This window comes from Aquarana catesbeiana, linkage group LG02, assembly GCF_042186555.1.
Source record: "Aquarana catesbeiana isolate 2022-GZ linkage group LG02, ASM4218655v1, whole genome shotgun sequence".
NCBI lineage: Eukaryota > Metazoa > Chordata > Amphibia > Anura > Ranidae > Aquarana > Aquarana catesbeiana.
This window is the reverse complement of record NC_133325.1, coordinates 605,419,949-605,492,037: the sequence shown is the minus strand read 5'-3', so window position 1 is coordinate 605,492,037 and position 72,089 is coordinate 605,419,949. Positions and strand designations below refer to the sequence as shown.

General features: G+C 44.3%; 1 protein-coding gene across 1 annotated transcript; it reads right to left on the bottom strand.

Annotated features, from left to right (window-relative positions):
• Nucleotides 1-15,214: 15,214 nt before the first annotated feature.
• DYNLT3 (dynein light chain Tctex-type 3) lies at nt 15,215-44,057 on the bottom strand. The gene is made up of 5 exons (XM_073616349.1): nt 43,780-44,057; nt 38,522-38,563; nt 26,900-27,023; nt 20,661-20,738; nt 15,215-16,623 (listed from the first exon to the last, which is right to left on the bottom strand). Exons 1-5 carry the CDS (start codon nt 43,801-43,803, stop codon nt 16,547-16,549), a joined length of 345 nt encoding a protein of 114 aa, XP_073472450.1. The 5' UTR covers nt 43,804-44,057; the 3' UTR covers nt 15,215-16,546.
• Between the last annotated feature and the right edge of the window lie 28,032 nt (nt 44,058-72,089).

Sequence of the window (72,089 nt, the reverse complement as noted above, 5' to 3'; positions counted from 1 at the left end):
ATAAAAATCCAAAAAAAAAAATAACACCCTTCAAAAAACTACAAACACAAAAAAATAATCTACATTAAAGCCAAACCAAAAAAAAAAAAATACAACAAAATTATGTTGTCAGATGTGAGAAATCAAAATATATTGAGGGAATCCCGATAAATAGTAAAGAAATAAGTTTGTGAGAAGTGTGTGTGAATATGAGCAGCAAAACTACTTAATTCTTGTCACATTATAAAGAAGAAGAGAGTGCGCTGTATTAAACCATTTTTAACATTGCAGCGTGACGAAAGTGCTGTATCCATTGCGAACGCTAAGTTTACCAGAACGAGCTGTTCCGTGTCGGAATTTCTTCTGAGCATGCGTGGCCACACACGGTTGGAATTGACGCGATCAGATTTTGTTGTCGGAAAATTTTATCTCCTGCTCTCCAACTTTGTGTGTCAGAAAATCCGATGGAAAATGTCCGATGGAGCCCACACACGGTCGGAATTTCCGACAACACGCTCCGATCAGACATTTTCCATCGGAAAATCCGACCGTGCGTACGGGGCATTAGAGTGACAACACTGCTCCTCCACAGATCACCCTAATGCCGCGTACACACGAGCGGACTTTATGGCAACTTTGTCCTGCAGACATTTCTACGGACTTAACAACGGACTTTCCGAATGAACGGACTTGCTTACACACGATCAACCAAAGTCCGACGGATTTGTATGTGATGACGTACGACCGGACCAAAATAGGGAAGTTGATAGCCTGTAGCCAATAGCTGCCCTAGTGTCGGTTTTTGTCCATCGAACTAGCATACAGACGAGCAGACTTTTCGACTGGACTCGAGTCCGTCGAAAAGATTTGAAACATGTTTCATTTCTAAGTCCGAACTTTTGGGGAAAAAAAGTCAGCTGGAGCCCACACACGATCGAATCGTCCAACGGACTCCGGTCCGCCGAACCAAGTATGCCATAAAGTCCGGTCGTGTGTATGCGGCATAAGAAAGAAGTGTGCTACTGGCAAGATCACTGAGTTAAAATACAGGAAAGAAGCCTGAAAGAAAGACTGGTAAGCTACAATTTTTTGTTCTTGGGTTTTAAAGTAATACTACAGTGGCTTTTGGGCAGTTTGTTTATTTCTACATGTATTAACTCATATTTAATATATTTTTGTTTATTTGCATAAAATCCTTATTTTACAAATAAACCAGTAGCCAGCTACATAGGTTGCTTGAACAGCTGATCTGTGGCTATCACACAGAGCTGTGGAAAAAAGCAAAGGTAGATAAGCTGTTAACAACTTGTTGTCCCATAGAACCCAAACCAGATCACAGGTATTAGTTTCAGCTGTGCAAAGAAATTTTGTAATAAAGGTAGACACATGGAACAGGGAACTTAAAAGTCAACGTTTGACTTAAAGCAAATCTTTGCTTTGCAAATTCAGGATGTCTACATGCTCACCGTTTATCTCTTCCCTGCTGCCACCAAATTAATTATGAAGGAGTATGCCACTTACCCCCTTTCCTGGTGATTGGTGATTGACCTAGTTACGTCACATAAGAGCTCCAAATTGAACACCTTAAAGTCAGTGGCGGCTGGTAATAAAAAAATTTGGGGGGCGTCAAACAGTGCACCCACAGACACCCTAGCCACCGCCCATCTCCAGTCGGACGGGTAATCCGAACCACCACCCCGGTCCGTTTGGTCGGGTCATCCGGAGCATTTACCCCATCTATGGCGGGCAGCACTTCACCCAGGCGACAGGCGGCAGGCATCACGGGCGGCTTCCCCTTCCCCTGCTCTCCTCTGCAGGCATCACAGCGACTTCTGTCTCCTCCCTCCGCCTCGGCGGCCAATCGGAACTCTTCTCCTTTTGGAATCGGGAAACAGGTCTCAGACACACTTCCTGATTAGCTGGGAGGAGAATCAGTTTGAAAATAGCAAATTTTAATTCGCAATTATCACACAACTGGGTGGGCTCGGTTTGCAGTGCTCTGCGCCCCGAGCCCACCCTATTTTGAAGTTTTAAAAAAACGTGCTTCAAAAAAACACTCCCCCCATTGTAATCCATGCATCCAGTGTCTTGCATGGGGGCCGGACTCATGGATGGGGGGGGGGCACCCTAATGGATGGGCCGCCCCTGCTTAGACTATGTAATATTGTATTTGGTAACATAAATAAATATTTTTTCATTTATTTATCCAAAATTTTAATTATTCTTTGATATTGTAACTATGAATGCATTAGCAGATTCATGAATGTTTCCATATCTTTTATATCTATATATGTGTAGCACCCTCCTAGTTTAGAGCAGGTTGCTAGGTACATTTAGTTTGGCTCCCTTGTAATTGGTGGAACAGGTGTTGATTATTTTGGGTTGTTCAGTGTTGCACAGGCTGCTGTTCTGTTACGTTCTTCTAGAGCATTCTAAAAGTATAGTGGGAGGAATATAGCAGACAGCCTGAATATTTATGGGACCTCCAGCCAATCCCTGGAGAGGGGTGCCCAGAAGGTGGTGACAGAGCCCATAGTCTGAGGCCTGAGCAGCAAGGACAGTGGTTCTGAGTCCAGTCCTGTAGGGGGGGGGAACCCCTGTGCAGGCACTCTGCCCATCTGGTGCAGGACCCTAGGGGAAGTCTTGAGGAAGACACCGAGGTCCCGGCTATACTTAGCTGGGGTTCCTATTCACAGATCCATGTCCAGGGATCAAGATGGGCTTGGAGGAAACTCACTGGAAAGAACCTGGAGGAAGTTGGTGGGAAAGAGTCCAGCTGTCCTATGGTGGTGTGAGTCTACATCTCCATCACTAGGAAGAGCCTGGTGGGTGTCAGCAGGAGGCAACCGATGCTCCTGTCGCTAAATGAGTAAATGACCCCCAATTCTGAAGTAAAGTGACTGCGTGGAGCTTTTAACTCTGGAAGGAGTACAGGTCACCAGCAGCACAGAGATCTTGTGGGACATTAAGTCCTGTACAGTGCAGCCAACAGCGTGTAAAGTCCAGCCATCAGATTTAAGCAGTGCAGCCAGAAATTAAGAAGCTCCACAAGTTACAGTGGGGCAAAAAAGTATTTAGTCAGCCACCAATTGTGCAAGTTCTCCCTCTTAAAAAGATGAGAGAGGCCTGTAATTGTCATCATAGGTATACCTCAACTATGAGAGACAAAATGTGGAAACAAATCCAGACAATCACATTGTCTGATTTTTGAAAGAATTTATTTGCAAATTATGGTGGAAAATAAGTATTTGGTAAATATCAAAAGTTCATCTCAATACTTTGTTATATATCCTTTGTTGGCAATGAAAGAGGTCAAACGTTTTCTGTAAGTCTTCACAAGGTTGTCACACACTGTTGCTGGTATGTTGGCCCATTCCTCCATGCAGATCTCCTCTAGAGCAGTGATGTTTTGGGGCTGTCGCTGGGCAACACGAACATTCAACTCCCTCCAAAGGTTTTCTATGGGGTTGAGATCTGGAGACTGGCTAGGCCACTCCAGGACCTTGAAATGCTTCTTACGAAGCCACTCCTTCGTTCCATGGGCGGTGTGTTTGGGATCATTGTCATGCTAAAAGACCCAGCCACGTTTCATCTTCAATGCCCTTGCTGATGGGAGGAGGTTTGCACTCAAAATCTCACGATACATGGCCCCATTTATTTTTTCATGTACACGGATAAGTCATCCTGTTCCCTTTGCAGAGAAACAGCCCCAAAGCATGAAGTTTCCACCCCCCATGCTTCACAGTAGGTATGGTGTTCTTTGGTTGCAACTCAGCATTCTCTTTTCTCCAAACACGACGAGTTATGTTTCTACCAAACAGTTCTACTTTGGTTTCATCTGACCATATGACATTCTCCCAATCCTCTTCTGGATCATCCAAATGCTCTCTAGCAAACCTCAGTACGAGACATGTACTGGCTTAAGCAGGGTGACACGTCTGGCACTGCAGGATCTGTGTCCCTGGCGGCATAGTGTGTTACTGATGGTAGCCTTTGTTACGTTGGTCCCAGCTCTCTGCACGTCATTCACTAGGTCCCCCCGTGTGGTTCTGGGATTTTTGCTCACCGTTCTTGTGATCATTTTGACCCCATGGGGTGAGATCTTGCGTAGAGCCCCAGATCGAGAGAGATTATCAGTTGTCTTATATGTCTTCCATTTTCTAATTATTGCTCCCACAGTTGATTTCTTCACACCAAGCTGCTTGCCTATTGCAGATTCAGTCTTCCCAGCCTGGTGCAGGTCTACAATTTTGTTTCTGGTGTCCTTCGACAGGTCTTTGATCTTCACCATAGTGGAGTTTGGAGTGTGACTGTTTGAGGTTGTGGACAGGTGTCTTTTATACTGATAACAAGTTCAAACAGGTGCCATTAATACAGGTATTGAGTGGAGGACAGAGGGGCCTTTTAAAGAAGAAGATACAGGTCTGTGGAGAGCCAGAAATCTTGCTTGTTTGTAGGTGACCAAATACTTATTTTCCACCATAATTTGCAAATAAATTCTTTCAAAAATCAGACAATGTGATTGTCTGGATTTGTTTCCACATTTTGTCTCTCATAGTTGAGGTATACCTGTGATGACAATTACAGGCCTCTCTCATCTTTTTAAGTGGGAGAACTTGCACAATTGGTGGCTGACTAAATACTTTTTTGCCCCACTGTATTCAGTTTGCAGTTTATCGGGTATCCCATGTTCCCTACTCTTGGCCAAGTTCATAATTTTCAATAAAAGGAAAATAAAAGAAACCCCTATGTGGTGTGCTTGGCTTTGTGTGCTCTGAGGGGAACATAGGACACCAGAGGCTCTTATGTGGGGGGGGGGGGGGTCACATATGTATATTTAATATACATTAAAATAGGATTTTGGACTTACCATAAACTCCTTTTCTTGGAGTACAGTAAAGGACACAGGATTAAGTATTTGGATACATCAGGTTATATTGCTGCCTTCATTAGATTGGCAAACAAAGTTTAACTCCAACCAATTCCACCCTGTTTATAAGAAAAGAGAGGAGGTACCTGGAAGGAGTTTACAGTAAGTCAAAAATCCTATTTTGAAGTATTCAGGTACTGTACATAGGGACATCCAAAAGCGATTCAGCTGTGGGGTGGGCAACAAAGCAACAAAAAGGCTAACAAGTCTACAATAACCAACAGTTTAACACAGATGGCTCTACAGGGCATGGTTGGTGGACATCATAATTGACAATGGATTAACAAGGGACTTTTCTTTTTCAGTCTTGCTATAGGATGTTCTACAACAAAAGTGACATTTGCAAAGAAAAGTGCTGCAGTACTTTCCATACATCACAGAAACGCACCTCTTTACAAGCTGGATTAGGGCACTCTGCTCAAACCGAACCCAGGACAGTTCAGCACATCCTTGGTCTGGAGATTGTCACAGATGCCAGAAGGTCTCCTGAAGGAACAAAGACTGACCTGGCAGATTTCATGCAGAATTTAATTTTTTTGGAGGTGTTGAGAACCTCTAGATCCAGTATGGTATAGATGCCTCTTTAACTTGGATACAATGAACATGTTTTAATAGAAACCATGGAAGGTCTTGCTTTCTGGAACAATGGCTATGACCCCTTCGTAAAGTAGCTGCACCAGAACAGTGTGAGGATTGTTGCAAGGATGCTGGCAAGTTTGACAGCATGAAACAAGGTGGAGGCAGAGACCAAAATTCCCATATGTAGTCTCTGGACACAACATTCTGGAACCAAACATCTAAAATGTCCTTGGACCAGAAGGGTCAATTAACATCCGCACTCTGACAAGTGGGGGGCACTGCCTCATTATGAGGAATGAATACTTGCTTATAGATTTTGGATCCCTAAAGCTGAAGTTTATTTTTAAAAAATGCTATACAATTTTAGGCACTTTTTTTATACCAGTAAGGAAGTATGTCACACAATGTGCAGGATTAAAATAAACTACAGAGGATGTAACAGTTGAATAAGGATAAGTATGCATCTAGGGAGGGTGGGCTAAGTTAGGTCAGAGAAGGGGGGCAAAAGAATATGTGTACTTACTCTATAAATGAGGGGCACCTCTAGAAGGCTTTCGGCAGGCAACAAAAACAAATTTGGGCTGTAATTGCCTGTTTAAATAAACTATGACTTGTTATCAGCATGTCAAATAGGGTTAATCCCCACTGTTGTAGCCATGACTAACATTCTATCATGACACTAGGAGGCTCCAGGGATATAAAGCTGAACTCAACATACTAAATGCAACTAACTAAATGCAGTGTACATAAATATACACTTTCAATTTTTTTTCATTTTTTTAACTAGGTATTAGGCTCCTTTTACAACAGAGATTCGATCAGGTCCAATTTTCAGTTTCTCAGGCAGACTTAATCAGAAGGTTTATGCATTCCTATCGACAGGCATGGTATACAGACTTGTGTCCTTTTTCACCCACCAACCTCCGGGTCCACAAAAAAAAACAGAAGGGGATCTATCCTCTTCCATTTAGGAGGATTGGATCAGAGGGTAGTCGGGTGTAAACGGTCACTGGAGTCCTGACGGCCCATAGAGCAGAGTGGACTCTGTCCATGTCCGCTCTGCAGAAACTAAATGTACACAGATGTGTTATCTACCTGCTCTGCTCTGATCAGCAGGGGATCTGTGAGCTGATCAGAACAGAATCCATCACAAGTGAAAGGGGCCTTAGTGTAGTTAAGTTCTCTGTGCCAGGGCCGGTACAAGGCAGGGGCGGAAGGGGCACGTGCCCTGGGCGGTACCATTTGCTATGGGGGTGGGCGCAGCCTGCAGGTGAAGTTCTGCCACGGCCGCCGCCCGCCAGTGTGTACAATACAACTACTGTCTACAGTGCATTTACAGCGCCCAGCGGCACTGTACAAATTGCCGACTTCGTGCGCTCCTGCATCCTCCCTTCCCTCAGCACAACTACACTGTGTTACAGTTTACTCCCCTATGGAGAAGTCCCGTAGTCCCTGCCAGCGGCGTGACATCACTCACGGCTGGAGGCGAGGTGGGAGGACGCAGAGGAGCGCAGGGAGGCGGGAGCTGTGTTGGCGTGCTGTTACCTCAAGGAGCCGAGCTGAGGAGCTGAGGAGCTGCTGCCTGCCTGGCTGGCTGGCTGGCTCTAGTAGCTGCTGCTGGATTCTGGAAGGAAGCGAAGGTAGAAGATTGCAGTGCCAGTGTGTGCCAGTGTTCTGAGTCTGAACTTGTGTATGTAAACACTAAAAAACAGATTAATAAATGGCTTTATTGGGGGAGGGGAGGAGGCTGAGGCGAGGTTGCCATCCCTAATGCTCTGCAATGCCCCACAATACTCTGCAATGCCCCAGAATACTGTGCAATACTCTGCAATGCCCCAGAATACTATGCAATACCCCACAATACACCGCAATACTCTGCAATACCCCGCAACACTGTGCAGTACTCTGCAATACCCTGCAATACCCTGCAATACTCTGCAATACCCCGCAATACTCCACAACACTGTGCAATACTCTGCAATACCCCGCAAAACTCTGCAATACTTTGCAATAACCCACAATACTCTGCAATACCCCACAACACTGTGCAATACCCCGCAATACTCTGCAATACTTTGCAATACCCTGCAATACCCCGCCATACTCTGCAATACCCTGCCATACCCAGCCATACCCTGCAATACTCGGTGATACCCAGCCATACTCTGCAATACTCTGCCATACCCAGCCATGCTCAGTTCTACCCAGCCATGCTCAGTTATACCCAGCCATGTTCGGCCATGCCCAGCCATGCTCAGCCATACTCGGCTGTACTCGGCCTCTGTATGTGGCCAGGCTGTGGAAGTCTCACACATGTGGTATCGCCGTACTCAGGAGGAGTAGGAGAATCTATTTTAGCTTGTCATTTTTGGTATGTACATGTTATGTGTTAGAAATATTGTATAAATGGACAACTTTGTGTTAAAAAAAAAAATGCGTTTTAACCACTTCCCGCCTGCCAGTTGTCATACGACGTCCTTGACTTTGTGCGGGGATATCTGAATGATAAATGGGTGGGGGGGGGGCGCAGTTTGCCATCTTCGCCCTGGGCACCAAATGGCCTTGTCCCAGCACTGCTCTGTGCTGTTTATTTGCCTCACTTTTTAATAATGGGCTCACATGTTGTGGCTGCAGTTTGCAATGTCATGGCTGACTGAATCCCTATGTCCATGATAGAGTGTAAATTGTCAGTCCTTTGCTTAGGCAGGGCTTTTAGCCTAACATGGGGCTGACATTTCTGTTCTAACAGGGAGGGAATAAAAGCTATCACAGGTATCCCTCAGTAGTAATGTTATACTATCAAACAACCTGGAGATTCTAAATATTTCATATACCCACTCCTAACTATTCCTCCTAAATATGCCTTATACAGCCATCCTAAATTTATCACCATATTCCTTACATTCACAGGACTAAGTAATACCACCCTTTGGACCAGGCACCAATGCATCTGTCTTCTTATACCATTGTTTGGTCACACGTATGCTTAAAAATTGTATAAATACATTTTGGGCGCAAAACAGTACATACAATGGATTGAATGCCACCTCTTAGTCAGACAAACACCCCAGCACATCATGGCATGGCACTTTATTTTTTTCATAATGTTTACCAATTTCTTTATTTCACTATAAGAATCTTTATTAGGTATTATACCAAACAACAGCATACACTTTTTTATTGTATATTATATTGTATTAACAAAACTCATACATATTATATCATCTAACATTCTTCTCTTAATAGTAAATATATTTTTAAATTAACGTTATGGCAAATGCATTAAAATCTTGTCTTCAAGTTAAACAGCAGTGCAAATATAAACTGAGTTGTGCAGTGAGGAATCCAAGGCAACACATGGACAATGCAAAGCATCATAATGTTATAATAAAACTAAAATGATGACACGTATAAAACAAAAAAAAAACAAAAACCTGGTCATCTTAACTTGATAACATCGATGCGGCATAATGTGTATGTACACCTGAAGCAGCTTCATTCTAGTTGTGTATGACTTTATTTCCAAATGAGAGCAAGTAGATCTCTATATAAATTGTAAGATTATGTTTTAAGTACTCGTATAAAAACTGAAGGGTGTTAAAAATGGTTGTGTTATCCATAGCATCCAGCCAGGTCAGCCATGCAGAAGTAATACAGCTCTTGCAAAGTTTATAAACTCCTTCCATAAATGTTCATTCTCTCTTTCCAGGGTACCTTCTTCAAAGGCTAATATACTATAAACAGATTTTTCAGTTTTGCATGGGTGTTGTGGGGGAAAAATACACAACACAGCGAGATACATTCATAATAAACATTCACAATAATTCAAAAGGCTGTTCCCTGCAATTTTTGCAATGATTTCTCACCTTCTCTACTGAATGTATTTTTTTTTTTTTTGCATTACAAACATTGCCGGAAAAAAAGTGTGACCAGCTTGCTTAGCTTTTTGATGTCTGTAGCAGGTGTCACAACTGAGAAATCTGGCAAGGAGATCTTTCTTTTGGAGATCATAAGATAGGAAGCCAGTGATTTAACTCATAGTCTGCACCTATAATTGAAATAATTATTTTAGGTAGAAAGCAGGACTGCTTAATGGTTCGTTTTGCTACTGATGCACATTAATTATACATGCCATCTAAATCCAGGTAAGGCACTGAATCGAATTAGCCACAGAATCTGTATAGTTATGATGCATCAATGAGGGCCCATTTAAACCTGTATTCCCAAGCGTTGTGATGCAATTTTAGGGGCAATGCGCACTGGGCTTAAATAAACACCAGTTTCCTTGGCAGAAAAAAAAAATGATTATAAAGAGCTTTTAGGAGCATTTAGCATTTTTTCTGCCCAAAAACTCCTCTCAAAAATGCAAACCAGAATGTTTGTTTCTGCCTCTAAACCCATGCATGGACACATGTGATAACACTGAGCTGCTTCTACAGGCAAAACACAAAACTCCTGTAGAAGCAGAGTTCTTTAAGACCAACGGGCATTGACCCTAAGGCTCCATGCACACTGGAGCTCAAAAAAGCTTTTTCTGGATGCCAGATTGCTAGCAGAAAACGCTGATTGAAAAATGAGATTTTAACAGCGTTTTGTACTAGCGTTTATGCATGTTTTTTAGCGTTTATGGGCGTTTTAATAAAAATACACAGAGGACACTCCAAAAATCCCACAATGCATTCCCAAACTCCCACAATGCATTGAAAAAATAAAACGCTGAACGTTAAGTAATGCGCGTTTATCAGTGTTTTTATGGTAAAAAAAAAACGGCACTTTGAACGCGATGTAATGGCGTTCAGAGAACAGCCCATAAACTCCACTGCTGATAAAAGCTAAAAAAAAGCTAAAAATGGACACATAGGATAACATAGAGTGGAGTTTATGGGCTGTTAAAAAAAACACCCAAACCCAAAAAACGGCCGTTTATGAGCTCCAGTGTGCATGGAGTCTAAATACACTTTACAGGTGCAACTATTCATCTGTATGAAATTGTATATGTAAAGGTTTTCATTTACCCAAGACATGGTACAGCTAGTAGTACTCACCTAGACTTGATGGTTCTAAAATATTGAAGGCATTACACTACTCATCCAAGGCAGCTTCCTCAGTTCTAATGAGTGTCAGGGATATACCCAGGCATTTAGAGCCAATCGAGTTACAATGATTATCCAAGAGCATAATGGGAAGTGTGAACGTTTTGGAAATGTGAAAGTTTGTGTCTTCATGGCACCATTGCGTCTGAATTTTTTATTTAGAACAAGGTGGTATTACAAACCTTTACCCCTCCCATTATCTTCTTGGGTGATCAACACCTGCCTGTGGGAGTATACACAGTGGTAAATGGCAGCCCAATCCCTCCCTTCTCCTCCATTGCCCACTAACCAGCAAAACACAATGGGGCAAGATATTACATGTAGATTGATCGAGGCTTCACCTTCCTCTTTAACTAAGACACAAGCCGGGGGGGGGGGGCGTGCCACAGCCTGTGAAATCAGACCTCACCATGTTATTGCCCAAAAATAATAAATATTTGATTTCAAATATATACCAATTTAAAACAGTTCATTGATATTATTTATTTTTACTCTGCCAAAGGCTGCTTTCTTTTTTTGAACATGTGATCAGTAGCAGAGGACTAGAAGCTCCTCCTGCTTATAAAGACAAAAATGTGTCTGCGCTAGATGGAAAATAATAATAATGAAAACTAATAATATTAAAAATATATATAAACATACAATAGTAAGTGCTAAGTGCAAAAAGTGAACATACATATAAATCAACGTGCTACAATAAATCAGAAATGACTGATGGTGCATACATCCAAGGTGCAAGGTGCTATATTGAACACACAAACTGAGTGCCCAATCAGAAGAAAAACAATAACGTTCCTCATATGAATCTTTGAGGTTCAACCAGTGTAAATCCAAAATTGCATAAAGTGCCCAAAATAGTGTCCATAATCAGTGAAGCTCATCCATCACGTTCTTCAAAAGTGCAGCACCATAAAACATGCCTTAGTGCCCTCCAGTGATCCCCATAAGCATATACGCTCACCTTCCAGCGTGTGACACAGTGTTTAAACTCTGTCAAAATGTGCTTTGGAGCCACTCCTGTGCTCAAATGGAATCAGCTGTAAGGTCTCCAATGCTCCCAATTATGATTTTATGCAAGAGAAAAGAAACTCCATAGCGCAATATAGTTTAACAATCAAGAATATTTATTAAAATGTATATAAAACTCACCCCTTGCTGGGGTACTCACATGCTACAGGTGCGTCAGTGCACCCTTCTATATAAGCATAGACCAGCCGATCGTAACAGTATGGCGTGCGGTGCGGTGTGTGCCTCCAAATCTCCTGCTCTCTCTCTCTCTGCTGACAGCTCCGTCCAGGCCCCTCCCCTACGCGTGTTCGGCACCGGGATCACGTGCCTTCATCAGGGGGATATGATTGGACGGACGCTCTAGGAACAATATATAGTCTCGGCGGCCATTTTGCCTAAGACCGCAGACACAACTAGTAACAGAACTACAGCTGTGGTTATAGCGGCCATTTTCCCTAAGGCCGTACAACGATTTAGCAGCAGGCTGCTGTTACACTTATCAACAACCGACAATCGAAACACCGCAACTGTCAGTCCTGCTAATCTTGATATAAGAAAATTTAGAGGCCAACAATATGATTATAAAAAATGAATATTGCGAAAATAAATATATAATGTATATAAAAAAGCCAACAAGGTAAATAATATAAAACCCAGGACGGAGCCGCCAGTCATAGAGAGCACCGCCGCGCACCTCACACATATAGATATTTATACAAATCACCGCAAGGCTACAAAACCGGCGGTACATTGCTTAAACATTACTACACATATACATATATAATCATGAATAGGTAACCCTATGCCAAAATGTTTATTAAACTATGCATAAAATAAGTTACAATAAAAATAAAATATAAAAATATATTAATATATGAAAAAAATAAAGAATAAAAAATCTGTAAAGTTTGAAGTTAAAAAATCACTAAAATTACTACGGGGGAGTAACAGCCAAAGTAGGCCAAAAAATTCCATAAAATATGAAGTTAAAAAATCACTAAAATTACTGCGGAGAAGTAACAACAGCTAAATTAGACCAAGAATACTAATAAAATATATATATATATATAAACAATATAGCAATCCTCATTATCATGGGAGATGTACCAAGAAATAGACTATATGAGAGAACACTCCTAATATAAATAAGCATCATAAGACCAACATGCGATATCTGCCCACCTTTGTCTCAAACATCCACCACAAATCAAAAAGAGAACATAAAGGGGAGCATGGGGAAAATAATATGAAATATGTCGATACCATAAATATCATCAATAATTACTGAGAAAGCATTTAAGGTTGAATTCTCTATTAAGTCCCCCAGGCGCCAAAGAGCCAAGTTGGTGTATCCACCAAGATTCACGCCTGCTTATCTCTCTGGTGAAATTTGAGCCCCTCCAGTGGCGCTTAGGCGCTTCTAATCCCCAAAATTTTAAACCAGCAGTGCTCTGATTGTGCATCCTTTTAAAGTGCACATATAGATTATGCTTATCAGACCCCTTCAGACCACTTTAAAAGGATGCACAATCAGAGCACTGCTGGTTTAAAATTTTGGGGATTAGAAGCGCCTAAGCGCCACTGGAGGGGCTCAAATTTCACCAGAGAGATAAGCAGGCGTGAATCTTGGTGGATACACCAACTTGGCTCTTTGGCGCCTGGGGGACTTAATAGAGAATTCAACCTTAAATGCTTTCTCAGTAATTATTGATGATATTTATGGTATCGACATATTTCATATTATTTTCCCCATGCTCCCCTTTATGTTCTCTTTTTGATTTGTGGTGGATGTTTGAGACAAAGGTGGGCAGATATCGCATGTTGGTCTTATGATGCTTATTTATATTAGGAGTGTTCTCTCATATAGTCTATTTCTTGGTACATCTCCCATGATAATGAGGATTGCTATATTGTTTATATATATATATATTTTATTAGTATTCTTGGTCTAATTTAGCTGTTGTTACTTCTCCGCAGTAATTTTAGTGATTTGTTAACTTCATATTTTATGGAATTTTTTGGCCTACTTTGGCTGTTACTCCCCCGTAGTAATTTTAGTGATTTTTTAACTTCAAACTTTACAGATTTTTTATTCTTTATTTTTTTCATATATTAATATATTTTTATATTTTATTTTTATTGTAACTTATTTTATGCATAGTTTAATAAACATTTTGGCATAGGGTTACCTATTCATGATTATATATGTATATGTGTAGTAATGTTTAAGCAATGTACCGCCGGTTTTGTAGCCTTGCGGTGATTTGTATAAATATCTATATGTGTGAGGTGCGCGGCGGTGCTCTCTATGACTGGCGGCTCCGTCCTGGGTTTTATATTATTTACCTTGTTGGCTTTTTTATATACATTATATATTTATTTTCACAATATTCATTTTTTATAATCATATTGTTGGCCTCTAAATTTTCTTATATCAAGATTAGCAGGACTGACAGTTGCGGTGTTTCGATTGTCGGTTGTTGATAAGTGTAACAGCAGCCTGCTGCTAAATCGTTGTACGGCCTTAGGGAAAATGGCCGCTATAACCACAGCTGTAGTTCTGTTACTAGTTGTGTCTGCGGTCTTAGGCAAAATGGCCGCCGAGACTATATATTGTTCCTAGAGCGTCCGTCCAATCATATCCCCCTGATGAAGGCACGTGATCCCGGTGCCGAACACGCGTAGGGGAGGGGCCTGGACGGAGCTGTCAGCAGAGAGAGAGAGAGCAGGAGATTTGGAGGCACACACCGCACCGCACGCCATACCGTTACGATCGGCTGGTCTATGCTTATATAGAAGGGTGCACTGACGCACCTGTAGCATGTGAGTACCCCAGCAAGGGGTGAGTTTTATATACATTTTAATAAATATTCTTGATTGTTAAACTATATTGCGCTATGGAGTTTCTTTTCTCTTGCATAAAATCATAATTGGGAGCATTGGAGACCTTACAGCTGATTCCATTTGAGCACAGGAGTGGCTCCAAAGCACATTTTGACAGAGTTTAAACACTGTGTCACACGCTGGAAGGTGAGCGTATATGCTTATGGGGATCACTGGAGGGCACTAAGGCATGTTTTATGGTGCTGCACTTTTGAAGAACGTGATGGATGAGCTTCACTGATTATGGACACTATTTTGGGCACTTTATGCAATTTTGGATTTACACTGGTTGAACCTCAAAGATTCATATGAGGAACGTTATTGTTTTTCTTCTGATTGGGCACTCAGTTTGTGTGTTCAATATAGCACCTTGCACCTTGGATGTATGCACCATCAGTCATTTCTGATTTATTGTAGCACGTTGATTTATATGTATGTTCACTTTTTGCACTTAGCACTTACTATTGTATGTTTATATATATTTTTAATATTATTAGTTTTCATTATTATTATTTTCCATCTAGCGCAGACACATTTTTGTCTTTATATCTCACTTACACGATTATGGAACGTGATTTAGTGTTTGCTGCTGATGTTGGCCTATGATTGATTTTATATTTTGATTTTATAAGGCATTAACCCGTATGTGGCTCGCAAAGTTTTTTATTCATTTTGGTTTCCTCCTGCTTATGTTTCCCTGCAGACAGGCTGGGAAAGAGCTGGGATATGTGACAGCTGTATATAGATTAGGAGAAATTTTACAATTTTATTAATTACAGTGCCCTCATCCATATACAGAAAGAGAAAGGACAATGCAAATTAAACAGTGTGTGTTTAATATCACTATCAAATAACAAACATGTTATACTTACCTGCTCTGTACAATGGTTTTGCACAGAGCAGCCCTGATCCTCTTCTTCTGGGGTCCTCTGTTGGCGCTCCTGGCTCCTCCGTGTTCACTCCAGAGTCCCGCTGCTGCGTCCATTGATACAGAGAGTAGGACTCGGCCGTGCCCCCTACTTCCCCTGCTATCAATCTGTCCAATGAAGAGAGAGACAGCAGCGGGAGCCACTGCGCTCATGCACACTGCTGGATTGGATGGGCTCAGGTAAGGAAGAGGGGGGTTCTAGAGGGGAGCTGCAGCACAGAAGGCTTTTGACCTTAATACATAGAATGCATTAAAGTGAAAAACCTTAATGCTTTAAAACCACTTTAAGGGGACTGGTGTGACTACAAATGCTGGAGTTCGTTCCTAATACTCAATAGAACTGAAAATGCTGCTTAGGTGAGTAGCAACAAATCTTCAACATTACAAAGCAAGTCCAATTAAGTGTGAGTAATTACCACTAGCGATCTGTTTGGAAGATTTGTTTGCCAGAAACTGCACCAAAACTTACAATAGAGAAAACAGGTAAGACCTAGGGCCTAACTACAGAGACAAGTTCACAACCCAGGTGGACGGGTGACTCTTTAGAGTTTATCTATGTTGGGAACTTGCTGGCAACTTGCTCTGTGCACACAAACACATTCTATGCACAAAAATCACTGAGATCGAGTTTGATTCCCTTTCAACCACTTGTACCACAGGCCCGCTGCATGGCTTCCCATCTGCTTCCAGTTAGCAGCCTTGAATGACGAGCCTTCTTGTCCATCTGCATAGGTTTCTAGTATTGTAAAAATGACAGCTAAAACTTGACTGGTTGCCACAGGCAACATCTCCATTTCCTATGTGCTACTTATTAGAAGCTAGTCCAATGGGTTTCTGAGGCCCCTTAATTCATTTAAAGTTTTTCTCATTTGTATTCCTGAGGATCTGTGTATTATTATCATCAATCATATGGCAGGGAAAGGCAGAGTCGCTTTTTCTACCAGACTTACAGCTGTACAGTTTAAGTTGTGCTTTATCCTGCCTTTAAAATAGACAGCTAAGCTGCTGAGGTTTGGTAATACAGATTATTGGATATCCTTTGTAAGAGTCCTGGTTCCTGTTTATTTTTTTTTTGTTGTTGTTGTTTTTTAAGCATTAAAAGCGTGCAAAAAAAAAAAAAAGAGTACAAGATTTTCCTGCAATCGGTTACAGATGAATGGCAACAGCAAATACATTCACGATACAATACATGGTCCGATTTTCCCACCTCACTGTGCAACTCCCTGAAAACGAGAAAAAGAAATAAAAATTTAAACAGGAACAAACACTTAAAAGTCCACTGACATTAAAGTGTATATGTATGCAAAACCTGTCCTAGAGAGACTCTCTGTCACATTTTTATTGCTGTCTTTGTCCCCACTGCAGAGATTCACTCCTCAATTTGTACTTGTGATCATTATCATCTGTAAAGAAAGTGAGGGAAGAAATCCCACATTTTTAAGTTGTTCCTAGGGGTGAGGGGAAATGTTCCAGGTGGGACAGGAACAACCAAGAGGGGAATGACCATCACTTTGGGAGATTTCCTGGTGCGCCTCTGGGACAGGAAGTGAACAGAAATTTCCCCAATGGCACACAGACTTCCACATCTCAGGTTTGTGTCTTTTCAGCAATGGGAGTTGGTGCTTTTTAGTGCTGACAGATACAGGATACAATAACTATGCTGCACGATTTAAAACAGTGCTGGCATCAGGTTAGGTTACTAGGTCAGGGGACTAAGTCCTGGTTCACACCAGCGCAGCTTTGAAATCGCGCTACTTCAGCACGATTTCAAAGCTGCGGATCAGTGCGACTTTATGTGCGGCTTGCTGACATCTGTGCGACTTGAACGGTTCCATTGCGGCTAATGGGGTACAACTTGTCATGCGACTTTGAACTGTTAAATCGCATGACAAGTCACACTAGTGTAAACCAGGGCTGGGTATTAAAGCCAAACTCCAGCAATTTCCAAAATTTACTCTTGCTTTTAAGTGTATGAGTGTAAATGTAAACTCACTCTATTGGCTAGAATAATCATTTATTCTACCACACGTGAATTATGTTCATAGGCACCCCTCCAAATGCAGCTGTGAGGCATTTTATTTAAACCTCTGAACGCTGTAATCAAAATGCTCATAAACGCCTGCATTTGCATGGCCACAATAAATAACATGCAGCTGCATTCATGGGCACGAAATAATAAAAAAATTAAAAAATGCCAGATGCCCCTAGCAGCAGCATTTTATCTTATAGAGGCAGCTATGGGGGACTGGCTGCAGCACTGGTGTAATCCAGCTGGAGTGAGAAATAAGGTAAGTATTTCTTCTGATTCCTCTACCCCTAGACATAAAGAACATTTAACACTTGCAATGCGTGGCACTGTAAAAAAGATTTTTTTTTACATTCCTGGAGATCGGCTTTTTCTCTATAAAAATAAAAAACATGTTATACTTACCTGCTCTGTTGCAGTGGATTTGCACAGAGCAGCCCGGATCCTCCTCTTCTCGGGTCCCTATTCTGTAATCCTGACCCCTCCCTCTTGGTAAGTGCCCCCACAGCAAGCATCTTGCTATGGGGGCATCTGAGCCGAGTCACAGCTCCACGCGTCCATTCAGACACAAAGCCCCAACCTGGCCCTACACCCCCTCTCTCCCCTAATTGGCTAGCTGACTTTGATTGACAGCAGCGGGAGCCAATGTGTCTCAGCCAATCAGGAGGGAGAATCTCGGACAGCCGAGGGACTCGTGGACATCGCTGGACAGACAGGAACCTCAGGTAAGTATTAGGGGGGCTGCTGCACACAGAAGGCTTTTTATCTTAATGCATAGAATGCATTAAGATAAAAAAATCTTCTGACTTTAAGGGTTTAGAGGTTAACCTCAAGGTTTCACTGTGGGGGAGTTATGAGTCGGGTTAAGTTAGTGCGAGAGAATGATTCTGGCATAATTTAAAAAGGCAAAAAAGAAGACAAGACTGCAAAGAAGTATATTTACCCCACCCCTACTTTTAAAGCTTGCTGAAAAATCTTCTGCACCCAACACTTTGGGGAATGCCTGTTTCCTAAGCCCTGCTCAGTGGTTTCATCTGCCATCTCCTACATCACTAGAGGACATAGTAGTGACATAGGTACCAGTGAATGGAACCACTGAATATAGTGGGGGACTAGGCAACTGCTACACCTGCCAAGTGGTCGGATGCTGAAGATTCTATAGTAAGCCTATCTTTAAAAGACACGGAGAGATGTAAGTATTAATGCTTTTTCTTTGCAGGCTGGGCTTATTTTTACAATTTGAAATAGAAGAAGAGTGAGTTTAATTTTAAAATGATTTTTTTTCTCTACCCATGTAGAATTATTAGATTAATGGACCAAAGTTATTTCTACAACTGGGACTACTTATTGCCACCCTGATCAATAAACAGGCACACTTTTGCAGTTACATAAAAAGAAAATGCTAAGACGTGCAAGGCACCACAGGTTGTAGTTAAATGTTATTAGTGAATAGGAAAAAAGTCTACTTCAGCAAGGCAGTCTTGGATGATAACAATACAATAAAGTGCCCATCACAATGTTATATTTGCAGCTATGCAGTAAGCATCATCTGTACCTATCCGCCACAATCACTTTGCAAGCTGCTGGAAAATGTACCTGTATGCTTGATTTTGGTTACTCGATGGAGGAAAATGTGTCAAGGCTACAGCCCCATACACACTACTAGATTTTCTGCAGATTTTTGTCTTCAGATTTACCAAAACCATATACTGTATTTATCGGCATATAACATGCACTTTTTCCCCCTTAAAATAGGGGGAAAATTGTGTGTGAGTGTTATACGCCGCGTACTTGGCTCGGCTCGCAGTTACGCTCAGTCCCGCCCCCTGGACGGCTCCTAGCATTGGACCGGCGTTATGTCCATCATAGAATCCGGGCCAAGGGGCGGGACTGGGCGTGACGCCGAGCCGAGTACACAGGAGATCCGGCTCTATTTCGGCAGCGCTCGTCCCCACCTATCCCTCGATGGCAGCATTTATAACGGCAAGGCTGCAGATGGACACTGAGCAATGCTGCAGGTGAGCACTGATCAGGCTGCAGATGGGCACAGATCAGGCTGCAGATGGGCACAGATCAGGCTGCACTGAAGCTGCAGATGGGCACAGATCAGGCTGCATTGATGCTCACTGACCATTATTTTGCTTCAAAGTGGTTTATTTAAACCACTTTATTTATTGTTTATTTTTCCTGAAACTTACCTTTTAAATTGGGGTGCGTGTTATACGCCGCTGCGTGTTATAAATACGGTAATATGAGGTCAAACGTTAAGAGTTTCAATTCGTATGCAATCAGGCAGGCCCTTGCACTACATGGTTTTGGTAAATATGAAGACAAAAATCTGCAGAAAACCTAATAGTGTGTATGGGGCTTTAGCTCCATACACACTATACAACTTTTGTTGTCTGATTTCCTTTAGATATACCTAAACCATGTAGTGCAAGGGCCTGCCTGATTGCATACAAATTGAAACTCTTAGCTTTGACCTCATATTATATGGTTTTGGTAAATCTGAAGGAACAAATCTACAGAAAATTGTATAGTGTGTATCCAGCTTTAGAGATGATGGTATACAACTGACCCACATTTAGCCATCTCTGCTCTATGCAGCATCTTAATACAGGGGAACATGGGATGGAAACAAAAACCTGCAAAAGTATCAGGCTGCAGATGCTCCACTGGAGCTATCCTCCTGAGTAAAGGCTGTACATGAGCCCACGGGAACACTGCAGTCTGCATTTGGTGGGAAGTGGTGTTAAAAAAGCAAATGGACATTGTATTAAGCTATAACTTTAAAGCGGAACTAAACCAATTTAAAAAAATGCCTGTCTGCTCACAGTTTTAGAATGAATGTACGCTGCATGGCTTAGTGTGGCCCAGCACATTGCGGCTGTGCTGACTCCCAAGAGCATGAGTGGGATCGCACCATTCCACGTTGGCCAATCAAGAGGCAAAAAACCCAGCACCAGTATTAACCGGGGGGGGGGGGTAATGACATCCACCTGCAAGGGATGTAACTGTTGCAACGTTGGAAAGTGGATGTAAGTTTCTTGTGAAGTTTAGTTCCACTTTAAAATATTTTTTTCATTTGGCTGATAACCAGAAGTGTGTAGGCTTTAAGAGAGTAACCGTGACACAAAACTCTATATTTGTGATGACCATCATGTTCAAATCTATACACCTAATAAAGCTGGCTTATCTGCCCAAAACATTTCATTGGCTCTACATAAGAATTACCATCAGTGGTGTTATCCCAGAAGGAGGAGCTTGCTGAATGAAGACCGCCCCCTCGTTTTTGCATAACTGTACAGGTTACTGAAGAAAAAAAATAAATAAAATCTATGATGTTGGTGAAAAGTCAAGTGCCCCAATGTATAACCAAAACATGCTTTTTTTTACATAAGTCACATATTTATGTGCAAATAATATATTTACACACAGACCCAAAACCTAGGCTGCAAACACAAAAATGAATAAATCACGTTAACCCCTTCAAGACTAAGCCTTTTTCTGAAACTTGTTGCTTACAAGTTAAAATCAGTACTTTTTGCTAGAAAATGACTTAGAACCCCCAAACATTATATATAATATTTTTTAGTAAAGACCCTAAAGAATAAAATGTCAGTTGTTGCAATATTTTATGTCACACTATATTTGCGCAGCTGTCTTTCAAACGCAATTTTTTTGAAAAAAAATACACTTTTATGAATTAAAAAAAAAACAAAACAGTAAAGTTAGCCCAATTATTTGTAGAATGTGAAAGATGATGTCACGCCGAGTAAATAGATACCTAACATGTCATGCTTTAAAATTGTGCACACTCGTGGAATGGCAACAAACTACGGTACTTAAAAATCTCCATAGGCGACGCATTAAAAATGTCTACAAGTTACCAGTTTAGAGTTACAGAAAAGGTCTTGTACTAGAATTATTTCTCTCACTCTAATGATCATGGCAATAACTCATATGTGTGGTTTGAACACAGTTTATAATTGCAGGTACAACTTACGTATGCGTTAGCTTCTGCACGAGAGCACGGAGGGATGGGGCGCAAAAATTTTTTTTTTCATTATTATTTTTTTTTTTTTTTACACTGTCCCTTTAAAAAATATATATATATTTTCAGACCCCAAATCCCTCCTTTGCACTTGAAAGCATTCAAAACGACAAGTTTGCCAGTTTTGAATGCTGTCATTTTTTAAATTTGGGCGCCTTTAAATCTTATGTAAACCAAAGTGCTGTCATGCAATCGCTTCAGGATTACTAGATCCGCGACCCGATCGAAGCCGATTCCAGGTCTCTGGCCAGCCAGCGGCATGTCCGCCAGCTGGTTGCTCGGGGCTCCCGGTGGGACAGAAGAGCCCAGGCGAGCCGTACAAGGCGGCGGGAGGGGGGACGTCCCCTCCTGCTGCTTGGGATAACAGGCGAGCGGCTACTTAGCCGCAAATGTTGTTACTGCATGAAAGCTGAATCGTCGGCTCTAAAAAAACGGTACTGGGGTGATGCATGCAGCTGCCCCTTGAAGCCAAAGGCTGTATATTTGTGTTACTTCAGCGTGAAGAGGTTAAAATTGGAATTTGTAAGCGCTGCGCTAATAGGAATTAATTATTATATGAGAGACTCAATATAACAGTCATAAGTAAAATAATCACGTATATGCACGGTGTCAATACAAATATAAACATGAATATAAATGTTTGAACAAAAAAACACAAATTTGTGCAAATTTTGTGAGCAGTCCAAATCACTTGTGATATATAATGACAACATGCAATCTCCAAGTGAAACCTTTACCAAACTCTCTCGGACACTCTCTCATCCTATATATTTGACCCTCACCACAAAGATAAAATATGCATATTTCTTTTAATCCAGAAGCAATATGGACACAGGTAAATGGAGCCATTACAGACACCTCTGTACAGTGGGGCTTAAAGCGTTTGTTACCCAAAAAAAAAAAAAAGGATCCTGTTCCTTTAAAGCAGTGCTTGTGGTGTGTAAATTCGCCCATGTATCACCTGAAATACCTGGCTAATCCTGCCTGGTTCTGCCCTTCCCCCCTGTAAACTGACCACGGTTTATCATGGCTGCTGAGCCCTGACACCGTGGTCAGTTTACGTGCCTCTGTCATCCGCAGCCCTGCTCTGTCCTCCTCTCCCCCCTCCCCACCTGCCTGTCAGCTCCCAGATCTTCCCCAGCCCTCCCCTCCTGCTGCAAAAAAATACTGTTTTCTCACTATTATCCAATGTGTTACATTACATTATGCGCCACTCTGTGTGTTATTTATAAAAAATATGCTGCCTAATACCTTATCTCAGAGCGCCTTTCGGCACTCACATGACTGCCCACGGTCTCTTCCTCTCCTCCCCTCCTCCCGACGTCAGCGGGGGATTCTTAGTCCCACCCACTGTAGCTGTAGGATCGGGAAGGAGACCGGTGGGCAGTCACGTGAGCAAAACATCAGTGCATTGAGTGCTCATAAATGGTGAATTATATATTAAGAACAAATAAACCAAAATTTGTGTCATTAAAGTCCAAAAATTATAATAGGTAGATGTTCTTGTAGAGGGTCATAATATATAATAGGTTGATGTTTTTGTACAGGGTCAGGGATCAATCTTCACCCATCAGTGTTGCTTACCACCTGGTAGTAAAAATGGAGGCTTACCAGAAAGCCTGTGACCGCCCTTACTCAGGGGGGTCCAAACAGGCTCAGTAGATGGAAATGGGCTGCTGTAGGGATACTCCATAGGACACTGCTGGACAGACACACCAACCTCCTTTGTATACGGCCAGCCGGCAATAACTGGAGATACCTCACACGATCCTTTCCTGGGATCTCTTCACATAGGGCAGTTGTAGTGGCTCCTTGCTCAGCTGCGTGCTACATCTGCCTCCTGCAGACATACACGCTTAGACTCTTAGAGACTGCCTGTCTCTCTTTTATGAAGCCGTCTCCAGCTGAAAGCCCTCCCGATTCCTACACCAGGCCACCTGCCTGTAGGGTGGAGCTGTTCACACTTGGGAACAGCTCCACCCTACAGGCAGGTGGCCTGGTGTAGGAGTCGGGAGGGCTTTCAGGTGGAGACGGCAAAACTCATGCTTTATGTGAGTGCATTATGTTTGCTTGGTTTTAATCAATAAATGTATAGCGGTGAGCACTATGTCTTTTCCTTGTCTCCCTTGAGCCCTATGGGCTGGTATATACAGTACCTGAGTGGCTGGGTATAACAATTTGCCTGCTGTCTGGTCCTGGAATTAAGGAGATATACGCTGTGGGTTCTTACGGTAAGGTTCAAGCCCCATTGAGGTGTCTGTCTGGCTCCATTTACCCGTGCTAATAATGATCCTGGTTTTAAAGAAACATGCATATTTGACCTTTATGGTGAGGGTCAAACATATAAGGTAAGAACATGCCTGAGAGGGGTTGTTGAAGGTTTCACTTGCAAGGTGATATTATATACAAGTGATTTTTAACTGCTTTAAACTGTTTATCACAAAGTTTCCACAAAGTTATGGTTTTCTTGGAGTTATGTTCACATTGTTTATACTTATATTGACGCACTGTTTATACAAATACGTGATTATTTTATTTCTGACCGTTTCAAATATACAGTAATATGTCACATATGTATTCAACTAACAATCACGTTTCACAGAGGTCAAATAACAAGCATAAAGACGCTGGAATTTCAAAGTAGCAACCAATACACTTTGAAAAAGAAAGAATTCTGGGCAGAATACCACTTTAAATTGTGGTACATATTCTACACAGTTCTAACAACAATAAATAAGCTTTAAAACAAGCCCCCTGACCTGTGTAGCTGCAGGCATTGTCGAGCAATCCATGCTCATTCACAGCAAAAGGACTAAATTTGTTAATGTGTTCTTTCAGAAGCTCAACTCATCCTGACCCCCCTCCCAGCAGTGACTTAGCTGACTTCCAGCCTTCTAATCTCTATTGTAAACACAGGTGTTCTAGGAGCCAGTCATCCCTGCATTGCATAGTGCTATTAATTTATTAATAAATGGAACTTGGAGGAAAGAGAGTGCAGGGATGTCCTCAGATAAGTGTCTCTTTTGCTATCCAATCACAAACTAGACCAACCTGTATTGCTTTGACTGCAATTGAGAAAAATATTGGTCAAAGCTTTGTATTTTGAAAAAAAACTAGTTTAAATGTAACACAGTGACATATGTATTTCAACTGTGTATCAAGCCGTCTGCGTACTTTTACACTTTAAACAAGCAATCATATTAAGAACTGCCAGGACAAGTTCTTAAAATGATGAGTAAAAGCTTTTGGATGTGTGATCAAGCTTGCATGGAACTCCCATATAAAATGAATCATAATTGTGAAAGGAAAGGCAGCAAAGAAAAGTGCAGCATGTACTTATACAGTTCTGATCCAAACACAGCAGTGTTTTGCCACAACCCAGCCCAGGTCTGAGCTAACTAAAGTAGCTCTTTAACAACTGGGAAGGGAGCACACTGCTGCAACTATGAACTCCAGACATCTAAAAGTGTCTGCGCTTTATTGCAGAAGTCTTTGTTTTTCTGTTAATGTTCTGACTGTACTAACTGGTGCACTGTTTAGTTGTGTTGCCCTACTGAGCTGGTGCCTCTTGAGAGTAAAGGGTTAACACTTGTCAGGTTTTCCTGGACTTTTTGGGAAGTACTGTCCTTTGCGGGGGCATGTATTTAAAAGCAGGGAAGCGCCTGTAGTTGTCATCGCTAGTTCAGGTCGCTTCATGTATGGGAAAAGAGCACGCGCCGTACAGAACATATGACTTCAACTTTGCTTAATATCACTCCTTGGTGGGAACCCAGCAGGGTTCCAGGACTCATGAACTTAAACAATTGTCTGTGGACTTGAAAGACGTTCTATTCTTTAAAAAGGTAATGAGCATGGGCACCAAGGAGCAACTAGAAAGCACTTGCTGTAATGTCTATTTATACTTAACCAATTTTAGTAAAGAAGTTTGTTGTTAATGTATATTGGCCTGGTATGAAGTTACTTAAGGACAAACCTAAACGGGTGCATGTAGGGCATATCACATATATGGTTCAGACCAGGAGACAAGAAAATACCATAGAATATGCAGGGCCATTGTCTGATTAATGGTCAACTAAGGCTAACCAGAAAAGGCTAAAGTTCCATTGCTAAGGACTACAGTACTAGTGCCTACGTGCATATATTAGCCAGCTGAGGTGACTTGATATAGGTGACGGAAGGCTCCAGGAGGGAAGGAACTTATGTGCTTGAATTCCTTCCCTAGCGATTGGGACCCCAACCTGGGTCTGACTTCCAGTACAGAGAGTCCTAGGGACCTAGGCTGGAAATCACGGAAGATGGATTGAGACCTCAAGGCAGAGTAAGCACAAGTTCTAAACAGAGTCAAGCTTCCTGGGATTCAAGTTTAATTACAAGTAAAGTACAAGTCTAATATTCAGATCAGCATCATTGGGTTGAGGTGACAGATAGCTGAGCTGGTGGAGTCCAGTGCACGTAACGTGTTCTGACAGTGAAACTGCAGAGGAATGTGCTAAATGATTCTGCATGTCACCCAGATCGGAAATCATCAGTAGGTTGCAATGAAAGGTTGAGAACAAATATTCAGCTAATAAAGTTTGAATTACAGCCTGTATGCTTGTTCCAGGTTAGTGACTCACTAGGGCAGTGTTTCTCAACTCCAGTACTCAAGGCACCCCAACAGGTCATGTTTTCAGGTTTCCCATTATTTTGCACAGGTGATTTGCTCAGTTTCATTGCCTTAGTAATTACCACAGCTGTTTCATCTGAGGGCAATCCTGAAAACATGAACTATTGGGGAGCCTTGAGGACTGGAGTTGAGAAACACTGCACTAGGTAATATAGCAAGAATCAGGATGACCACCCTGGAGAATGAAGAGGATTGGTCACAGTAATATATCCTCATGTGTTCTATTTAAGGAAAGATCTCCCTCAAGGGGTCAATACTTACCCCTTTTTCCATCTGCACCACCAATCTCTGCAGCCTTCAAATGCTACACTGACTTATGTATCGGACACACTTCCAGTCTAGGTCAAGTACTTCTGTGTGCTGTGCTGGTCCCTACATCACTTTTGTGCTCTGTAGTAATACAGGGGCCTACATAAGGAACCACAGAGTGCAGAGGGAGACCAGGCATCTGACATGCCAGAAAGTCTAGGATAACGAAGATTTTTCAGCCAGGATTATTGAAAACCGAGGAGACTGGTGTTGTCGGAAAGGGAAGACCCTTGACCCTTTTATTTGCAGCGGAATATTTCTTGCAACTTTATCTGAGGCAGGTATGAGAGTTTAAGGGTCTAGTACTGGAACTGCATCTCTGGGGTCCCCAGCACTGATAATTCAATCCACCCAGTTTCACCAGAACTTGACATTCACTTGCAAGATCAGAATACACCACATGTAGAGCAATGAGATTCAGCATTATAGCAACAATTAACTTACCAATATACTTGTAGGTTTTTTCCAACTTTACCAGATGGGTTAGTGACTGCTCCACCACAGCAGACATCCACTCATTGACTCGGCCTTCATCATAATCCACTCCACCTAGGATGACCTCTACACACTGGATAAAAAGCAACAAATAGTATCAATCCAGTATTTTTGTAAACACAAGCAAGATACCTGGTTTTCCATAAATAGAACCTGTCACTTTAAAAATGAAAGTGACATACAAAATAAAAATAAAAAATAATTTTTTAAAGTCCCCGTACACACATATACAGTATGCACATACATGCGTAACTGCATACATGCGCAGGATGTGGTTACGTACAAAAACATTGAGGATGAGGGCCATATTAAGGACAATTATTCCTGGTTAACTCTAAACTGATGACCTATAAAAGGCTTTCAAAGCACTGCCTATGGATAATGTGTATCGATGTCTACCACCTCAATTTTAAGGCTTGACATGGTTCCATATACTCAACACACATGCTAAACCTTTACATTTTTATTTAAAAAAGGGTAATATATCACTTTTATGTGCACTAAAATTAATTTTTTTTTACTGAAAAATATATAAAATGTTTGGTGGTTTAACCAGCCCTAAGGGCTAAAATATGCTTTTAAACATGGTGCAAAAAGAGCTCTGACAGCAAAAGGGTTAACAGATCAAGATTTTCAGTAAAAGTGGCAGTTTCAGGGGTGGGACAAATATTATTTATATTTTCCAGTAGAAAATTTTCAGTTAGGGGCTCATGCACTACAGTTTAAACATGCCAGTGTATTTTGGTGCCCAGGATGGCCTGATACTGCATACAGCCACCCACAGAAGTTACTAGGTGAAGTGCCTGTATGCAGCTATGTGCTGCTATTTGCTTAAAGTGGTGCATGCACACATACATAATGTCCCAAATGCACACTACCTGCATTCCAGACATTACATCTGTGCACAACACTATGCAAGTAGTGACACCGCTGCATAGAGCTGCCTTCACCCAGTTATTTCTATGAGCAGCTGTATGAGGTACCAGGATATCCGGGTCCAAAAGAATAAACAGGCATGCATGGACGATTGAGCCCATCTGCATAAAGCCTAAAAAGTGTTGGCATGACTTTAGCTTTAATTTGTTTGTCAATTTAAAGGATAAGTTCATCTTTTGAAACTGTTACATGTTACACCTGTACATAGGATGTAACATGTAATATGTTCAGCAGGCCCCGCTTATCCCTCCCCCATCCACTGTTACAGCGAGCAGGGGATTCTTTCCCTGCACCGGCTGTTACATTTTAAAAACAGCACGGCTCTGCCCACATAGCCATGTAATTTTGTTCACAGGGATCTTTAAATGAAAAAAACTACCCTTAGGATGTAACATGTAATATGTTCAGCAGGCCCCCCTTATCCCTCCACCATCCACTGTTACAGCGAGCAGGGGATTCTTTCCCTGCACCCGCTGTTCCATTTTAAAAACAGCACGGCTCTGCCCACATAGCCATGTAATTTTTTCACAGGGATCTTTAAATGAAAAAAACAACCCTTTTGCCAATGGAGAAGACAGACTTTTAGTTTCAATGACCTGAAAGTGTGCTGATCAGCACACCCATAGACAACCACTGCCTTGCTAAAGAAGCTGAGGGTAAAGGTGATGGACTGGCCAAGCATTTCTCCAGACCTAAACCCTATTGAGCATCTGTGGGGCATCCTCAAATGGAAGGTGGAGGAGTGCAAGGTCTCTAACATCCACCAGCTCCATGATGTCGTCATGGAGGAGGGGAAGAGGACTCCAGTGGCAACCTGTAAAGCTCTGATGAACTCCATGCCCAAGAGGGTTAAGGCAGTGCTGGAAAATAATGGTGGCCACACAAAATATTGACACTTTTGGCCAAATTTGGACATTTTCACTTAGGGGTGTACTCACTTTTGTTGCCAGCGGTTTAGACATTAATGGCTGTGTGTTGAGTTATTTTGAGGGAACAGAAATGTTACACTGTTATACCAGCTGTACACTCACTACTTTACATTGTAGCAAAGTGTCATTTCTTCAGTGTTGTCACATGAAAAGATATAATAAAATATTTACAAAAATGTGAGGGGTGTACTCACTTTTGTGAGATACTATATGTTACAGGGAGGACTGAAAAAAACTAAATCTGCTGTATTAATGCTAGGGACAGACTGAAGAACAATTGTGTCCCTAGATACACTTGAAGTCAATTGGTATTTTTTTTTGATAAAGCTAAAAAGGAGCAGACTGTATTTCACATACTTACCGGTATGTGTTGCCTCCCAATGCTTGAAAATATATTTTTTTTAAATAAATGTTGCCTGCCTATTTATCACAAAGGAAAAAAAACATAGCTAATACAGCTCTGCAGAAAAAGGATTTCTAAAGTATTAATTATGGAAATCTAGTATTCAGCCTTATTTTAATGGCTTCTAAGTCCTAGTAAATGAATAGCACTATTGTTTGACCCAGCTGTGCATTGTGCTATGTTTATTTCACAGATACAAAGTCTTTATTATATTGACTTCACATACTATGACTTCAGATTCGCTCAGTATAAAAAAGTATACATTACACGGAAATATTGTTTAAGATATATGAATTAAACTACATAACATTTCTTCATTATACATGTAGTGCACCAGTGGGGTAAAAACAAACATTTCACTAGGATTAAGTTAGTGATCTAAGCATTCAAGAGGCATCACACACCCCCATGCGCTGGCACAAACTACTGTTATTTTTTTAAATAAGGCTCTACCACACCCAGAGCACATAAGTACGCCAAATTTAGAGGAAGTTACGGTGGTACCATGCCCCTCCGGCATCTCACAATGCAGATATTGATAGTACCCTGACACTGCATATGAAAGAAGTAACTATTATAATCTCGCTCAGGGGTCTCACAGATCAAACTTTTTCATTTTGGAAGGATTAGAACCCCTGTCAGATTTTTATTGTTGTGCCCCTGCTAGGTAGAATCACTCTCTGTTTGTACCGGTGACAACAGAAAGTAGACAAGTAATGGGAAATATAAACTCCCCAGAACAGAAATGTTACATAGTTACACAGTTAGTCAGGTTGAAAAAAGACAAGTCCATCTAGTTCAACCAAAAAAAAAAAATTAGAGAATAAATATGCAAATATGGACATCTGATCTGGTGTCTACATGGAAAATTTCTCTCACTAAGTAGGAATTTGCTCACTTGGTTAGGAAGGGAAGAGAAATCTCTCTAATGCCGCGTACACACGAGCGGACTTCTCGTCGGACTGATCACAGAAGGACTTTTCAACGGAGTTCTGACGAAACAGACTTGCCTGCACACGATCACACCAAAGTCCGATCGTTTCTAACGTGATGACATACGACGGGACTAGAAAAGGAAGTTCAATAGCCAGTGGCCAATAACTGCCCTTGCGTCGTTTTTGGTCCATCGGACTAGCATACTGACGAACGGATTGTTCGATAGGAATTGAGTCCGTCGGAAAGATTTGAAACTTGTTCTATCTCTAAGGTCCGTCAGATTTTTCGATAGAAAAGGTCCGATGAAGCCCACACACGATCAAATTGTCCGACAGATTCGTTCCGTCGAACCTTTGATGCCGAAAAGTCCGGTCGTGTGTACGCGGCAAAAATGCCACTTTTTAAGCATTCAGGCATTTTATTTTACTGTATAAAAGTCCACATGAAGCGCTGAAATTAAATATCCAAGGGAGAAGAGTAGATAAACCTGTCACCAACTTCATTGTCTATTAAGGGCACACCGCACCACGTGGAAGTTCAATCTGCTTACCAGATACCAGATAGCTATAACAAGCAAGCATGTAGTGGATAAACCACAATTGCAGCTCTGTTCCTCAGCTTCAGAGTAAACTTCAAACCCAGGTTGCGATCACTCATCAGACCCTTCCACACTGTCACAGCTTCTTAGGACTCTTACACATGATGTAAATCCACATAAACGGTCAGCAGTGCCCAGTGAAAAAAAATGCAGCCTATAGTGAAGCCCGTAGCATTAAATATAAAAGATTTATTGTAGTAACTTACATTTCAGTACAGAAACAGATGCATCATAAAAATCGATCGGCCGCAGCTCTCAACATGCTAGTGTCAGCCAGCCTGTCATCTAACTGGATTGCATCAGAGGCGTGGCTTATTGACACTAGCACGCCCTTTATATACAATCATCCAATTGTGTCCATCCCGGGTGAACCAACCACCAGGAAGGCACATCTTTGACACTTTGGGCCCAATTTGGACATTTTCACTTAGGGGTGTACTCGCTTTTGTTGCCAGCGCTTTAGACATTAATGGCTGTGTGTTGAGTTATTTTGAAGGGACAGCAAATTTACACTGTTATACAAGCTGTACACTCACTACTTTATATTGTAGCAAAGTGTAATTTCTCCAGTGTTGTCACATGAAAAGATATAAAAATTTTTTTACAAAAATGTGAGGGGTGTACTCACTTCTGTGAAATACTGTATGTATCTGATGTTCATACATCAGTAGAACTGGGAAAACAGCTCAAGCCAAGCAAAAGTTTGGCCCGAACATCGTCTTTTCGCCCGTTCGGCAAACTACTGAATTTGCAAGTTTTTTTTACCGCCCCCAACCACAAATGTAAACTAGGCTCTACTGTTGGAGTATATACACCATACAAGAAGTCATGGGCTGTCAGACCACCAGGCTCGAACTATACCTAAAATTATTCTTTTGAGTGGACTAATCATTTAACAAGACTGTGACAACCAATCTTTAAAAATAGTTTTTACCATTAAAAAAGGTGGTGCGAAGACCAATCATAAATCATTGTTCACTTGTCTTATTAGCGCTATATTTACATGGCAATTTAACAGCAGCCAGGGGCGGATTTCTGCTTTATGTCCTCCACCCCACCTCCTTTATCACATTTGGAAAAATTTTTTTTTTCAGGGAGCGGGTACCTAGTTTTGAGAGGTGCCCACTCCCACATGAATTGCCAAGCAGAAGTTCAGCCCCCTCTCTTAGCCCGCAGCCTTTTGGGACATGTCACGGATCCCAGAAGGCTCTGGAACCATTCGCAATGTGAGGCCGCAAGGAAGCGTACTGTCAGAAACGTACCGATATTACCAATATTGGTCACATCTCCTCCCCCTGTTCTTGCACGACGCTCGCTGCAGTCTCTGCCAATCTCTGTCAGTGGTGTGGCGGGCAACAGACATATGACATAATCTTCCACTGCCCGCCTCACCCCTACAGTAGGGCCATGAAGGCTGCTCATGACAGAGCTGCAGGCGAGCAGAGAGATCTCTCACTGCCCGCCCGCATGTGGAAGTTTTTCCCGCTCGGACACTGCTGGGGAGAGGCTGCCTGAAGTAGTGTATGTAGTGACAAGCTGCATTTGGTTGGCAGGTTACCGTGACAAGCTGCATATGGGTGGCAGGTGATGGTGACAAGCTGTATATGGGTGACAGGGACAAGCTGCCTACGGGTGGCAGGCGATGGTGACAAGCTGCATATGGGTATCAGTGACAAGCTGCATATGCGTGGCAGGTGACGATGACAAGCCGCATACGGGTGGCAGGTGATGGTGACAAGCTGCATATGGGTATCAGTGACAAGCTGCATATGGGTGGCAGGTGATAGTGACAAGCTGCATATGGGTATCAATGACAAGCTGCATATGGGTGGCAGGTGACGATGACAAGCTGCATATGGGTGGCAGGTAATGGTGACAAGCTGCATATGGGTAGCAGGTGATGGTGACAAGCTGCATATGGGTAGCAGGTGATGGTGACAAGCTGCATATGGGTAGCAGGTGATGGTGACAAGCTGCATATGGGTGGCAGGTGATGGTGACAAGCTGCATATGGGTGGCAGGTGACGGTGACAAGCTGCATATGGGTGGCAGGTGACGGTGAGAAGCTGCATATGGGTGGCAGGTGACAGTGACAAGCTGCATATGGGTGGCAGGTGATGGTGACAAGCTGCATATGGGTGACAGGGACAAGCTGCCTACGGGTGGCAGGCGATGGTGACAAGCTGCATATGGGTATCAGTGACAAGCTGCATATGCGTGGCAGGTGACGATGACAAGCCGCATACGGGTGGCAGGTGATGGTGACAAGCTGCATATGGGTATCAGTGACAAGCTGCATATGGGTGGCAGGTGATGGTGACAAGCTGCATATGGGTATCAGTGACAAGCTGCATATGGGTGGCAGGTGACGATGACAAGCTGCATATGGGTGGCAGGTAATGGTGACAAGCTGCATATGGGTAGCAGATGATGGTGACAAGCTGTATATGGGTAGCAGGTGATGGTGACAAGCTGCATATGGGTAGCAGGTGATGGTGACAAGCTGTATATGGGTAGCAGGTGATGGTGACAAGCTGCATATGGGTAGCAGGTGATGGTGACAAGCTGCATATGGGTGGCAGGTGACGGTGACAAGCTGCATATGGGTGGCAGGTGACGGTGACAAGCTGTATATGGGTGACAGGTGACAGTGACATGCTGCATATGGGTGACAGTGGCAAGTGACATGCTGCATCCGGTGGCAGGTGACGGTGATGTACAGAATATCGGCACCTGATATCGGCTATCGGCCTAAGAGGCAGCCAAAAAATCGACATCGGCCCTGAAAGAACTATTACGGTCAACCCCTAATTTTTAGCTCATGGCTTTAATTTTTTTCTCCCTAGGGCAAAGATCCTCTTTAAGACTGCAAATGAAATACATAGATGGTAAATAAAGAGCCAGTTAGAATTCCAGCTAGTAGTATTGATGCTTGTTTGATGTTAATGATTTTGCCAGGAGAACTGCACCTCTATAATTATAAGGCCGCTGTCACAGACATAATGACGAGGGATCCAGGAAACAATTGATGTCCAGAAGCTTAGGACATGAAAGCGATTTATGCTTAGCGTATGTTTCCTGAACAAAAGAAAAGCTTTTTTGTCATGCAAACAGTACAGGGTGTTCTGAAATACAGGGAATTGGATTTGCAAACTGCAAAGTATACATACTCAACACTAGAAGGCCAACCGTATAAACTAAGGATACTAGACATATTTCTGTAATTTACAACTCATATTAAAGAGTACCAATCGCCAGACTATTTATTTCAATAAAAATCTTCCCATAAGATTATATGTGCATTTAATATATTTTAAGCATGTTATATACCTGTAAAAGCCTCCCTTGTGTAGACAACCAAGAGCCTTAAGATTGCTGCTGGACACTGCCATCTTGGATGTGATGTCAGCAATCCCAGCAGACTCAGATCTGTCACTCAAGTGTCACCCAAGCCCGGCAGCTACATAAATGGTTATGCAAGGTAGTAAGAGCACAGGTAGTGGAGCTGTGCCAGCACAGACAGTAACTAGACACACCCAGAAGAGGGGATGGCTATGACATGCAGGGAGAGAGGGGTCTCTGCTAGGGAACTGACTATTGAAATGCTCTAGCAAACTCAAAGGCACATTGCAATTGAATATAAAAAAAATAATGTATGGAGAGGAAAAACACAACAAGTCCGCATTTCAAATACTTGACTTTTCTGAGAAATATGTTAAACTGGTGGCAAGGTCTCTTTAAAGAGCACTACCAGGAAACGTGAAATTGTAATGTGTACTTTTAATGGGCTCCATGAAAATTTGTAACTGTACTAAAGTCTGATACTCAACTTACCTTACAGTGGTTGTAAAGGCTAAAGGTTTTTTTTTATCTTCATGCATTCTATGCATGAAGGTAAAAAACCTTCAGTGTGCAGCTCCACCCCCCAATACTTACCTAAGCTCAATCACAATCCAGCAATGCGCACAAGACCCGAGGCTCTGTCTCCTAATTGTCTGAGATGCAGCAGCAGGAGCCATTTGCTCCCACTGCTGTCAATCACAGCTAGAGAGGCGGGAGCTTGGGGCGGGGCTGAGCTGCGCTCTCTCTGTCTTATGGATGCAGAGAGCTGGCTCGGGAGCGAGCACGCACAAGTGCTCCCACAGAAAGTGGCTTGCTATGGGGGCACTAGGCGAGGGGGAGGGGCCCAGAGCATCAGCGAGGGACCTGCGAAGAGGAGGATGTGTGCTGCTCTGTGCAAAACCACTGCACAGAGCAGGCAAGTATAACATGTTTGTTATTTTTAGAGTGGACCTGAGAACTGAGTGATCAGCGGTCACATGATCGCTGAGTTCTCAGGCTTACAGCTAGCGAGGGACAGCTAGTACATCACACCAATGCTGCAGCAGGGAGATAAGTATGTATAGTGTTTTTTTTTACCACTCCCACACTTCCCCTTTAACTGTGATGGACAGACAAGTCCCTTACATGACCTCTTAAAATAAAAGCATAAATCTTTAAATTCATTTATGAGTCTGCTCACCTACCTGACTCCCTAAAGGATGGCCTAATCAATAATTCACGCTAATGTATGTCTAAACGCACAGGAAATCACAAACAGAATTAGACCAGCTTTACAACTAATTGCACTTCCAGGTTGAAAGGCTAGACCAAGGTTTACTGCAATTCCCTTAGCTCAGCACTTCTATGGGGCTCATTTAAGTTTCTCCTATTTTATTTTATTTTTAACCCCTATGTTGCTTTAGCTTTTTATTCTAGCACAAAGAGACACCAGAGTGTACTGGTATGGTGAAGCCCTTATCTATGTTTTAGAGAATAAAGTTAAAATAATGACAATTTCAGTTGCAAGTTGTCTTATCATACGGTATGATAAGTGATCAGATAGTGATGTGTGATCACAGGGAGCTGTGTATGTCCACCAGTATGCCAAGACAACATTACAGTGGCAATACACCCACCATCCCACTTCCTAAACAGCCTGAATATTTCAAGGTGTGCTGAGACTTGTAGTTCTACTGCAAATGAATAGCTATACATAGTCCATCTATGGTCCAAAGCAGCATTTCCTAACCTTTACACCCTGGGGGAACCCTTGAAACATTTTTCAGGTCTTCAGGAACCCCTGCTAAAATTATTATACCTACAGCTCACGGTAGTATGACCAATAAGTTGTAAGAGCGAAAAAGTTTTAAGTAAAAGAATAAAATAATGTGGCATATCTGGAGTATTTGACACCCAGGGCAGATAATATATTTTACATCCTCCTTCTCTATATGACGAAATTATTTTCAGTAATTATTGAAATTATGTGACTTAAAAACAGTAAGAAGAATCGTTGTCCTATAAGCCGCACATCAATACAAGACCCTGTGTATAGAGTGTGAAACAGCCTCAGCCCAGGCTCCAACCAGGCCACATCCCCCTCCAACGCGTTTCGCCCTGCCCCCGGGACTTAGTCATGGAGAACTTTTTATTTCCCTTGTATGTATACTTGGAGTTGGGACGAGCTCCGTCCTTGCCTACACTCCCAGTAGTTGAGAGGAGAGGACCTGTCAGAGCCTCAAGAGGCACCCACAATTCTGGTACTGGTTCACAGAAGAATTGTGGCGTCTCCCAACACTGGCAGTCAGTGTGGAAGTGCCCCCCTTACATTGGTGGTGAGTGGAAAATTGCCCCCCTTGCATCCACTTTACTCAAGGAACCTCTGGTAACTTCAGGAGAGACTGTAGAGTCCCACAGAACCCTGCTTGATAAAGGTCTAAAGCAAACCATACATTGATCAAAATTAGGTCGGTTCAGTATGGACCAGATGAATTGCGATCAGCGTGTGACAATCCCCGCTCATCATAATTTGATCGTTTGTATGACTTCAGTTGAAGGGACATGTTGGGAAATTTGTATCTATCTGTGGCTGCAGCCATTCATCTGCAGTCAATATTCGGTGTATTCTGACAGCTGTGAGTGCTGCTTTTAGAATATAATGTCCCAGTTGGCATGTGGGGAGGATTCTTACATGCACCTCATTTGTGTGGATGAAGGAATATATATATATATATATATATATATATATATATATATATATATTTTTTTTTTTTTTGTTCAGCTCATTGGTTAAATGGAAAAAAAATGAACCCTGTATGGCCAGGTTACCGCCACATTGACTCATTTTTAACAGCACAGTGCAATGCAATAGTGTGCAGTAAAGCTGGCCATATATGGATCAAAATTCAGCAGGAACCGGCCAAGCTTCAATCCATGTATAGGCAGGGAGGATGTACATGAGTTGATTTCCAGAATGACTTCTGTACAACCACCCTGTCGGATTTGCCCTGCTCAATCAGTGCCGACGGCTATAGCCAGCAATGCTGATCAGTGTATTCTGATACAGATACATCGAGTGTGGTAATGACGGAATTGAGGTTTTTTTTTTTTTTTTTTTTTTATCAACCCGCTGGTTGAACCCAAAAAAAATGACTCATCTACGGGCTGCCTTATCCATGACAGTTAACCAGATCACCGTTGAATGAAATCTGTAGACAAAGAGAAGTTGAATTCTGGTTAGCTGGTATTTGAAACTAGGGCTGAAACAACTAATCGATTAATCGACAACTAATCGATTATGAAATTAATCGATTACCATTTTCATAATCGATTAATCGGCCAGTAACATAATGGGGTTAAAAAAACTAAAACGAGCCCTTTATAGTACAAAAAGAGCAAATAATCGCTACTGTAGATGTTACTTTCACAGTTCTACAATAAAAAAATGAACCCCTTACAGTAGTGATTATCAGCTTTTTTTTTTTTTTTTTTTTTTTTGTACTATAAAGGGCTAATTTTAGTTTTTTTTTAACCCAATTGGCCAAAAAAAATGCAAAAATGTAAATCGCCGCAAAATCACGTGCGCAAAAATCAAAACGCACAGCAAAAAGCACTGCAGAAACAGATCGAAAGCAAACTGCCTAGGTGTGTAGCGAGCCTTATTCTGGCCACACCGATCAATTTTCAGACGAGAATATTTAGGCGAAAAGTCTTTGTACATTCGCTGAATGAAAGAATGTTGTTTTGAAATTTTTACTTGTTTTCAACATTCTGTTTTTAAAATGAATGTAATTTCTGAAAGAAAACCACATACACTGTCTGAAAATTCCTTTGACCAAGAAGTTTTCTATTTCCAAATTTTCCTGTCACTGTGGTTGAAAATGAACGTCGACTTGACCCCACTAACGATTAGAAAATCGAACGAACGTTCTTTAAATGAAATTTTTTTTTTTTTTTTGGAGGAAGACATTTGATCTCTGAGTCTGATAATATTTATCAGATTCACCCTTTAATAGTATGTACAGTATATCTCTTCTCTAACAGTTTATACAGTGTATCTCCTCTAATAGTATATACAGTATATCTCTTCTGTCTGTTATTCTCAGAGTGGATTAGATATTTTGCTCCCTAACCATATAGTTGGTTATTTATATTTACCACTGCATAGAGATATTTAAGAATAAATTGCCTTTTTTTTAAACTTTACATATTAACTAAATTATATGCCACTTTTTTTTTTTTTTTTTAAGGTTATTAACCGATTAATCGATTAATCGAAACAATAATCAGCCAACTAATCGATTATGAAAATAATCGTTAGTTGCAGCCCTATTTGAAACGACAGAATACTAAACCTAACCAGTTTTCATGGTAGAAGGATAATCTGGACAAATACTGCAGGTACTATAGCTGTGTGATGATCAATATAAGGGTGATGATTAACCCACCTCTTTTACAATGGAGCTCGCTTCATCTGCACTGAATGCGTTCTGTAATATAAAACATATATTATTATCCACAGCAAGACAAGCTTCAAAACACTGGCAGATGCAAAGTAACAAAAATATAAAATATACTGATTAGGAAGCATTTCTGCAGCCATGAAACAGGACAGAAACAGGCTTATGCAGTCTAAGCCTGTTGCACTAATCCATAGTATCAATCATATATCAGCTGGAGAGATGGTCTAGTTTTATGACTTCTCACCAAATATATATACGGAAAAACAAAAATAATGCCTGTCTTAGAAGATTTATGTAATAGTTGCACATGATCATGGTCACAGTGAAGCCCTGAAGCACTAAGATTTCAATGTTTCATTTTAAGCCTGTTTATTAGTATGCTGTTCTTCCCTTGTCTGCCCATTCCAAACCTATTACAGAACATACAGTACAACTTAAGACCATGAGTATTAAATGGAAGAATGAATTACATTTATATCCCTAATTAAAAAACTGGCATGAATATATTTTGTAAACTCAAATGTTTGGGAGCCTGAATCCTTGCTTAAAACAGAACGCAAGCAAAATAAAAAAAATAAAATAAAAAAAATAAGAAAAACATGAATTACAATGGAATTAAAAAATAAAATAAATCAGAAATTTTCCCTGCAATGCTTTCTTCTGCCACTAGATGTCCTCAGTCTGATGGCCAGCAATATTTAGCCCACATCCTCTGAGTCCAGGTCATGCTGGGCTCACCTCAGTCTGTGACTGGACAGTAAAAGGTGAAGCAGCACCGTGAGGAGCTCATCTCCCTGTCAGACTGCTTTCTCTTTCAATCAACATGCTTCTTGTCAGCAATAACCGATTGGCTCCTTGTGCTGCTTCTTCCTTTCATACTACAGCCCCATTGTACAGGGACTGCAGGATACAAGGTCAAATTAAATTTGAACTATACTCACCTCCACTCCAGCAATACAGTGTCCCAGAACTCCTTCACCGGCCACTGACATCTTCGGCCAGTCTTCTTCCAGGTTTCCAATCTTTGGCCAATTTGATTGGCTGGGCCAAGATGTAGTCACTTCCACTCACGAGCGGGAGTTCATTCATCTCAGCAAATGCCAAAATTGTACATGCATCAAACACAGGAGGATGCAGAGTAACAAAATTTAAAAGAATAATGATTAACCACTTCCGGACCACCGCACACCGATGTATGTCCAAACTTTAACGGTGGATATCGTTGTTATGGCAGCAGCTAGCTGCCATAACCCCGGTATCCCCGTTTTTGTGCGGCGGCCGGCTTTCTGATAAAAGTGGTCTCTGCGGCAGATTCGCCGCAAGATCACTTTTATCGGTGGCGGGAGAGGGCCCCCCTCCTCCCGCCGCGATCCGGTGCCCTCTGCCGCTTACCGGAGCCGTCGGTAGCAGTGGAGGCGATCGCGTCCTTCTTTCTTCTGTGCCTGGAGACGAGTGAGGCTAAGATGGCGCCCACTCGTCTCCATGATACTGCTGGGCGGAAGGGACGTCAAAACGTCCCTTCCGCCCACGCCTCTTAAAGGCATATTTTTTTCAATGTCATTTTTTTAAATTACTTTTTTTTTTGCATTTTAGTGTAAATATGAGATCTGAGGTCTTTTTGACCCCAGATCTCATATTTAAGAGGTCCTGTCATGCTTTTTTCTATTACAAGGGATGTTTACATTCCTTGTAATAGGAATAAAAGTGACACAATTTTTTTTTTAAACCGTGTAAAAATAAATCAAATAATGTAAAATAAATAATAAAAATGAAAAAAAAATTTTTTAAAAACCCCCCGTCTCGACGAGCTCGCGTGCAGAAGCGAACGCATACGCGAGTAGCGCCCGCATATGAAAACGGTGGTCAAACCACACATGTGAGGTATCGCCACAACCGGTAGAGCGAGAGCAATAATTCTAGCCCTAGACCTCCTCTGTAACGCAAAACATGCAACCTGAAGAATTTTTTAAACGTCGCCTATGGAGATTTTTGAGGGTAAAAGTTTGACGCCATTCCACGAGCGGGCGCAATTTTGAATCGTTGGGTATCAATTTACTTGGCGTAACATTATATTTCACAATATAAAAAAAAAAATGGGCTAACTTTACTGTTGTCTTATTTTTTTTTTCAAAAAAGTGTTTTTTTTTCCAACAAAAGTGCACTAATAAGACCGCTGCGCAAATAGGGTGCAAGAAAAAGTATTGCAACGACCGCCATTTTATTCTCTAGGGTGTTAGAAAAAAAGAAATATATATAATGTTTGGGGGTTCTAAATAATTTTCTAGCAAAAAAAACTGTTTTAAACATGTAAACACCTAAAATCCAAAACGAAGCTGGTCCTTAAGTGGTTAAAAAGCATTTTGCAGAAACAGGTCTATTCAGTATAAGCCTGTTGCACCAATTTATAGTAGTTATATATATATATATATATATATATATATATATATATATATATATATGTATGTATATATATATATATATATATATATGTATATATATATATATATATATATATATATATATTGTATATAACGTATATACTCTGTGCAGCTTAGTGTATAATGTGGACAGGCAGGTAAGAAACTTTAAAGTAGATCTATGTGGGCAAAACTTTTTTAAGTAAGGGAGAGTTATAACTCCTGTGAGATTTTTTTTTTTTTTGCCATCTGTGTCCCATTGCAAAGATTTCCCTTTACTTCCTGTCCCATAGCCAAACAGGAAGTGAGAGGAAATCCCTGCAAATTAAGGGAATTCTTTGGGGACCCCCAGGTCACCAGAACTAGTGTCTCCATTGGAAGATTTCCCCTCTTTTACTTTTCTGGGGACAACCCAACATTTGTGATTTTCTTTTACTTTCACTTTCCATGAAAATAGTAAACAGGGCAAATAGAGGGCATGAGACTCCTTACCAGGGGTATGGACAGCAATAAAAACCTACAGGGGGATTTGGGGTTGGGGACAAGGGGGTAGTTTTCCTTAGAGTTCAGCATTAAAGTAGTATTAAACCAAGCAGGTAAACAGGACAAATTGCGCTAAAAATAGCGCCTGCAAATCGACCTGAAAGTGCCGCTGCTTTGTCTCCAATGTGAAAGCCCTGAGGGCTTTCACACTGGAGCAGTGCGCTGGCAGGACGGGAAAAAAAGTCCTGCTAGCAGCATCTTCGGAGCGGTGAAGGAGCGGAGTATACACCGCTCCTTCACTGCTCCTGCCCATTGAAATCAATGGGGCACCGCGGCTATACCGCCGGCAAAGTGCCTCTGCAGAGGCGCTTTGCGGACGTTTTTAACCCTTTCTCGGCCAAATACCGCTGCTAAAACAACAGTAAAGCGCCGCTAATAATAGCGGCACTTTACCGCCGACGCTCCTCCCGCCCCAGTGTGAAAGGGGCCTTAATGCAGGAGAGATGTGGGAGGATTTATCAAAACTGGAGTAGACAGAATTTGCAGCAGCTGTGCACTGATTCAGTCTGCTAGAGTTCTCATAAATTATAATATGTCTTTTCCTTTTTTTCACTTTGCGGTACAGACATTGCTGCAGGTGAAAAAAAAAAAAACTGTCACGAAAGGCAAAACTTTTTTTTTTTTTTCTAGTTTTGGATAGAGTGGAGAGGGATTAGAACCCCTGTCAGCTTCTATCGCTGTCTGTGTTGCCGTTAGGCTGATTCACCCTCTATATTTGTCCTGTTTACCTGCTTTAATACTACTTTAATGCTGAACTCTATGGAAAACAGCACCCCTTGCCCCCCCCCTCCCCCCAATCCCTCCCTCCCTTCCCCATTGCAGTGGAGCTGCCATGGAACTGCAAGGGATAAATGCTTATTTAGGTCTGGGGAACCAGGGAAACCTTTACTTACCTGATCCTCCACTCTCGGGGTCCCCAGAGGCTTTTCTCCCCTGAGCTCTGACATCATCAAGTACAATGCAGGATGCATAGCCTTGCATTGAATGTGAGGATAGTGAGGGACAGCCCACAAGCTGGAGCATAGAGGAGGAATGGGGAGCCAGTGGAGCGGAGGATAGGGTAAGAAAGATTGGTTTTCCTGTCCCCTAGACATAAACAGGCACTTAAAGCCCAAGCACAGAAAAAATGAAAACCCCTCCCCCCCACTGCAAGGGTTAAATGCTTAGTAAGTCTAGGGGGGACAGAAAGAGGGAGCATTATTTACTAGGTTCTGTGCTCCGATCAGCTCCAGTGCTGTCCTCCTCTCCCCAAAGCTCCGCTCTGCGTCCTCACGCCCCATACCAGGGCTATTAACCCTGTATTGTATGTGGTAGGGGCAAGCATGCAACCTCGGTTGAGAACAGGTTAGAGAGGACGCTGCGGGGGACCAACTGGAGGGACCCCGCTGGAGAGAGGAAAAGATAATTAATAAAGCTCCTTCTGCATCTCCCTGGACTTAACATTTAACCCTTGCAGTGAGGGTAAATTTTTTTTATTGTGCCCAGAGTTCGGCTTTTATGTATACAGTGCAGGGGCAGCCCCGCTGCAGGGGAGGATTTAAAGTGGAAGTCCATGCAAAAACTAAAATCCCTGCATCTATAGCCACCAACATTCTAACACTAAACTATCTAGCCCTGAAAAGAAAAAAATCAGTATACATACCTTTTCTACAGGTGATCCGACCCGATCTCCAGCAGCGGAAGCTCTGCTGAGTACACGTCCAACAACAGCTGTGAAATGAATGGGAAGTGACGTCACCTATAGAATTACTATGGGGCTTCCGTTGTCAGACGTGTCCTCTGCACCCACCTACACAGCTAAGCCGCGGCTGACAGCTCAGTGTGGGATCAGAACTTCCACCGCTGGAGATCGGGTCGGATCGCCTGCAGAAACGGTATGAACATTTTTTTTTTTTAATAAGGGATAGAGAGGTTAGTGTTAGAATGTTGTTGGCTATAGATGCAGGGATTTTAGTTTTTGCATGGACTTCCACTTTAAGCTTTAGGATCAAAACAAATTTAACATCAGCATAAAAAATATCCAAATTAAAATCAGGAAATAAAACTGTTTTAACACAAATAAAAGAAAAGTCTGTCCCTCTACAGTAACAATGGCTCCCAATCTGAACATTCACATCTGTGCTCCTTGATTTCCTAAGCAAACCAAATCCAACGTCTGCTGTGATTCTAAGACGTCCCCGCCAGCATGGCAAGCTGCATCTGTGCTGCACCAACATAGTGTCCCCATTGTTCCAATGTCACAGGCTGCTTGCTGTATAGTAGTGTGCAGAGGGGTGCACTTACCTCTGCCTTGTTCTGATCCTCCATGGTGTTGGGACAGGTGCAGCCAGAGGTAGATCCTGTTCTTCTATCTATAGCTCTGCCTCTGTATTCTCATCTGATGTCTAGGATTTAGAGGAAGACCTAAAAATAAACATGTATAAACATTTACACATTCATCTCTTCTGAGCTCTCTGCCTCTCTGCCGTCCCACCCTGGCTTCCTGTATTAAAGTAATGCTGTCATTGTGAAGAGGAGGAGCAATGATCAGGAACAGGGCTACAGCAATATGAACAGGAAAATGACAGGAGGCATACAGTACACAGACTTGGGGGAGCTGCTGCCACCTGCTGGTCAGAAGGCATCATTCCAATCATATACCGCACACTGTCACATGTCAGAAAAGGTTTCAGGAATGCTTATGTTGGTCATATAATCCACGTGTGTTATTGTATTCAGGGATTATTTTTTCATGCATCTTTATCACATAGTTTACAGCTATTATTCAAATAAAAGGAAAAAAAATCATATAATGTTCCATTAAACATTAAAGGGATTTACTGCAAAACTGCCTAATGCAGGTAGGTTTGCCACCTTTTCTTCAAGCCAAATCCGAACGCTTTTGCGCCGCATGGCAATTTTTTGTAGTACACGCTATAGGATTGTAAAATACCTTGGGTTACCCAAAGAGCATAGCTCCCAACTGTCCCTGATTTCGAGGGACTGTCCCTGATTTGGAGCAATGTCCCCCTGTCCCTCTTTCCTCCTCATTTGTCCCTCATTTTGGTCTGATCTATATAGTTGTATATAAAATGCATTTTTTATCTTTCAAAAAGTGTTTCCCAGTGCTAAACCTTTCATTCAATTTCTAAGTTGCTGCATTTGTACATTTTAAAAGCCAATATAAAGGAATAGTAGTGATAAAAAAAGCCCTTGTGAATTTAATTAACCTTTTTCTTGGGTTTATTCTCCTTTAAGAGGGTGTGACAGGGGGTGTGTCCTATGCCTACATACGTTTGCTGCTAGGTGTCCCTCATTCCCATCTCAAAATGTTGGGAGGTATGAAAGAGAGTAGTAATGGGGTGTGCTACGGTGAACAGAGGCTGTGGCCAAATTGCATTAACAGTGGGGGGGGGGGGGGACTTAAAGGGGCATGGTTAAATAAAACAAAAGCATTAGTGTACCCATAAAATATGATTCAATTAATAAAAGAAATGTCAGTTAAAATATGAAAATAGCCTACCTTAAAAGAGGACACTGTCAGCCAGTAGAGCAGTGGACAGTGTCAGAATATCAGTAGGCGGTGTCAGTAGGGCAGTGGATGTTGTCAGAAGGGCAGTGGATGGTGTCAGTAGGGCAGTGGATAGTGTCAGAAGATCAGTGGACGGTGTCAGAAGGGCAGTGGATGGTGTCAGAAGATCAGTGGACGGTGTCAGTAGGGCAGTGGATGGTGTCAGTAGGGCAGTAGATGGTGTCAGTAGGGCAGTGGATGGTGTCAGAAGATCAGTGGACAGTGTCAATAGGGCAGTGGATAGTGTCAGAAGATCAGAGGACGGTGTCAGAAGGGCAGTGGATGGTGTCAGAAGATCAGTGGACGGTGTCAGTAGGGCAGTAGATGGTGTCAGTAGGGCAGTGGATGGTGTCAGAAGATCAGTGGACGGTGTCAGTAGGGCAGTGGATGGTGTCAGAAGATCAGTGGACGGTGTCAGTAGGGCAGTAGATAGTGTCAGTAGGGCAGTGGATGGTGTCAGAAGATCAGTGGACGGTGTCAGTAGGGCAGTGGATGGTGTCAGTAGGACAGTGGATGGTGTCAGAAGATCAGTGGACAGTGTCAGTAGGGCAGTGGATGGTGTCAGTAGAGTAGTGGACGGTGTCAGTAGAGCAGTAGATGGTGTCAATAGGGCAATGGACTGTGTCAGTAGAGCAGTGGAGAGTGTCAGTAGAGCAGTGGACGGTGTCAGTAGAGCAGTGGATGGGGTCAGTAGAGCAGTGGACGGTGTCAGTAGAGCAGTGGATGGGGTCAATAGAGCAGTGGATGGGGTCAGTAGAGCAGTGGATGGTGTCAGTAAAGCAGTGGACGGTGTCAGTAGGGCAGTGGATGGTGTCAGTAGAGCAGAGGACGGTGTCAGTAGAGCAGTGGATGGTGTCAGTAGGGCAGTGGACTGTGTCAGTAGAGCAGTGGATGGTGTCTGTAGAGCAATGGATGGTGTCAGTAGAGCAGTGGATGGGGTCAGTAGAGCAATGGACGGTGTCAGTAGAGCAGTGGATGGTGTCAGTGGGGCAGTGGACTGTGTCAGTAGAGCAGTGGACGGTGTTAGTAGGGCAGTGGATGGTGTCAGTAGAGCAGAGGACGGTGTCAGTAGAGCAGTGGATAGTGTCAGAAGATCAGTGGACGGTGTCAGTAGGGCAGTAGATAGTGTCAGTAGGGCAGTGGATGGTGTCAGAAGATCAGTGGACGGTGTCAGTAGGGCAGTGGATGGTGTCAGTAGGACAGTGGATGGTGTCAGAAGATCAGTGGACAGTGTCAGTAGGGCAGTGGATGGTGTCAGTAGAGTAGTGGACGGTGTCAGTAGAGCAGTGGATGGTGTCAATAGGGCAATGGACTGTGTCAGTAGAGCAGTGGACAGTGTCAGTAGAGCAGTGGACGGTGTCAGTAGAGCAGTGGATGGGGTCAGTAGAGCAGTGGACGGTGTCAGTAGAGCAGTGGATGGGGTCAATAGAGCAGTGGATGGGGTCCGTAGAGCAGAGGACGGTGTCAGTAGAGCAGTGGATGGTGTCAGTAGGGCAGTGGACTGTGTCAGTAGAGCAGTGGATGGTGTCTGTAGAGCAATGGATGGTGTCAGTAGAGCAGTGGATGGGGTCAGTAGAGCAATGGACGGTGTCAGTAGAGCAGTGGATGGTGTCAGTGGGGCAGTGGACTGTGTCAGTAGAGCAGTGGACGGTGTTAGTAGGGCAGTGGATGGTGTCAGTAGAGCAGAGGACGGTGTCAGTAGAGCAGTGGATAGTGTCAGTAGAGCAATGGGTGGTGTCAGTAGGGCAGTGGACTGTGTCAGTAGAGCAGTGGACGGTGTCAGTAGAGCAATGGACAGCGTCAGTAGAGCAGTGGATGGGGTCAGTAGAGCAGTGGATGGGGTCCGTAGAGCCGTGGACGGTGTCCGTAGAGCAGTGGACGGTGTCAGTAGAGCAATGGACAGTGTCAGTAGAGCAGTGGACGGTGTCAGTAGAGCAATGGACGGTGTCAGTAGAGCAGTGGATGGTGTCAGTGGATGGTGTCAGTAGAGCAGAGCACGGTGTCAGTAGAGCAGTGGATGGTGTCAGTAGGGCAGTGGACTGTGTCAGTAGAGCAGTGGACGGTGTCAGTAGAGCAGTGAATGGGGTCAGTAGAGCAGTGGATGGGGTCAGGAGAGCAGTGGACGGTGTCAGTAGAGCAGTGGACGGTGTCAGTAGAGCAGTGAATGGGGTCAGTAGAGCAGTGGATGGGGTCAGGAGAGCAGTGGATGGTGTCAGTAGAGCAGTGGACGATGTCAGTAGAGCAGTGGACGGTGTCAGTAGAGCAGTGGACGGTGTCAGTAGAGCATTGGATGGGGTCAGTAGAGCAGTGGACGGTGTCAGTAGAGCAGCGGACGCTGTCAGTAGAGCAGTGGACGGTGTCAATCGAGCAGTGGATGGGGTCAGTAGAGCAGTGGACGGTTTCAGTAGGGCAGTGGATGGTGTCACCTGTGAGAACTGTATATATGGATGGTGTATTGGGGGGTGAAAACTGTATATACGGATGGCGTATGGGGGGGTGGAGAACAGTATATATATATATGGATGGTATATGGGGGGGTGGAGAACTGTATATAAGGAGGGTGTATGGGGGGAACTGTATATATGGGGGGACTGTATATATGGATGGTGTATGGGGGGAGAACTGTATATATGGGGGGACTGTATATATGGTATATGGGCTCTAACGAGCAGGGCCCTCTGATCCCTCCTGTATTGATTTGTATTGTAAGTGTACTGTCTGCCCTCATGTTGTAAAGCGCTGCGCAAACTGTTGGCGCTATATCGCTATATAAATCCTGTATAATAATAATAATATGGGGGGGGGAACTGTATATATGGGGGGGACTGTATATATGGTGTATGGGGGGAGAATTGTATATATGGGGGGACTGTATATATGGATGGTGTATGGGGGGGATTGTATATATGGGGGGACTGTATATATGGATGGTGTATGGGGGGGAACTGTATATATGGATGGTGTATGGGGGGGGGGGGGATTGTATATATGGGGGGGATTGTATATATGGATGGTGTATGGGGGAACGGAACTGTATATATAGGGGTGACTGTTAATATGGATGGTAAATGGGGGGGACTGTATATATGGGGGGGAGAACTGTATATATGGGGGGACTGTATATATAGATGGTGTATGGGGGGGGGACTGTATATATGGATGGTGCATGGGGGGAGAACTTTATATATGGGGGGGCTGTATATATGGATGGTGTATGGGGGGGGACTGTATATATGGATGGTGCATGGGGGGAGAACTGTATATATGGGGGGGCTGTATATATGGGGGGAGGACTGTATATATGGGGGAGAGGACTGTAAACATGGGGGGAGGACTGTATATATGGATGGTGTATTGGGGGGAGAACTGTATATATGGGGTGGAATGTATATATGGGGGGAACTATATTTATTGGGGGACTGTATATATGGGGGGGACTGTATATATGGGGGGAACTATATTTAAGGGGGGACTGTATATATGGGGGGGACTGTATATATGGATGGTGTATGAGGAGGAGAGAGAGAACTATATGGATGGATAGTATATGGGAGGGGGATGGCAGAACTGTATGTATAGTGTATGGGGGGAGGTGAGAGTAAAATTTACCAATTTAGGGACTTATTTTTATTTTTTATTGTTTTTACTAGTAATGGCGTCAATCTGCGATTTTTAGCGGGACTGCAACATTAATAAATCTAACCCCAAATTGCAGTGACATTATTACATAGATCATTGCTATAAAAGTGCACTGACCAATGTAAAAATTACACTGGCAGAGAAGGGGTTAACACTAGGGGTTGATCAAGGGGTTAAGTGTGTTCTCTAGGTGTGTTCTAACTGTAGGGGGATGGGCTGCCAGGGACATGACAGAGATCTCTTTCATGTCCCCTGTCAGAACAGGGAATTGCCTTGTTTACAAAGGTAGATCCCTGTTCTGCCTCTGTAATAGGCGATCGCAGGTCGCCGGCACACATTAAGTCCGCCTGACCCACAGGCACGCTCATGCAGTGTACAGCTATGGCGATTTGTGCAGGAGAGCTGCCGCCATATAACAACAGTGGCTGGTCGGCAAGTGGTTAAACGTAAAAGGGATTTACCACAACACAGCCTAATGCAGATAAGGGGAATTTTTAGATAAAAACAAACAAAGCAGCTCTGAATAGATAGTTGAATAAAGCCCTTGCTATAGGTGTATATGAAGCCTGACTGGAATACTCCCAGCATACTTGCCAACAGTCCCGATTTTCCCAGGACTTTCTCGTTTTTGGGACCCTTGTCCCGATCGGAGCTCGTTCTGATTAAATTCCCGGGATTTTGCCTTTGTCCCGGGAAATGTTTTAGGCAAAAACGGCCGGCGGGCTACAAAAAGATGGCCGCTGCCGCAAGGTCTTTTTCCCAGTGTGTTCAGCGGAGAGGGGTGGGGCAGCCAATCGGCTTCTCTCTTCAATGTACAAGTAGACAATTCTCTTGTACACTGAAGCCTATTGGCTGCACGGATCGATCAGAGGCCCCTCCCCTCTCCACTGCACACACGAGAAAGCCGGGAACTGTGGCTGCTAGGGACAGACACATGAAGGGGGGGCTTTGCTCCGCAGCTGGGGACTCTGATATAAGGAGGCCGGCTCCGCCGCTGGGGACACCAGATGTAAGGAGGTCGGCTCCACTGCTGGGGACACAGATGTAAGGAGGGGCTCCGGTGCTGGGGACACCAGATGTAAGGAGGGGACTCTGCTGGGGGCACCTGATGTAAGGAGGGACTCCGCTGGGGGCATCTGATGTAAGGACGGACTCCACTGGGGGTACCTGATGTAAGGATGGACACCGCTGGAGGCACCTGATGTAAGGAGCGACTCCGCTGGGGGTACCTGATGTAAGGAGGGACTCTGCTGGGGGCACCTGATATGACAGACTCTGCTGGGGACACCTGATGTAAGGGCGGACTCCGCTGGGGACAACTAATGTAAGAACGGACTCCACAGGGACACCTGATGAATGGACGGACTCCGCTGGGGGCACCTGATGGCATCTGGTGGCAGGCAACGTGGCAGGTGACACGCTCAGGGCTCCCACTGATTCTGCATTATGGTGAGATTAATAGAAATAATGCACTTCAATCATCCTGACACCATAACAGCCATGGTGCCAGGATGATTGAAGTGCTAACAACAGGTGTTTGGGGTATCTTTATCTGCTGATTGTTAAACTTTCTGAAATACACATATTTTTATTGTGGTGTAGGATATGGGCCTGCTGTCCCTCTCTCTCCCTCTCTCTCCCTCCATCCCTCGCTCATCTCAGACTCTAACCACTCCCATTTTGAACCACGCCCCTCTAAGTCACACCCATTATTTCACCTAAACCACACCCATTTATCAGTCCCTGCTATGCCACACCTCCAAACTAATGCCCCGCCCCCTGATTATAACAAGACTCCGCCTACAGTGTCCCTATACATTTATTAACAATGTTGGCAACTATACTCCCAGGATGTTGCTAAGTACTCCCAGGACGTTGCTAAGTGAGGCCTAGTCACTGCTCACCTCCACAATCACAGAAGTGAGCTTTCAAACGCTGAGCTCAGAGCTACTACATCAGGGGAGAGAAAGAGTATGTGATGGGGTTTGATTCATAGAAAAAGCTCACTCCTGTGATGGTGGAGATGAGCAGTAATGACTAGGCCTCACTTAGCAACGTTCTGGGAGTACTTAGCAACGTACTTAGCAATGTACTTACATCCTGTACCTGCATAGGCAGGTTTTTTGTAAAGGTGAACTATCCTTTTAAAGTTGTATTAAACCCAGAAGCAAATGTAGTGGGTGGCGCTCAGCCCACCCATGGCCCAGTAACCTCCTGCCGGCTGCGCCGCCACTGAAAAACAATGACAGGCTCTGAGGGAGAGCGAGCCTGTCAGCGGCTCAGGGGAATTTCTCCCCCTCCCTCTACTCAGTCTACACAGTGCGCCAAGTGGCACTGACATGAACCCAGCCACACCACTCTGCTCCCTCCCCTGCTTCCTTATTGGTGGGGGGGAGTGGACCAATGGTGGGATAGGACTCCAGGAACAAAGCATCATGGGACATGTAGGCCCCAAACACAGACAGCCCCAATGTAAATTCCCTGAGAGCAAACTACACACCCCAGCATACTCTGTGTGGAGAGAAAAAAAGGACTTGAAGATTCTGCCAGGGAGCTGGGCAGACACCACGAGCCAATGGAGAAGACCGGACCCAGTGGAGAGTTTTGCTTTAAAGTGACATTATAGTCTGAATTAAAAAAAAAATATATATATATATATATAAGTAAGTATTCTTAAAGTGGAACTTCACTTTAAAAGTGAAAGTTACACTTATCTTCCTCCTCCCCTCACTGTAACAATATGTTTTTGTTTTGTTTTTTTCTGGGGGGGGGGTACCTTTTTTCTGACAGGTACCCACTTCCACTTCCATAATTCTTCCCTAGGAGAGACATCACATGTCATCCCAGGAGGCCGAGGGACCAGTGTGAAAGCACAGCACGAACTTGCACATGCGCAGTGGGGAGCCAGCTGTGAAACACATCCAAGATGGCTGGGGATCCGAAGCTCAGTGAACAACCATCCCGGGTGAAGACAGCGCTGCACTCCTGGGCTGGTAAGTGTCTTTTTGTTAAAAGGAAGCAGTTACCGTATTTGTACCAAATTCCTTTTTTTTTGCTGTTGTGATCCAACTTCCTGTTACTGGGTGTCTACATTCATTCTTCATGACACCACTGTACTGTATGTAGAAATGTAGCCACCTTCTCTTGCTCACTGCTAACATGGACTAGGGATTATGGACTATGAACTATGGGATATGTAGTGTGCAAAGAGCAGTGCATTTGACCACAACTAATGAGCTCTGCTTGTTTCAAATAAAAAGGAAGTGAACTGTTCACAAATTTACTTGCCAAGAGTAGTTATCTTGGTTGATTGATAGAGATCTATTGATTTCTCCCTAAGTTTGGCCTTGTTGAACTTCTCTCTTCTACAGCTAGGTGGCCAGGTACTTGATGGTACTAGATATGAGAAGGGCAACCCAAGGTCAGGTCATGGGTATATGGGGTATCTCAACCAATGGGCAGGGGTTGTCTTGAATGCCTTGGCCTGCTGGGATAGCCTATATATTCGAGTGAGGTCAGGTGATCTATGTTCTGTGCCACCTGGACGGCTGTCTGGGTAGACATGTGTCGTACGCCCCGGGCTGCTAGGCCGGAGATTGAGCCTATCCCGGGGGCATCTGGCTGCTAGGCTGTCTGAGGACCTATCCAGAAGTGAGAGGGCAGCACAGGGTTGGGATGGCGGCTTGCAGTCCAACCAGAAGTGATGGTTCTGCCGGTCAGAGAACCTGTCAGTGCTCAGAGGTAGAAGGGAAGCTATGCCACGAAGGGACCAATCGCCTTTACCAGGGACCACAGCGAGTAACTGAAGCAAGTCCTGGAACCATATTCTCACCGAAAGGGCACAGTGGACAATCAGGAAACTTCAGGCAGTGATCAAGTCAGGGACCCAACCAGAGGAGGAGACGCTTGCAGAGCAGCCTTGTGTGTCAAGCCAGGGACCAAGCTGTTCAGCAGGGGAGAAGCTTGAGAAGTATCTGGAGTACCAGGCTAGGGACCCATCAGAGAAGCGGGGGGGGACGCTTGAGGGGATTCCACCACAAAGCCCACAAAGCCCACCTTAAGCTCATAGTCAGTGAATCAGAGGGTCTAGTGAGAGGCCAGGAGCTCAGTACTGAAGAACTACAAGGAGCAGTTGTAGTGGAGCTGAAAGAACTGTTAAGTTTCAGTTAGGAACTGTTAAAGGACTGTTACCATAGGAGACAGCATTCCTGCAAGTGCAGATGTGGCTTCTTGCTGGGGCCTTTCCCTGCACGGCTGTCCTCCTATTGAAGTCTCGCAGTCTGCCAATTGAGTTTGCAACTATCTACGGGTATCCTGGCCCTAACCTTCTTTCTCCCAAAATATATAAAAAAGACTGTCAAAAGAAATAAAACCTCTTTTACATCCAAGAAGTGTCTGGCGCCCAATGACTTTCACCATCTTTGCACCCACTTTGCCTCACAACCCACTACATATTGAAGGATGTCAGCTATCTTTGGCCTTGGAGGTTCTCATTAGACCAAAAGAGGTAAAAGACCAAATTGTTATAATACATCTGTTGAAAAGGGGATTTATGACCCCAGAACAAGAGGGGGAAGAGAAGACTTTTAGTCAGTCCTCTAGGCCCTGATGCCATAAGAAATAGTGGTTTAACAATATAAGATGTCTGCGTAGGAGTTCCCCTTTAATAAACAGTAGTGTAACAGTTAGTAAGTTATACTGTATTCTGCTACAGGTTCTGCAAGCAGAGTGTATTTTAAAGAAAGGAGGTCCTTGAAGTGTGGGTATCCTTGATCTTCAACTAGCTATGATGGGGCCCAGAGATGGTACAAGACAATGATAGATTCTCTGCAACGGCACATCGAGACAATGTCTCACTGCTTGTGATTAGCGCTCCGCAATGCAGACTTCCTAGCGGGCTCTGCACGTGCTGTTTGCAAACACGCCTGAACTCATCCTTACCCATCACTAGGGATGAGCCGAACACCCCCCGGTTCGGTTCGCACCAGAACCCGCGAACGGACCGAAAGTTCGCACGAACGTTAGAACCCCATTGACGTCTATGGGACTCGAACGTTCGAAATCAAAAGTGCTCATTTTAAAGGCTAATTTGCATGGTATTGTCCTAAAAAGGGTTTGGGGACCCGGGTCCTACCCCAGGGGACATGTATCAATGCAAAAAAAACTTTTAAAAACGGCCGTTTTTTCGGGAGCAATGATTTTAATGATGCTTAAAGTAAAAAAAAAAAAGTGAAATATTCCTTTAAATATCGTACCTGGGGGGTGTCTATAGTATGCCTGTAAAGTGACGCGTGTTTCCCATGTTTAGAACAGTCCCTGCACCAAATGTCATTTTTAAAGGAAAAAATCTCATTTAAAACTGCTTGCGGGTTTAATGTCATGTCGGGTCATGGCAATATGGATGAAAATCAGTGAGACAAACGGCATGGGTACCCCCCAGTCCATTACCAGGCCCTTTGGGTCTTGTATGGATATTAAGGGGAACCCCGCACCCAAATTAAAATAAGGAAAGGTGTGGGGCCACCAGGCCCTATATACTCTGAACAGCAGTATACAGGCGGTGCAAACAAGACAGGGACTGTAGGTTTGTTGTTAAGTAGAATCTGTTTGTAATTTTGAACATTTTTAACGTGTTTAGCTCCAGCCAAAAAATCTTTTCTAAGCTTTTTGGAAAACATAGGGAAGGGTTATCACCCCTGTGACATTTGTTTTGCTGTCTTTCCTCCTCTTCAGAAGATTTCACCTCACTTTTTTGTCCCAATGAAAAATGTTTTTTGAAAATTTGGGTTTTTTTGTGGAACAAGGATTGGAAAGCATCAGTGGAAAGGAGAAATTGTTTTCCCATATTAACTCTTACAGGAGAGAATTTCCCTTCCTAGGGGTAGATTTCATCTCACTTCCTGTTGTCTCCTTCCGTTTGCAAGTAGGAGTCGTTTGTAAGTTAGATGTTTGAAAGTAGGGTCCTGCCCTATATACTCAGCAGAAATTTGGGCCTTAGGTGTTGCTGTGGCCACAACACTGTAAGCCCTCACAGGGCCCTGCTGTGAAATATTAGATCAAGAATTGTAATTACATGCCCCTGTTGAACAGGAGCTGAAAAATTAGGCCTTAGGCACTGGTGCTGGTGCCACAACACTGCAACCCCTCACAGACACTCTAGTTGGAACGCAGGAACGAGCCCTGCTGCAAATTATTGCTTCAAAAATTGTAATTACACGCCCCTGTTAGACAGGGGCAGAAAAATTGGGCCTTAGGCACTGGTGCTGGTGCCACAACACTGCAACCCCTCACAGACACTCTAGTTGGAACGCAGGAACGAGCCCTGCTGCAAAGTATTGCATCAAAAATTGTAATTACACGCCCCTGTTAGACAGGGGCAGAAAAATTGGGCCCTAGGCACTGGTGCTGGTGCCACAACACTGCAACCCCTCACAGACACTCTAGTTGGAATGCAGGAACGAGCCCTGCTGCAAAGTATTACATCAAAAATTGTAATTACACGCCCCTGTTAAACAGGGGCTGAAAAATTGTGCCTTAGGCACTGGTGGTGGCGCCCAGAACCAAAAATGTTCTTACAAGCTATCAGCGTGATGATTGAGGAGGAAGAGGATAATTACTCAGGGATAGTCACTCAGCATCAGCATAGGCAGTCTTTGAAGGGATCTGAGATTTCAAAAAAAATTATTCGGTTACATCAGCATCAGGTGCTTGGTAGCTGGTGGTGATCCAAGACTCATTCATTTTTATGAAGGTCAGCCGATCGACCGAGTCGGTGGACAGACGCACCCTGTGATCGGTTACCACGCCTCCAGCAGCACTGAATGTGCGTTCCGAAAGAACGCTGGATGCAGGACAGGCCAGTAGCTCAATTGCATACTGTGCAAGCTCTGGCCAGTGATCCATCCTCAAGACCCAGTAACCCAGAGGATTTTCGGTGGGAAAGGTGTCCAAGTCTGATCTTGCCCCTAGGTATTCCTGCACCATGTAAAACAGACGCTGGCGATGGTTGCTGGAACCGATCATACCTTGGGGCTGCGGACCAAAAAATTGTCTGAACGCATCGGTCAGACGGCCACCTTCTCCACCGCTCCTTCTTTGACTGACCGAAGCCTCAGCAACACGTTGTCCAGAAACAGGAGTTTGTAACCTCCCAGTCTCTGGGAACGCGTTGCACAGACCTTTCTGCAAGGCCTCCCGAAGATGTTTCATCCTCTGCTCCCTCTGCGATGGCAAGATAAGGTCCGCAACCTTACCCTTGTAACGTGGATCAAGGAGGGTTGCCAGCCAGTATTGGTCCTTCTCCTTGATACCACGAATACGAGGATCCTTACGCAGGCTTTGCAGGATCAGGGAGGCCATGCAGCGTAGGTTTGCTGAGGCATTCGGTCCGGAGTCCTCTGGGTCACTAAGAACGACATGGTCCGCAGCCACCTCCTCCCAGCCACGTACAAGTCCATGTGTTTCTTGGGACTGATCCCTTAAAGACTGCTGCTGATGCTGAGTGCCAGGCTCCACCTCCATACTGACACAATCTTCCTCCTCCTCCTCTTCCTCCTCGTCCTCTTCCTGTGTGATCGGCGGGCACGCAGGAACACTGTCTGGATAAAGGGGGCCTTGAGAGCTAAGGAAGTCCTCCTCTTCCTGCCTCTGTTCTGCCTCAAGTGCCCTGTCCATTATTCCACGCAGCGTGTGCTCCAACAGGTGGACAAGGGGGACAGTGTCACTGATGCATGCACTGTCACTGCTCACCATCCTCGTGGCCTCCTCGAATGGTGACAGGACAGTGCATGCATCCCTGATCATGGCCCACTGGCGTGGGGAAAAAAAACCAAGCTCCCCTGACCCTGTCCTGGTGCCATAGTCGCACAGGTACTCATTGATGGCCCTCTGCTGCGTGTGCAGCCGCTGCAGCATGGCCAACGTTGAGTTCCACCTGGTGGGCATGTCACAGATTAGGCGGTTCTTGGGCAGGTTAAACTCCTTTTGGAGGTCCGTCAGACGAGCACTGGCATTATATGACCGGCGGAAATGCACACAGACTTTCCTGGCCTGCCTCAGGACATCCTGTAAGCCCGGGTACCTGCCCAAGAACCGCTGCACCACCAAGTTAAGGACGTGAGCCAAACAGGGCACATGGGTCATTTGTCCCTGTCGGAGGGCAGAGAGGAGGTTGGTGCCATTGTCGCAAACCACCATTCCTGCCTTAAGTTGGCGTGGCGTCAACCACCTCTGAACCTGCCCCTGCAGAGCTGACAGAACCTCTGCCCCAGTGTGGCTCCTGTCCCCCAAGCACACCAGCTCAAGCACCGCATGGCATCTTTTGGCCTGCGTACTTGCGTAGCCCCTTGAACGCCTACGGAGCACCGCTGGTTCCGAGGAAGAGGCCATGGAGGAAGAAGAAGAGGAGGGGGTGGAGGAGAGAGGTGTGTCACAATCAGCATTTTGGAGGCGTGGTGGCGGAACAACCTCCAACACTACTGCACCTTGTCCTGCATCCTTCCCAGCTGCCAGCAGAGTCACCCAATGCGCCGTGAAACTTAGGTAACGTCCCTGTCCATGCCTGCTGGACCATGAGTCAGCGGTAATATGCACCTTACCGCTGACCGCCCTGTCCAGCGAGGCATGGACATTGCCTTCCACATGCCGGTAGAGAGCCGGAATCGCCTTCCGTGAGAAAAAGTGGCGTTTGGGTACCTGCCACTGAGGAACCGCACATTCCACAAACTCACGGAAGGGGGCAGAGTCTACCAACTGAAAAGGCAGCAGTTGAAGTGCTAGCAATTTTGCCAAGCTAGCATTCAACCGCTGGGCATGTGGATGGCTGGGAGCAAACTTCTTTCGGCGGTGCAGCAGCTGGGGCAGGGAAATTTGCCTGGTACAATCTGACGTCGGTGTACCAAAAGCAGATTGCCCACAAGTACTTGGCTGTGACACACCTAATTCTACACCTTCATTCCTCTCACTGCAGGTCTCAGAGAGGACTGAAGGTCTAGTGGGGTTGGAAATCTCAGCTGATGAGGAGCAAGGAGAGATCCTCTTTGTTCTTTGGTGTGGGTCTTTTAGATACGCTTGCCAACGAACTGCATGGCAGGTCAACATATGTCTGGTCAAGCATGTGGTACCCAAGCGGGAGATATTTTGGCCACGCGAGATACGCTTGAGACATATGTTGCAAATAGCAGCGGTGCGATCTGATGCACTCGTCTCAAAAAAGGCCCACACCAAAGAACTTTTTGAATAACGCGCAGAGACTGCAGCGCCCTGCACATGTGGAGCTTTGGGGTGTGATGCAGTCAATGTGCTGCCCTTAGGCTGGCCCCTGGAGGGCATCCTGCCTCGTTGGTGATGTGCTGCCGCCTCCTCCTCCTCCTCCTCCTCCTCCTCCTCCTCCTCCTCCTCCTCCTCTCTCCTATCAGGCACCCACGTTGAGTCAGTGACCTCATCATCCCCTCCCTCCTCATCACTGGAGCAAACCTGGCAGTATGCTGCAGCAGGGGGAGCATGACTGCCAGATTGCTGTCCTTCTTGGGCACCCCCTCTGTCCGCGCTCATGTTACTGCCTTCATCGAGCTCAGTATCGTCATCAGAGCCTTCCAAACGCTGGGCATCCTCCTGGAGCATGTACCCAACACTGTGGTCAAACAGTTCGAGGGAATCCTCATGAGGACATGGTGGAGCTAGGGAAGGAGTCACTGATGACATTGAGCTGAGGGAAGAGGCCGCTGCTTTGCCAGACAAAGCACCCTGGGCATGGGTGAGAGAGGATGAGGAGGATGAGGACGGCTTGGTCATCCACTCGACCAAGTCTTCCGCATGTTGCGGCTCAACATGGCCAGCTGCCGAAAAAAAGGCCAAGCGTGTCCCATGGCCACGTGCTGATGAGGATGCACCGTCTCCACGACCAGCACTAGACACAGAGCCTGCTTGCCCTCTCTTATTGGCTTGTGACTGTCTGCCTCTCCTTCTTGGCCTTCCAGACATACTAATGGCCTGTAGCTGCACTAAGCTGGGATAGAACACCTGTAATTTTCTTCAAGTAGCTTTATATACTGTAACCAGACAAGCCTGCCTGTCAGTAGGAAGATAACAGGAACGGATCTAGCTGAACACTGTGAGCAGGACGCACTGTACTAAATGTAAATAGTCTAGCTGCCTGACCGTGGTACTAATAGGATCAAATAGAACACCTGTAATTTTCTTCAGGTAGCTTTATATACTGTAACCAGACAAGCCTGCCTGTCAGTAGGAAGATAACAGGAACGGATCTAGCTGTACACTGTGAGCAGGACGCACTGTACTAAATGTAAATAGTCTAGCTGCCTGACCGTGGTACTAATAGGATCAAATAGAACACCTGTAATTTTCTTCAGGTAGCTTTATATACTGTAACCAGACAAGCCTGCCTGTCAGTAGGAAGATAACAGGAACGGATCTAGCTGAACACTGTGAGCAGGACGCACTGTACTAAATGTAAATAGTCTAGCTGCCTGACCGTGGTACTAATAGGATCAAATAGAACACCTGTAATTTTCTTCAGGTAGCTTTATATACTGTAACCAGACAAGCCTGCCGGTCAGTAGGAATTTAACAGGAACGGATCTAGCTGAACACTGTGAGCAGGACGCACTGCACTAAATGTAAATAGCAGGAACGGATCTAGCTGAACACTGTGAGCAGGACGCACTGCACTAAATGTAAATAGCAGGAACGGATCTAGCTGAACACTGTGAGCAGGACGCACTGCACTAAATGTAAATAGCAGGAACGGATCTAGCTGAACACTGTGAGCAGGACGCACTGCACTAAATGTAAATTGCAGGAACGGATCTAGCTGAACACTGTGAGCAGGACGCACTGCACTAAATGTAAATAGTCTAGAAGATAACAGGAACGGATCTAGCTGAACACTGTGAGCAGGACGCACTGCACTAAATGTAAATAGCAGGAACGGATCTAGCTGAACACTGTGAGCAGGACGCACTGCATTAAATGTAAATAGTCTAGATAGAAGATAACAGGAACGGATCTAGCTAAACTGAATACAGTGTATATATATATATGCAACACCTGGGATGCATATATATACACAATACACTGTAAGTGCAGCTAACTGACTGACTGTTCTGCCTAATCTATCTAACTCAAATCAAATGACACTGTCTCTCTCTCTCTCTATCTCTCAGCACACCGGAACACACACTACACAGGGCCGCCGTGCAGGCGGCCTTATATAGTGTGGGGTGTGTACTAAATCCCCTGAGCCATAATTGGCCAAAGCCACCCTGGCTTTGGCCAATTACAGCTCTCTCTACTGACGGCGCTGTGATTGGCCAAGCATGCGGGTCATAGTGCATGCTTGGCCAATCATCAGCCAGCAATGCACTGCGATGCCGCAGTGAATTATGGGCCGTGACGCGCCACACGAATTTAGCGCGAACGGCCCATAACGTTCGCAATTCGGCGAACGATCGAACAGCCGATGTTCGAGTCGAACATGGGTTCGACTCGAACACGAAGCTCATCCCTACCCATCACCACTAAGGATGAGCTTAGGCGTGTTCGCAAACAGCACGTGCAGAGCCTGCCAGTAGCCTCAGAAGATACACACCAGAAACTTCACAGCTGATCAGGGCGTGGTGTTTTAGAAAAGCCTCAGAGCTGGAGTATATAGAGAGACAAATGACTCCACATGGTATAATATTGTCTCTTCTTTGCAGTTTATTAGCAGCAGTGCATATACACAGGAAAAAGTTCAAGCTGAGAGCATGTCTCAAGCCAAACACTTCCTTAAAACTTCCTTAAAATCCAGACAACGATCGCATATGTGCAGTATGATGATGTCATTTATGACGAAACGATCATCAGGATAGACATGTACACACGCTACTGCGCATATGCGATTGCTGTCTGGATTTTAAGGAAGTTTTTGGATTGAGACATATTCTCTCTCTCTCTCTCTCTCTCTCTCTATATATATATATATACCCTGTATATATATATATATATATATATATATATATATATATATATATATATATATATATATATATATATACTCTGGCTCTAAACCTTTTCTAAAACACCACGCCCTGATCAGCTGTGAAGTTCCTGGTGTGTATCTTCTGAGGCTACTGGGGAGAGACGTTGAGACATCTTTTCTGTGGATCACAGATCCAACAAAGCACTTTGTGACCTCCCTGAATAAGGTGGGTCGCTGGCTTTCTGGTAAGCCTTCATTTTATTTGTGGAGATGGGTATCACGCTGCTAAGCATTTGATCATCATTTCCAATACACCCCTTTTCATGGGACACCTTCTGATGAAAATCAGCTGCAAATGAACTTTTCTTTTTCTTTTTGTTTGCACGTTGTTTGCACTTGTGATATTGCATTGCACATATGTTATGATTTATTTCATTTCAAACTGTATTAATTATTGCACAATTGCATTTTATTATACCATATTTGGATGTATGCACATCACATGAATTGTGTGATTCTCATGAATTGCACTTTTTGTCCTAGCGCCGCTATTTAAACATTTTTCTTTGTGCCTGATATCTGGGTTATAGTGCTCAGCTGCTGGCTATTTTATGCACTAAGCGCGGATATCTCTTTACGCATATACACTATACTGCCAAAAGCACTGGGACACCTACCTCCATGCGCACACAAACTCCCGCAGGGCCCAACACCGAGCTGGCCCAACCCCTGCAGTCACAACAGCCCCAACTCCTCCGGAAAGGCTGTTCATAAGGTCCCGGGGCATATCCACGGGAAAGCCTGACCACTCCCTCCAGAAGCGCACCCGCGAGGCCAGGCAACGACGCGGACGAGAAGGCCCGACCCCCAGTCCCCACCCCAACCCATCTCAAAGGTGCTCTACAGGGCTGATATAAGGAACCGGCGCAGGCCAGCCAAGACCCCCAAACCCACCCACTCATGCCCCCGCACTGGTCCAAATCACCTGGCAGAAAGTGGGACCATGGCACAAAGCTGTCCTTTAGGGGCTGGCCTAGCCTCCCAGTTCCATCGAACTCTCAAGGCAACAGCACACCAAGACACCCTGGACAACCTTATGCTCCTAACTCCATGGGAACAGGCGGGGACGCCCTGCCCCAACATGACGGCGCACCAGTGCACAAATCAAGGCCCACAAAGACACAGATGAGCAAGCCCAGGGCGGAGGAACCCAACCGGCCTACACAGAGTCCTGACCGCTTGACAGTTTAATGAGACTGAATGTAAAAGGTGTTATATTTTCCCAGCAAAGACCCTCCAATTGGTGAGGTGTAACGTTGTCTGTATGCAGTGTCCTTGAGAACAGTGTCAGAGATAAGATGGGCTTCTGCCCGCCCACCAATCCAGCAGATACATGGGCAATGTGAGGAAATAAGTCCCTGTGCAGGCTCTTGAATGTCCACAGAGAATTTTGAGGCACCCGACTGGCCGCCTGTGGACTCGATCAGCAGTACAACGGATGCAGTGGCAGCGACAGCCACCCTGCACCCAGAGATGCAGCCCTCGGGGCGAGAGGTCCCATGTCAGGCCGTGGTGCCCGACAACAGTACCTGAAGGGACAGCCTCCAGTTCCTGCAGCTCTGAAGTCCGTGTCCCAAGAGAGCAAGTCCACCCAGGACAGTCCAATTTATCTGCTTGCCCAGAATTCCTTTAGTCGTTCAGCACTCTGAAACTTATATTTTCAAACAGTATAATGTCTATAGTAACTCCAGGTGACCGAACTACATGTCCCACAATCCTCTGCTTTCAGTGAATGGCTTTTCCTCTGCATTCAGGAAGGGATGTGATTATCTCTTGGTTGAGCCCTAAAGGAAAAGTCCTCCATGTATAGCATTAGAAGAAGTGTCTCTGAATGAAGATAGTAACACAGCCAGCGTCTGGCTTCAGTTACAAGTAGGCATAAAAACAGGGTTCATGAAAAATAGATCACAGGCTCACTAAGTAGTGGATGCGTATAGATTATTCTTGGAGAATAAGGATATTGTTTAGTGTCATTTTAAGGGCTTGTTCACACCAAATATATTGGGATTATGCTGGCAACTAATTCCAGCACACCCCCAACATATAAACTTGGCACGTTTTATCAGAGCAGTGCATTGCGATGCAAATTACCACATTGGAACACTGCTGCAGTTAATTAAACTGTATCAAATTATATAATAAATATAATAAAATTCTATAAAAACAAAGAGTTTGCTGCTGTGAATGAGCCTTAACAGCTTCAGCTCTCGTACTTTTGCACCCCCTATAGACCAAAGCAATTTTTACATTTCCCCTATGAGTCTGTGTATTCAATGATAGCCTTTCCTACTTCGCTAAGTAATTATACAGTTATCTACTAAGTAAGCTTTGAATGTTCAAACAAAAAGGAGACAATAAGCCCTACTCCAATCCTCCTATCTCAGCGCTAAAGGATATTCGGTATATGCAGATGGAAGATAATAATGGTAATAAACCGCAGTGATTTAACCTGATGTCACCATATTCTGAGTGAGATATCTCTCAGCAGCCACTTAATACAAAAAGAAATAAAAATATGGATGAATGAATGTACTATATGAAACAGCAATTAACCCATCAAAGCAGCGCTATTTTCAGTCCTCAATGCTGACTGATAAAACAAAGTCTTTGTAAATGCAAGCAAAACACATGCAGGCAGGCAAATTCCAACAAAGCTTTGAATGTTGTCTGCCTTCTGCCTTTACCAGTGCTGAACCCCGTTTGTAATAATAGGAAGTGTAAATACATTTTACCAAGCTCCAGGTTAAGGGCAGCTTGGTGAGATCCAAGATCTGTAAAGAATTCTCAGAGCAGTGATGTCACCCCACCACGTGTCAAACTTCAAAGTGGTTGTAAATCCTTACATATGTCGCACCCTGGTATTAGGCAGGGTTGCTAACAAATTTAGTTATGCTGGGTTGTAACTAGCCTGGCTAATTGTTAGTTGTATCCAATGACTTTTTGTCCTAAGCCTGAATCTGGTGCTTTTCTCTCTTCTGTCAATAGGTGGCACTGCTGCCTTTGGCATTAGAATGACAACAGTGACTTCAGGTTGTGAATAGACATAATTTCACAGCCAGAGTAGCTACTTCACATGCTTTGATAGTCTATTTAAGGGGAATAAATCAGGTGATCAGTGTTTTTTTAGCCCCAGACTGAGGCCTGGGGGCTGTATGCGAAGCAGCAGCTGAAGGTTAGGCCTAAGCCTGATGCCTAGCCACGTGTGTAGAGGCTTAGCCCGAGGGGAGCCTGATCATTACAGAGTGTTGCCAGAGATGAAGGATTGCCACATGGTACGACCACTCCTGTTACCAGAGGCAAGTGAGAACCAGAGTTCAGAGATAAAGGGGACACTGTCACCAGTAAGGGACAACTACTCCTGTTATCAGAGGCCAGGCTTATTAACAAGTTGAGATAGCTTCAGCGTTCAAGTCAGGGACCCAGCGGGAGAGCGTGGGTGACACTTGAAGAGGATTCAGCTGGGTTAGCTGAGAGCCAAGCCAGGGACCTAGCGGGTTAACGTGGGTGACGTTTGGAGTGTACAGCGGGTTAGCTGTGAAAGAGCTCAGGGGATCCAGCGGGGGGCTGGGATCTGAAGGTTTGGTAAGAAGAGCATGAGCTACAGTGGGCGGCTGTGAGATGGAGGCCAGGTCCTACACAATGGCGATACCAAGTCTGGTATGTGTACAGATCTGTGTTGAAGTCAAACTACAAGTTCAGTTGCCATAGGAGACAGCAGTTCTACAAATCCAGTGCTGCAACCAGCTTAAAGGCCCTCAACCTATAGCTGTCTGCCTATTTTGTCTCAGAGTCTGCCAATTGCTATTGCATCTGCCTAAGGGTGTTCAGGCCCTAACCCTCTCTCCCCCAGTTCTTGTTAAGAGACAACAAATCTCTTTTGTTCGCATTCAAAAAGTGACTGGTGCCCAATCCTTCCATCTTGCATTACACCCACTATGCCTAGTAACCCACTCTACAAAAAAGGATGTCAGCTCTCCCTGACTCTGGAGCTCCCCATTAGGCCTCTAGGGGTCGGGGCCATTGCTACACATATACCAAGTGGTGCATCTATAGGATTTAGAAAGAACAGAATATCTGTTGTTAAACAATATTTCCCTGAGACCTGTTTTTTCTTATGTTGTAAAAAACAGCATGGCTTCCCCCTGCCCAAATTAATTAAAGGGCATAGGCATCTAGGAAATGCCCTGGGGAGTGTACCAATGCAAAAAACTAATTCTGTCAGCACAGAAGGCCTGGATCCTGTGTTTCTGTAAAGCAGAAACACTGATCCATGCCTTCCACTAGTAAAAACACCTCCCACACTACATTGAAATATTAATTAGGCACACAGTTAACCCTTTGATCACCCCTGATATTAACCCCTTCCCTGTATGATAAAAAATATGTCTACAAACTATGGGATATATTTATGGAATTTTTTTTTTTTAACTAGTACACTTTTTTGGGGACCAGTAACACCAATACAGTGATCTGTGCTAAAAATATCCACTGTCACTGTACTAATGACACTGGCAGGGAAGGGGTTATAAGAGATAATAAACCTCACATAACCTTACTCAACATATGATAAAAAATATGTAGCGCTACCTCAGCCCCAACGTGAAAAAATATTAATTAATACGTTCAAGATAAAAATGAAAACAAGTAAGACTCAGTACAACAATGTGTACATATAAAGTGCAAAAGTGAAACACAAAAAAAGTAATCCAATCACACACCAAATATGGTGCAAAAAATCCAACCTCACGTGACAAGGTGTAATAAATAAATCGTAAATAATGTCACAAAAAGTGTCCAATCACTCAATATTGAGCATCTGACATAAATTAGACCACCAAAAACGAAAGAATAATAATAGCATTATTGTTCACAAGGGTGCGATTCACAGATGCAATGAAACAATGTGACTTCCCTCAATTTAACAAAGTGCAGTGTGCGTGATCAAGCAAAAATAACTGAGGAACCACATAATCACAAGTAAGCAATTCACAACTGCAACTTCCAAACAAGAAAAAATAAAATGCGACGTGTAATGCGCATATAGCCAAGAATTAATAATTTCACAAGTATGCGATTTACAGATGCGATAATAAATGCGACTGAAAGGATATATAAATTCTAGCAAAGTGCAGTATGCATATAATGATAATAATATTGAAATTCATACAAAGTGTAATGTGCATATAATCAAGAATTCCACAAGTATGCAATTCACACATATGATGATTAAATACAATAAAAAAATACATGATTTCAAGCAAAGTGCAATGTGCATATAGAATGAATGAATAAACAAATAAATAATATTCAGTGAACCAATCAATATACGCTTATTGAAATTTTCTTTTGCCAAAAACATGTAACAGAATACATATTAGCCTAAATTGATGAAGAAATTAGATTTTTTACATTTTGTTTATTTGATGTGTTTTAGAGCAGAAAGTAAAAATTATATATTTTTTTTTTTAAATGTTGGTCCTTCTTCGTTTTTAGTACAGAAAATAAAAAACACAGAAGTGATCAAATTGTCAGTTAAATTAACACAGTGCCGTATCACAAAAAAATGGCCCGGTCAGGAACAGGGGCAAATCTTCTGGAGATCAAGTGGTTAAATTTACCTCTCATGGCACATCTTGATACTTCAACAGGTAAGTAGGGATGAGCCGAACACCCCCCGGTTCGGTTCGCACCAGAACCCGCGAACGGACCGAAAGTTCGCACGAACGTTAGAACCCCATTGACGTCTATGGGACTCGAACGTTCGAAATCAAAAGTGCTCATTTTAAAGGCTAATTTGCATGGTATTGTCCTAAAAAGGGTTTGGGGACCCGGGTCCTACCCCAGGGGACATGTATCAATGCAAAAAAAACTTTTAAAAACGGCCGTTTTTTCGGGAGCAATGATTTTAATGATGCTTAAAGTAAAAAAAAAAAAGTGAAATATTCCTTTAAATATCGTACCTGGGGGGTGTCTATAGTATGCCTGTAAAGTGACGCGTGTTTCCCATGTTTAGAACAGTCCCTGCACCAAATGTCATTTTTAAAGGAAAAAATCTCATTTAAAACTGCTTGCGGGTTTAATGTCATGTCGGGTCATGGCAATATGGATGAAAATCAGTGAGACAAACGGCATGGGTACCCCCCAGTCCATTACCAGGCCCTTTGGGTCTTGTATGGATATTAAGGGGAACCCCGCACCCAAATTAAAATAAGGAAAGGTGTGGGGCCACCAGGCCCTATATACTCTGAACAGCAGTATACAGGCGGTGCAAACAAGACAGGGACTGTAGGTTTGTTGTTAAGTAGAATCTGTTTGTAATTTTGAACATTTTTAACGTGTTTAGCTCCAGCCAAAAAATCTTTTCTAAGCTTTTTGGAAAACATAGGGAAGGGTTATCACCCCTGTGACATTTGTTTTGCTGTCTTTCCTCCTCTTCAGAAGATTTCACCTCACTTTTTTGTCCCAATGAAAAATGTTTTTTGAAAATTTGGGTTTTTTTGTGGAACAAGGATTGGAAAGCATCAGTGGAAAGGAGAAATTGTTTTCCCATATTAACTCTTACAGGAGAGAATTTCCCTTCCTAGGGGTAGATTTCATCTCACTTCCTGTTGTCTCCTTCCGTTTGCAAGTAGGAGTCGTTTGTAAGTTAGATGTTTGAAAGTAGGGTCCTGCCCTATATACTCAGCAGAAATTTGGGCCTTAGGTGTTGCTGTGGCCACAACACTGTAAGCCCTCACAGGGCCCTGCTGTGAAATATTAGATCAAGAATTGTAATTACATGCCCCTGTTGAACAGGAGCTGAAAAATTAGGCCTTAGGCACTGGTGCTGGTGCCACAACACTGCAACCCCTCACAGACACTCTAGTTGGAACGCAGGAACGAGCCCTGCTGCAAATTATTGCTTCAAAAATTGTAATTACACGCCCCTGTTAGACAGGGGCAGAAAAATTGGGCCTTAGGCACTGGTGCTGGTGCCACAACACTGCAACCCCTCACAGACACTCTAGTTGGAACGCAGGAACGAGCCCTGCTGCAAAGTATTGCATCAAAAATTGTAATTACACGCCCCTGTTAGACAGGGGCAGAAAAATTGGGCCCTAGGCACTGGTGCTGGTGCCACAACACTGCAACCCCTCACAGACACTCTAGTTGGAATGCAGGAACGAGCCCTGCTGCAAAGTATTACATCAAAAATTGTAATTACACGCCCCTGTTAAACAGGGGCTGAAAAATTGTGCCTTAGGCACTGGTGGTGGCGCCCAGAACCAAAAATGTTCTTACAAGCTATCAGCGTGATGATTGAGGAGGAAGAGGATAATTACTCAGGGATAGTCACTCAGCATCAGCATAGGCAGTCTTTGAAGGGATCTGAGATTTCAAAAAAAATTATTCGGTTACATCAGCATCAGGTGCTTGGTAGCTGGTGGTGATCCAAGACTCATTCATTTTTATGAAGGTCAGCCGATCGACCGAGTCGGTGGACAGACGCACCCTGTGATCGGTTACCACGCCTCCAGCAGCACTGAATGTGCGTTCCGAAAGAACGCTGGATGCAGGACAGGCCAGTAGCTCAATTGCATACTGTGCAAGCTCTGGCCAGTGATCCATCCTCAAGACCCAGTAACCCAGAGGATTTTCGGTGGGAAAGGTGTCCAAGTCTGATCTTGCCCCTAGGTATTCCTGCACCATGTAAAACAGACGCTGGCGATGGTTGCTGGAACCGATCATACCTTGGGGCTGCGGACCAAAAAATTGTCTGAACGCATCGGTCAGACGGCCACCTTCTCCACCGCTCCTTCTTTGACTGACCGAAGCCTCAGCAACACGTTGTCCAGAAACAGGAGTTTGTAACCTCCCAGTCTCTGGGAACGCGTTGCACAGACCTTTCTGCAAGGCCTCCCGAAGATGTTTCATCCTCTGCTCCCTCTGCGATGGCAAGATAAGGTCCGCAACCTTACCCTTGTAACGTGGATCAAGGAGGGTTGCCAGCCAGTATTGGTCCTTCTCCTTGATACCACGAATACGAGGATCCTTACGCAGGCTTTGCAGGATCAGGGAGGCCATGCAGCGTAGGTTTGCTGAGGCATTCGGTCCGGAGTCCTCTGGGTCACTAAGAACGACATGGTCCGCAGCCACCTCCTCCCAGCCACGTACAAGTCCATGTGTTTCTTGGGACTGATCCCTTAAAGACTGCTGCTGATGCTGAGTGCCAGGCTCCACCTCCATACTGACACAATCTTCCTCCTCCTCCTCTTCCTCCTCGTCCTCTTCCTGTGTGATCGGCGGGCACGCAGGAACACTGTCTGGATAAAGGGGGCCTTGAGAGCTAAGGAAGTCCTCCTCTTCCTGCCTCTGTTCTGCCTCAAGTGCCCTGTCCATTATTCCACGCAGCGTGTGCTCCAACAGGTGGACAAGGGGGACAGTGTCACTGATGCATGCACTGTCACTGCTCACCATCCTCGTGGCCTCCTCGAATGGTGACAGGACAGTGCATGCATCCCTGATCATGGCCCACTGGCGTGGGGAAAAAAAACCAAGCTCCCCTGACCCTGTCCTGGTGCCATAGTCGCACAGGTACTCATTGATGGCCCTCTGCTGCGTGTGCAGCCGCTGCAGCATGGCCAACGTTGAGTTCCACCTGGTGGGCATGTCACAGATTAGGCGGTTCTTGGGCAAGTTAAACTCCTTTTGGAGGTCCGTCAGACGAGCACTGGCATTATATGACCGGCGGAAATGCACACAGACTTTCCTGGCCTGCCTCAGGACATCCTGTAAGCCCGGGTACCTGCCCAAGAACCGCTGCACCACCAAGTTAAGGACGTGAGCCAAACAGGGCACATGGGTCATTTGTCCCTGTCGGAGGGCAGAGAGGAGGTTGGTGCCATTGTCGCAAACCACCATTCCTGCCTTAAGTTGGCGTGGCGTCAACCACCTCTGAACCTGCCCCTGCAGAGCTGACAGAACCTCTGCCCCAGTGTGGCTCCTGTCCCCCAAGCACACCAGCTCAAGCACCGCATGGCATCTTTTGGCCTGCGTACTTGCGTAGCCCCTTGAACGCCTACGGAGCACCGCTGGTTCCGAGGAAGAGGCCATGGAGGAAGAAGAAGAGGAGGGGGTGGAGGAGAGAGGTGTGTCACAATCAGCATTTTGGAGGCGTGGTGGCGGAACAACCTCCAACACTACTGCACCTTGTCCTGCATCCTTCCCAGCTGCCAGCAGAGTCACCCAATGCGCCGTGAAACTTAGGTAACGTCCCTGTCCATGCCTGCTGGACCATGAGTCAGCGGTAATATGCACCTTACCGCTGACCGCCCTGTCCAGCGAGGCATGGACATTGCCTTCCACATGCCGGTAGAGAGCCGGAATCGCCTTCCGTGAGAAAAAGTGGCGTTTGGGTACCTGCCACTGAGGAACCGCACATTCCACAAACTCACGGAAGGGGGCAGAGTCTACCAACTGAAAAGGCAGCAGTTGAAGTGCTAGCAATTTTGCCAAGCTAGCATTCAACCGCTGGGCATGTGGATGGCTGGGAGCAAACTTCTTTCGGCGGTGCAGCAGCTGGGGCAGGGAAATTTGCCTGGTACAATCTGACGTCGGTGTACCAAAAGCAGATTGCCCACAAGTACTTGGCTGTGACACACCTAATTCTACACCTTCATTCCTCTCACTGCAGGTCTCAGAGAGGACTGAAGGTCTAGTGGGGTTGGAAATCTCAGCTGATGAGGAGCAAGGAGAGATCCTCTTTGTTCTTTGGTGTGGGTCTTTTAGATACGCTTGCCAACGAACTGCATGGCAGGTCAACATATGTCTGGTCAAGCATGTGGTACCCAAGCGGGAGATATTTTGGCCACGCGAGATACGCTTGAGACATATGTTGCAAATAGCAGCGGTGCGATCTGATGCACTCGTCTCAAAAAAGGCCCACACCAAAGAACTTTTTGAATAACGCGCAGAGACTGCAGCGCCCTGCACATGTGGAGCTTTGGGGTGTGATGCAGTCAATGTGCTGCCCTTAGGCTGGCCCCTGGAGGGCATCCTGCCTCGTTGGTGATGTGCTGCCGCCTCCTCCTCCTCCTCCTCCTCCTCCTCCTCCTCCTCCTCCTCCTCTCTCCTATCAGGCACCCACGTTGAGTCAGTGACCTCATCATCCCCTCCCTCCTCATCACTGGAGCAAACCTGGCAGTATGCTGCAGCAGGGGGAGCATGACTGCCAGATTGCTGTCCTTCTTGGGCACCCCCTCTGTCCGCGCTCATGTTACTGCCTTCATCGAGCTCAGTATCGTCATCAGAGCCTTCCAAACGCTGGGCATCCTCCTGGAGCATGTACCCAACACTGTGGTCAAACAGTTCGAGGGAATCCTCATGAGGACATGGTGGAGCTAGGGAAGGAGTCACTGATGACATTGAGCTGAGGGAAGAGGCCGCTGCTTTGCCAGACAAAGCACCCTGGGCATGGGTGAGAGAGGATGAGGAGGATGAGGACGGCTTGGTCATCCACTCGACCAAGTCTTCCGCATGTTGCGGCTCAACATGGCCAGCTGCCGAAAAAAAGGCCAAGCGTGTCCCATGGCCACGTGCTGATGAGGATGCACCGTCTCCACGACCAGCACTAGACACAGAGCCTGCTTGCCCTCTCTTATTGGCTTGTGACTGTCTGCCTCTCCTTCTTGGCCTTCCAGACATACTAATGGCCTGTAGCTGCACTAAGCTGGGATAGAACACCTGTAATTTTCTTCAAGTAGCTTTATATACTGTAACCAGACAAGCCTGCCTGTCAGTAGGAAGATAACAGGAACGGATCTAGCTGAACACTGTGAGCAGGACGCACTGTACTAAATGTAAATAGTCTAGCTGCCTGACCGTGGTACTAATAGGATCAAATAGAACACCTGTAATTTTCTTCAGGTAGCTTTATATACTGTAACCAGACAAGCCTGCCTGTCAGTAGGAAGATAACAGGAACGGATCTAGCTGTACACTGTGAGCAGGACGCACTGTACTAAATGTAAATAGTCTAGCTGCCTGACCGTGGTACTAATAGGATCAAATAGAACACCTGTAATTTTCTTCAGGTAGCTTTATATACTGTAACCAGACAAGCCTGCCTGTCAGTAGGAAGATAACAGGAACGGATCTAGCTGAACACTGTGAGCAGGACGCACTGTACTAAATGTAAATAGTCTAGCTGCCTGACCGTGGTACTAATAGGATCAAATAGAACACCTGTAATTTTCTTCAGGTAGCTTTATATACTGTAACCAGACAAGCCTGCCGGTCAGTAGGAATTTAACAGGAACGGATCTAGCTGAACACTGTGAGCAGGACGCACTGCACTAAATGTAAATAGCAGGAACGGATCTAGCT

Coding starts and splice junctions, on each gene's coding strand:
- DYNLT3 (XM_073616349.1), bottom strand. CDS start 43,803: ATGGAGGATCAGAACAAGGCAGAG. Junction 38,564..43,779: donor AGGATCAGAACAAGGCAGAG/GTAAGTGCACCC, acceptor TTTATATTACAG/AACGCATTCAGTGCAGATGA. Junction 27,024..38,521: donor CGAGCTCCATTGTAAAAGAG/GTGGGTTAATCA, acceptor CTTTTTATCCAG/TGTGTAGAGGTCATCCTAGG.